A 72089-nucleotide genomic window follows, 5' to 3' on the forward strand; every position below is an offset into this window, starting at 1 on the left:
TTGGTATAGAGCTGCCTGAGCTGCTTCTAAATTTTTCAGACTAATCCTTTGTCAGTTGCTTCATTTGCAAATATTTTCTCCCATTCTGAGGGCTGTCTTTTGGTCTTGTTTATGGTTTCTTTGGCTGTGCAAAAGCTTTGAAGTTTCATTAGGTCTCATTCGTTTATTTTTGTTTTTATTTCCATTTCCCTAGGAGGTGGGTCAAAAAGGATCTTGCTGTGATTTAGGTCATAGAGTGTTCTGCCTGTTTTCCTCTAAGAGTTTTATACTGGCTGGCCTTACATTTAGGTCATTAATCCGTTTTGAGTTTATTCTTGTGTATAGTGTTAGGGAGTATTCTAATTTCATTATTTTACATGTAGCTGTCCAGTTTCCCCAGCACCACTTATTGGAGAGGTTGTCTTTTCTCCATTGTATATTCTTGCCTCCTTTATCAAAAATTAGGTGACCATATGTGCATGGGTTTATCTCTGGACATTCTATCCTGTTCCATTAATCTATATTTCTCTTTTTGTGCCAGTACCATACTGTCTTGATTACTGTAGCTTTGTAGTATAGTCTGAAGTCAGGGAGCCTGATTCCTCTAGCTCCATTTTTCGTTCTCAGGATTACTTTGGCTGTTCGGGTCTTTTGTGTTTCCACACCAATTGTGAAATTTTTTGTTCTATTTCTGCGAAAAATGCCATTGCTGGTTGTCAGGGATTGCACTGAATATGTAGATTGCTTTGGGTAGTAGAGTCATTTTCACAATGTTGATTCTTCTGATCCAGGAACATGGTATATCTCTCCATCTATTTGTATCATCTTTACTTTCTTTCATCAGTGTCTTTTAATTTTCTGCATACACGTCTTTTGTCTGCTTAGGTAGGTTTATTCCTAGATATTTTATTCTTTTTTGTGGCAATGGTAAATGGGAGTGTTTTCTTGATTTCACTTTCAGATATTTCATCATTAGTGTATAGGAATTCAAGAGATTTCTGTGCATTAATTTTGTATCCTGCTACTTTACCAAATTCATTGATTAGCTCTAGTAGGTTTCTGGTAGCATCTTGAGGATTCTGTTTGTAGTATCATGTCACCTGCAACCAGTGATAGCTTTAATACTTCTTTTGCAATTTGGATTCCTTTTATTTCTTTTTTTTCTCTGATTGCTGTGGCTAAAACTTCCAAGTCTATGTTGAATAACAGTGGTGAGAGTGGACAACCTTGTCTTGTTCCTTATCATAGTGGAAATGATTTCAGTGTTCACCATTGATAACGATATTGGCTGTGGGTTTGTCATATATGGCCTTAATTATGTTGCAATAAGTTCCCTGTATGCCTACTTTCTTGAGGCTTTTTATCGTAAATGGGTGTTGAATATTGTGAAAAGCTTTTTTTTTTTTTTACATCTTTATTGGAGTATAATTGCTTTACAATGGTGTGTTAGTTTCTGCTTTATAACAAAGTGAATCAGTTATACATATACATATGTTCCCATATCTCTTCCATCTTGCATCTCCCTCCCTCCAGCCTCCCTCTCCCAGCCCTCTATGTGGTCACAAAGCACCGAGCTGGTCTCCCTGTGCTATGCAGCTTCTTCCCACTGCTATCTATTTTACGTTTGGTAGTGGATATATGTCCATGCCTCTCTCTCACTTTGTCACAGCTTCCCCTTCCCCTTCCCCATATACTCAAGTCCATTCTCTAGTAGGTCCATGTCTTTATTCCTGTCTTACCCCTAGGTTCTTCATGACATTTTTTTTCTTAAATTTCATATATATGTGTTAGCATACTGTATTTGTCTTTCTCTTTCTGACTTACTTCACTCTGTGTAACAGACTCTAGGTTCATCCACCTCATTACAAATAGCTCAATTTCGTTTCTTTTTATGGCTGAGTAATATTCCATTGTATATACGTGCCACATCTTCTTTATCCATTCCTCTGATGATGGACACTTAGGTTGGTTTCATCTCCTGGCTATTGTAAATAGAGCTGCAATGAACATTTTGGTACATGACTCTTTTTGAATTTTGGTTTTCTCAGGGTATATGCCCAGTAGTGGGATTGCTGGGTCATATGGTAGTTCTATTTGTAGTTTTTTAAGCAACCTCCATACTGTTCTCCATAGTGGCTGTACAAATTCACATTCCCACCAGCAGTGCAAGAGTGTTCCTTTTCTCCACACCCTCTCCAGCATTTATTGTTTCTAGATTTTATGATGATGGTCCTTCTGACTGGTGTGAGATGATATCTCATTATAGTTTTGATTTGCATTTCTCTAATGATTAATGATGTTCAGCATTCTTTCATGTGTTTGTTGGCAGTCTGTATATCTTCTTTGGAGAAATGTCTATTTAGGTCGGCTGCCCATTTTTGGATTGGGTTGTTTGTCTTTTTGTTATTGAGCTGCATGTAAATTTTGGAGATTAATCCTTTGTCAGTTGCTTCATTTGCAAATATTTTCTCCCATTCTGAGGGCTGTCTTTTGGACTTATTTATGGTTTCTTTTGCTGTGCAAAAGCTTTGAAGTTTCATTAGGTCCCATTTGTTTATTTTTGTTTTTATTTCCATTTCTCTAGGAGGAGGGTCAAAAAGGATCTTGCTGTGATTTATGTCATAGAGTGTTCTGCCTATGTTTTCCTTTAAGAGTTTGATAGTTTCTGGCCCTTACATTTAGATCTTTAATCCATTTTGAGCTTATTTTTGTGTATGGTGTTAGGGAGTGACCTAATCTCATATTTTTACATGTACCTGCCCAGTTTTCCCAGCACCACTTATTGAAGAGGCTGTCCTTTTTCCACTGTACATTCCTGCCTCCTTTATCAAAGATAAGGTGACCATATGTGCATGGGTTTATCTCTAGGCTTTCTATCCTGTTCCATTGATCTATATTTCCCTTTTTGTGCCAGTACCACACTGTCTTGATTACTGTAGCTTTGTAGTAAAGTCTGAAGTCAGGGAGCCTGATTCCTCCAGCTCTGTTTTTCGTTCTCAGGATTGCTTTAGCTATTCGGGGTCTTTTGTGTTTCCATAGAAATTGTGAAATTTTTTGTTCTAGTTCTGTGAAAAATGCCGGTGGTAGTTTGATAGGGATTGCATTGAATCTGTAGATTGTTTTGGGTGGTAGAGTCATTTTCACAATGTTGATTCTTCCAATACAGGAGCATGGTATATCTCTCCATCTATTTGTGTCATCTTTAATTTCTTTCTTCAGTGTCTTATAATTTTCTGCATACAGGTCTTTTGTCACCTTAGGTAGGTTTATTTCTAGGTATTTTATTCTTTGTGTTGCAATGGTAAATTGGAGTGTTTTCTTGATTTCACTTTCAGATTTTTCATCATTAGTGTATAGGGATGCCAGAGACTTCTCTGCATTAATTTTGTATCCTGCTACTTTACCAAATTCATTGATTAGCTCTAGTAGTTTTCTGGTAGCATCTTTAGGATTCTCTATGTATAGTATCATGTCATCTGCAAACAGTCACAGCTTTACTTATTTTCCGATTTGGATTCCTTTTATTTCCTTTTCTTCTCTGATTGCTGTGGCTAAAACTTCCAAAACTATGTTGAATAAGAGTGGTGAGAGTGGGCAACCTTGTCTTGTTCCTGATCTTAGTGGAAATGGTTTCAGTTTTTCACCATTGAGGACAATATTGGCTGTGGGTTTGTCATATATGGCCTTTATTATGTTGAGGAAAGTTCCCTCTATGCCTACTTTCTGCAGGGTTTTTATCATAAATGGGTGTTGAATTTTGTCGAAAGCTTTCTCTGCATCTATTGAGATGATCATATGGTTTTTCTCCATCAGTTTATTAATATGGTGTATCATGTTGATTGATTTGCGTATATTGAAGAATCCTTGCGTTCCTGGAATAAACCCCACTTGATCATGGTGTATGATCCTTTTAATGTGCTGTTGGATTCTGTTTGCTAGTATTTTGTTGAGGATTTTTGCATCTATGTTCATCAGTGATATTGGCCTGTAGTTTTCTTTCTTTGTGACATCCTTGTCTTGTTTTGGTATCAGGGTGATGGTGGCCTCGTAGAATGAGTTTGGGAGTGTTCCTCCCTCTGCTATATTTTGTAAGAGTTTGAGAAGGATAGGTGTTAGCTCTTCTGTAAATGTGTGATAGAATTTGCCTGTGAAGCCGTCTGGTCCTGAGCTTTTGTTTGTTGGAAGGTTTTAAATCACAGTTTCAATTTCAGTGCTTGTGATTGGTCTGTTCATATTTTCTATTTCTTCCTGATTCAGTCTTGACAGGTTGTGCATTTCTAAGAATGTGTCCATTTCTTCCAGGTTGTCCATTTTATTGGCATAGAGTTGCTTGTAGTAATCTTTCATAATCTTTTTTATTTCTGCAGTGTCATTTGTTACTTCTCCTTTTTCATTTCTGATTCTATTGATTTGAGTCTTCTCCCTTTTTTTCTTGATGAGTCCGGCTAATGGTTTATCAATTTTGTTTGTCTTCTCAAAGAACTAGCTTTTAGATTTTTGATCTTTGCTATCGTTTCCTTCATTTCTTTTTCATTCATTTCTGGTCTGATTTTATCTTTCCTTTGCTCATTTCGGTGTTTTTTTGTTCTTCTTTCTCTAACTGCTTTAGGTGCAAGGTTAGGTTGTTTATTCGAGATGTTTCCTGTTTCTTGAGATAGGATTGTATTGCTATAAACTTCCCTCTTAGAACTGCTTTTGCTGCATCTCATAGGTTTTGGGCCGTCATGTCTCCATTGTCATTTGTTTCTAGGTATTTTTTAATTTCCTCTGTGATTTCTTCAGTGATCACTTCGTTATTAAGTAGTGTATTGTTTAGCCTCCATGTATTTGTATTTTTTACAGATATTTTCCTGTAATTGATATCTAGTCTCATAGTGTTGTGGTTGGAAAAGATACTTGATACAATTTCAATTTTTTTAAATTTACCAAGGGTTGATTTGTGACCCAAGATATGATCTATGCTGGAGAATGTTCCATGAGCACTTTAGAAAAATGTGTATTCTGTTGTTTTTGGTTGGAATGTCCTATAAATATCACTTAAGTCCATCTTGTTTAATGCATCATTTAAAGCTTGTGTTTCCTTATTTATTTTCATTTTGGATGATCTGTCCATTGGTGAAAGTGGGGTGTTAAAGTCCACTACTATTATTGTGTTACTGTCGATATCCCCTTTTATGGCTGTTAGTATTTGCCTTATGTATTTAGGTGCTCCTATGTTGGGTGCATAAATATTTACAATTATTATATCTTCTTCTTGGATCGATCCCTTGATCATTATCCCTTGTTCTTCTTTGTCTCTTGTAATAGTCTTTATTTTAAAGTCTATTTTGTCTGATATGAGAATTGCTACTCCAGCTTTCTTTTGGTTTCCATTTTCATGGAATATCTTTTTCCGTCCCCTCACTTTCAGTCTGTATGTGTCTCTATGTCTGAAGTGGGTCTCTTGTAGACAGCATATATATGGGTCTTGTTTTTTGTGTCCATTCAGCCAGTCTGTGTCTTTTGGTGGGAGCATTTAATCCATTTACATGTAAGGTTATTATTGATATGTATGTTACTATTCCGATTTTCTTAATTGTTTTGAGTTTGTTATTGTAGGTCTTTTCCTTCTCTTGTGTTTCTTGCCTAGAGAAGTTCCTTTAGCATGTGTTGTAAAGCTGGTTTGGTGGTGCTGAACTCTCTCAGATTTTGCTTGTCTGTAAAGGTTTTAACTTCTCCATCAAATCTGAATGAGATCCTTGCTGGGTGGAGTAATCTTGGTTGAGGTTTTTCTCCTTCATCACTTTAAATATGTCCTGCCACTCCCTTCTGGCTTGCAGAGTTTCTGCTGAAAGATCAGCTATTAACCTTATGGGAATTCCCTTGTGTGTTATTTGTTGTTTTTCCCTTGCTGCTTTTAATATGTTTTCTTTGTATTTAATTTTTAACAGTTTGATTAATATTTGTCTTGGTGTGTTTCTCCTTGGATTTATCTTGTATGGGACTCTCTGTGCTTCCTGGACTTGATTAACTATTTCCTTTCCCATATTAGGGAAGTTTTCAACTATAATCTCTTCAAATATTTTCTCAGTCCCTTTTTTTTTTTCTCTTCTTCTTCTGGAACCCCTATAATTCGAATGTTGGTGCGTTTAATGTTGTCCCAGAGGTCTCTGAGACTTTCCTCAGTTCTTTTCATTCTTTTTTCTTTATTCTGCTTTGCAGTAGTTTTTTCCACTATTTTATCTTCCAGGTCACTTATCCGTTCTTCTGCCTCAATTTTTCTGCTATTGATCCCATCTAGAGTATTTTTAATTTTGTTTATTGTTTTGTTATCATTGCTTGTTTCATCTTTAGTTCTTCTAGGTCCTTGTTAAATGTTTCTTGAATTTTCTCTATTCTATTTCCAAGATTTTGGATCATCTTTACTATCATTATTCTGAATTGTTTTTCATGTACACTGCCTATTTCCTCTTCATTTATTAGGTCTGGTGGGTTTTTATCTTGCTCCTTCATCTGCTGTGTGTTTTTCTGTCTTCTCATTTTCCTTATCTTACTGTGTTTGGGGTCTCCTTTTTGCAGGCTGCAGGTTCATAGTCCTGTTGTTTTTAGTGTCTGTCCCCAGTGGCTAAAGTTAGTTCGGTGGGTTTTGTACGCTTCCTGGTGGAGGGGACTAGTGCCTGTGTTCTGGTAGATGAGGCTGGATCTTGTCTTTCTGGAGGGCTGGTCCACGTCTGGTGGTGTGTTTTGGGGTGTCTGGACTTATTATGATTTTTGGCAGCCTCTCTGCTAATGGGTAGGGTTGTGTTCCTATCTTGCTAGTTGTTTGGCATAGGGTGTCCAGCACTGTAGCTTGCTGTCATTGAGTGAAGGTGGGTGCTGGTGTTGAGGTGGAGGTCTCTGGGCGATTTTCACCATTTGATATTATGTGGAGCTGGAAGGTCTCTTGTGGACCAGTGTCCTCAAGTTGGCTCTCCCACCTCAGAGTCACAGCACTGACCCCTGGCTGCAGCACCAAGAGCCTTTCATCCACACGGCTCAGAATAAAAGGGACAAAAAGTAGAAAGAAAGAAAGAAAGAAAGAAAGGAGAGAGGGACAGAGCGAGGGAGTGAGGGAGGGAGGAAGAAAGAAAAGAAAGACAGAAAGAACAGAGGGATGGAAGGAGGGAGCGAGGGAGGGAGGGAGGAAGAAAGAAAAGAAAGAAAGAAAGAAAGGATAAAATAAAATAAAGTAAGATAAAATAAAATAATTAAAACAAATTATTAAGAAAAAATTTTTTTATAAAGCAAAAAAAGAAAAAAACAAACAAACAAAAAAACAGACGGATAGAACCCTAGGACAAATGGTGAAAGCAAAGCTATGCAGACAAAATCTCACACAGAAGCATACACATACAGACTCATAAAAAGCGGAAAAGGGGAAAAAATAATAAATCTTGCTCTCAATGTTCACCTCCTCAATTTGGGATGATTCCTTGTCTATTCATGTATTCCACAGATGGAGGGTACATCAAGTTGTTAGTGGAGCTTTAATCCGCTGCTTCTGAGGCTGCTAGGAGAGATTTCCCTTTCTCTTCTTTGTTCGCACAGCTCCCGGGACTCAGCTTTGGATTTGGTCCTGCCTCTGCGTGTAGGTCGCCGGAGGGCATCTGTTCTTCGCTCAGACAGGATGGGGTTAAAGGAGCAGCTGATTCGAGGGCTCTGGCTTACTCAGGCCCGGAGGAGGGAGGGGTACGGAGTGCAGGGTGAGCCTGCGGTGGCAGAGGCCGATGTGACGTTTCACCAGCCTGAGGCGTGCCGTGCGTTCTCCCGGAGAAGCTGTTCCTGGATCCCGGGACCCTGGCAGTGGAGGGCTGCACAGGCTCCCCGGAAGGGAAGTGTGGAGAGTGACCTGTGCTCGCACACAGGCTTCTTGGTGGCGGCTGCAGCAGCCTTAGTGTCTCATGGCCGTCTCTGGGGTCCGCACTGTTAGCCGCGGCTCACGCCCATCTCTGGAGCTCCTTTAAGCAACGCTCTTAATCCCCTCTCCTCGCGCACCAGGAAACAAAGAGGGAAGAAAATGTCTCTTGCCTCTTTGGCAGTTCCAGGCTTTTTCCCGGATTCCCTCCCGGGTAACCGTGGCGCACTAGCCACCTTCAGGCTGTGTTCACGCCGCCAGTCCTCTCCCTGTGCTCTGACCTAAGTCCGAACCTCAACTCCCAGCCCCACTCGCCCTGGCGGATGAGCAGACAGCCTCTCGGGCTGGTGAGTGCCAGTTGGCACTGATCCTCTGTGCGGGAGTCTCTCCGCTTTGCCCTCCGCACCCCTGTTGCTGTGCTCTCCTCCGTGGCTCCGAAGCTTCCCCACTCCACCATCTGCAGTCTCTGCCCACGAAGGGGCTTCCTAGTGGGTGGAAACCTTTCCTCCTTCACAGCTCCCTCCCATTGGTGCACATCCCGTCCCTATTATTTTGTCTCTGTTTATTCTTGTTTCTTTTGCCCTACCCAGGTACTTGGGGAGTTTCTTGCCTTTTGGGAGGTCTGAGGTCTTCTGCCAGAGTTCAGTAGGTGTTCTGTAGGAGTTGTTCCACTTGTAGATGTATTTCTGCGGTATCTTTGCGGAGGAAGGTGATCTCCGACACCATACACAAAAATAAACTCAAAATACACCTAACACCATACACAAAAATAACTCCCTAACACCATACACAAAAATAAACTCAAAATACATTAAAGACATAAATGTAAGATCAGACACTATAAAACTCTTAGACGAAAACATAGGAAGAACACTCCTTGACGTAAATCACAGCAAGATCTTTTTTGACCCACCTTTTAGAGTAATGGAAATAAAACCAAAAATAAACAAATGGGACCTAATGAAACTTAAAAGCTTTTGCACAGCAAAGGAAACAAGAAGAAAAGAGAACCCTCAGAATGGGAGAAAATATTTGCAAAAGAATCAACGGACAAAGGATTTATCTCCAAACTATATAAAGCACATGCAGCTCAATGTTAAAAATACAAACAACCCAATCCAAAAATGGGCAGAAGACCTAAATAGACATTTCTCTAAAGAAGACATACAGATGGCCAAGAGGCACATGAAAAGCTGCTCAACATCACTAATTATTAGAGAAATGCAAATCAAAACCACAATGAGGTATCACCTCACACCAGTTAGAGTGGGCATCATCAGAAAGTCTACAAACAAGAAACGCTGGAGAGGGTGTGGAGAAAAGGGAACCCTCTTGCACTTTTGGTGGGAATGTAAATTGATACAGCCACTATGGAGAACAGTATGGAGGTTCCTTAAAAAGCTAAAAATAGAATTACCATATGACCCTGAAATCTCACTACTGGGCATATACCCAGAGAAAACCATAATTCAAAAGTCATGTACCATAATGTTCATTGCAGCACTATTTACAATACCCAGGTCATGGAAGCAACCTAAATGCTCATTGACAGACGAATGGATAAAGAAGTTGTGGTATATATATACAATGGAATATTACTCAGCTATAAAAAGGAACGAAACTGGGTCATTTGTAGAGACATGGATGGACCTAGAGACTGTCATAGAGTGAAGTTAGAAAGAGAAAAACAAATATTGTATATTAACGCATATATGTGGAATCTAGAAAAATGGTACAGATGAACTGGTTTGCAAGGCAGAAATAGACACAGATGTAGAGGACAAATGTATGGACACCAAGGGTGGGAAATGGGGGTGGTGGTGGGATGAACTGGGAGATTGGGATTGATATCTGTACACTAATATGTATAAAATAGATAACTAATAAGAACCTCCTATATAAGTAAGTAAAATAAATCAATAAATCAATAAATAAATAAAGTAAAAATTATGACCTACTACGTTAAGTTACTTTACCAATGGACATGTAACAAGTCCTGAAAAAAAAATTATTCAATTAATTTTTTAAAAAATTATTTACTTATTTATTTATTTTTGGCTGTGTTGGGTCTTTGTTGCTACATGCGAGCTTTCTCTAGTTGCTGCAAGCGGGGGCTACTCTTTGTTACAGTGTGCGGGCTTCTCATTGCAGTGCCTTCTTTTTTTGTGGAGCACAGGCTCTAGGCGCATGGGCTTCAGTAGTTGTGACATGCAGGCTTCAGTAGTTGTGGCTCTCATGCTATAGAGCACCGGCTCAGTAGTTGTTGCGCACTACTCACCGGCTCAGTCTTAGTTGCTCCACGGCATGTGGGATCTTCCCGGACCAGGGCTCGAGCATGTGTCCTCTGCATTGGCAGGCGGATTCTTAACCACTGTGCCACAAGGAAGAAGCCCATTGCTCAATTAACTTTAAAGAATTATTTCATTTTTCCATTGAGTTTAAGTATGTATGTAATACGAAGAGATCACTTTATACATTTACGTAAAAATCTTTTCATTTTCATGTGTTATTTCCAAGGGTTAAACTCTGAAGCATAAAATTCCAGTACCATCTTTCTGCATCTACTGTAATGCCACCTTAGAAAGTCCTATAATCTACTCACCCATCCATCTATAAGAAAGCTCTTTTTCAAAACTCAAGAAAGTGCCACATCTTTGGTGAATTCTTCCCCTAACCGCTATAAATCACAATGCCCCACACATTTATTGTAGTACAAACATAATTTTGTTCTCTAAATTTTCTCGCAGGTGTTAAATCTTTTGTAAGTATGCTATAGCTTCAATTTTTAATAAATTAAGTGCTTTTTAACTTTGTAGTTGCCTAAATATAACACCAAGAGCATGATATGCACTCAATAATTTTTTTATATATTTCATCAAACATTAATTATAGTTTGCTGGAATTTCACCAGTATTTCAAAACTAAAACTCCAACCTATAATGAGAATCATCATGCATATACATTTTTGTTTGGCAAGATACTTCTTTGCCTTTTCGTGGGTATAATTTATACAGAGTGAAATGCACAGATCTTAAGTTTGATGAGTTTTGACAAATGCATATGCTCGTATAATCCATACCCTTGCCCCTAAAAAGATATATATTTCCATCACTCCAGCTAATTCCCTTGTGCACTCTCTCCAGAGGCAACTACTATTCTTATTTTTATCACCATAGATTACTTTTGACTGTTCCAGAATGTCAAACACACAGAATTATTCCATATGTACTGTTTTGTGTCTGCCTTCTCTCACTCAGCATAATGTGTTTTAAGTTTCATTGCTGCTATTGTAACAGTAACTTTTTCTGTTTTACTGCTGAGGAGTATCTCATCATATAAATGTACCAAAATTTGCTTCTCCATTTTTTTACTGATGTTCATTTGGGCTTTCCAGTTTGGGGTTGTTAAGAATAAAGCTGCTATGGATATTTTTGGTACGTCATTTGGGGACATATGTTTTGCTTTTCTAAGATATCCTAGATATACCTACAGAGGAATTTCTGGGACATAGTATGGATCAAAGTTTAACTCTATAAGAAGCCACCAAACAAAATGGTGTTTCTAAAATGCTTACCATTTTGCATTTGAGTTGTTCAACATCTTTGCTAACATTCAGTGTTGTCAGTCCTTTTAATTTAGCAATTCTTACAAGTGTGCACCAGTATCTCACTGTGGTTTGAGTTTGCCTTTTTCCTGATGACTAATCCTATTTTCATATACTAACTGGCCATTTTCACATTTTCATGTGTTTTCATTTCATATGTGTATGAGAATTTAGATATCCTCTTGTATAAAATGCATTCAAGTCTTTTGCCATTTTTTGGTTGGCTTGGGTTTCTTTTCTTACTGACTTATGTGAATGTTTGCACTTCTTAAAGACAAGTCTTTCCCTAGACAGATGTTTTGCAAATGTATTGTCACACTTTGTGAGCTGGCTTGTCACTCTGCTAATATGTCTTTTGATGAACAGAACTTCTTAATTTTAACATATTTAAATTTATCATTCTGTTCTTTGATAATTTGTGCTTTTTGTCTCTTGTTCAAGAAATTTTTGTTTATGGTTCTGAAGACAGTCTCCTATGTTTTACTCTAAAATATTCTGGTTTGTGTTTATTCCTCACCTAGATCTGCAGTCCTTCTGGGATTGATTTTTTTATATAAAGGGTTATTCAGGAGTCAAGATCAATTGTTTTCCATATGGATATCCAATTGCTCCAACATTATTTGTTGAAAGGTTATCATTTTCCCTCCAAATTTCACTGATACCTTGCCATAAATTAGGTGACAGTACACATGGGGATCTATTTCCTGGCTCACCTTTCTTACCTGTTGGTAGTTTTGTCTCTTCTTTTAGTATTTTAAACACTATAGTTTTATCATAGGTCTTGCTATCTGGTGGTGGAAGTCTTTCTTGCCCTGTGCTCTTCTTTTTCAAATTACTTTGAATATTCTTACCTTTTACATTTCTTTATGAATTTTTAGAATTATTACTGTCAGTTTCAAAAACAAAAACAAATTTGTTAGGGCCCTCATTAGAATTGCATTGAATTTAGAGATTCATTTGGATAAGATTGACATCTTTACATGATTGAGTCTTTCAGTCCATGAACAGGATCAGCTAACTATAGCTATGATAATGCTGTGGTACAACAATCCCAATCCCAAAATTCAGTGGTTTCAAAAGAACCAAACAAAACAACCATTTATTCTCAGTGATGCTGTGGTTCATGGGGGAAGCTGTGGTGACTGGAGTGAGTCATCACCAAGTGGGTCTGCTCCACCTGCCTCTCGTTCTGCTGGGACAGGTAGGTAGAGTAGGACACGGTCTTCTCCTGGCAATGGCAGAACTGTAAGAATGCAAGGCCTATTGCACAAGTATATTTAAAGCTACTGCTTGAAATTCATCTGTTAATATCATATTCACCAAAATAAGTCATTTGGCTGAGCCCCGAGCCTAGGGTGGAAACGTATGCTCCTCCGTTGGTGGAGGTACTGCAAAGTACATACTAAAGTGCTTTGGCATCAGATTGGGTGAGTAATTGGGTCTCATCTAGGAAATGCATCACTCCAGTCAAGCTGAGAATCCTGTTTCTCTGACTAGGATTTGGTGTTGTCAAAGCTGCAAAATCCTTGGTGCACCAAATGTTCTGAACTTCTTTTCAGACCCCACTATACCTCTGAATCTATGTTTCATAAATAGAAAGACTTCATGTTTCCTCAGCTGTGCTCCAATTCATTGTAAGAGTCTTAAAAAAGGTAGAGTGAATGTACTAAATTTCAAACATTTCCAACCCAGTTTGCTTCTGTCTGCTTGCCCTCTTTTCCTAACTAGAGTCAAACTAGAGTTTTTAAATTGTTAGAATGGGACAAGGGATCTGGCATCTTCAGGCCTTCTCCATTTCCTGTCTATCTCCTCTCTGATTTCAGTGTGCATTTAGGTCAGTCATGTAAAGGTCATTGCAGCATTATTTGCAATAGTGAAATCATGGAATGGATGGAAACTGATTTTTCACACTATGAAATATTATTTAGCAATAGAAATCAACAAATATTATCTATACATATCAACATGTATAAATGTCAAAAATGTAATGTTGAATAAAATAAAAATGAACTGCAAGAGGATACACTCAATATGATGCCACTTATATATGTTGAAGAAGTGTAAAACAATAGTCTGTCTTGTGAATGGATGTTAAAATAGAAAGGCAGGTTTGCAAACAATACCCACCAACTCCAGGGGACTAGAACACTGGCTGTTTCTTTAATGTTTTTAGTTTTAAAACAACATGAATAAGAAACAAACAAGACAAATTGTTAACATCTCTTAGATCGTAGGGGCCAGTAGATATAATGGTATTTTTCATAAATTTGTATTTTCTCTAAGTTTGAAATATTTAAGGGATTAAATTTTTGAAAACTAAACATTTAAGGCATGATTCTGTAATTGTGCTTCACCTCCTTTCTTCAAATGCTTACTACTACTCGTCAATGTAAATCCCTAGGTAGTCATTGGTCCTTGGGTTATGTACCTTTAACTTGGAGCTCCCTTTATAACCAGATGATGGTTTTGTGCTGAATATTCTTTATGGAAAGCAGAGTAGTGTGACATTAAAAACTCTCAAATATTCTATTGCTGTGCATCTCTCAGGAATGGACATCTAAGAACACTAGAGCTATTTTGGAGTCCAACTCTGAGTAGGATGTGAAATATTTTTTCTGACTGACATACATTTGGTTTGTCCATGAATATTTTACGGTTGGATGCACAGTACTGATCTTTTTCATAATTTGCCAGTACTTTACTCAAGCATATCATGCATAGTTAAACAGATTTGGGGCTTGAGTTTTCAGTGAATGTTGGCAAGTCTTGTCGTAGTAGTTGGAAGCTTGACTCAATATGATCTACAGTGAGAAGGTGCTGTTCCATGGAGGGTTCCTGTTTTGTGCCCCTCTCACACTGCAGTCTCCCCTCTACCAGATTTTAAAGTCTCTTTCTGATAACAAGGCAGTTATTGGCAGAGACTTGATAACTTTTATAGAGGCTTTCAAAAATGTTGTGGAATAAATGGATAGATAAATTAATAAATGATTTAAAATACCTTCTGGATTATTAGTGCTGAATGTTGTTTGTGCCAAATATTATTTATTATAAAAAGGTTATTTAAACAATATAAAATGAATATTTAAAAGAGATTTTATCCATTATGTTATCACCATAGCACCACAAGTATATGTAGAGCCATACACATTATGTACACACACATTATATAGAGCCATAATTGTAGTGAACGTTTTATATTTTGTAAAATTTATTTAGCATTCTGCTTCATAGATTCTTAAAATATATTTTAATATCAATTTTTTATTTTACTGATTGACCAGATTGGCTAAAGTCTGACTTGGCTAATCATTCTCAACTCTTAATTTTCTTTTTGAATCACATGCATTTTTATTTTTAAATATAATAGTATTTCATCAATATGAAATTCTCAGGTATTTTACATAAGTAAAATTTTCTAAATACCTGAGGCATATGCACTCTAGTACCCACATTTTTTTTGTATTTTATCTATGTTAAAATAGTTCTAAAATGTTCTATGCCTTTGATGCATACTCAGAATGAGGATACTGAACATACTTCTTGATAATTTTACATGATCTTTTAAGGAACCATAATTGTAATGTATAGATTAGCAATTCTGTTCTGCATTTTAATTTTTCCCTCACTCTGCCTTTGTCAGGTTGCTTTAGATGAGATTTTTGTTGCTACTATCGAAGCCTACCTGTTTCTCTTTCTGTTTTCTTCTAATTTACTTTGGACTGAAGGAACAGATAGAAAATCTTATTATGACTGTACATTAGTAAGTGTACATATGGCACTGTTTGAGGAAAGCTTAAGACGCAAATATCACAAGATATTTGTCACTAATTTTTGGATCACCTTTTGGGCTCTCATGTTCAGAGATTGCTTTAAAAAAGCCCTGAAGAAGTGAGCTGTATGCACTGATAGAAGTTTTGAAATAGCTTATTTTATTTTTATTTTTTTGCGGTACGCGGGCCTCTCACTACTGTGGCCTCTCCCGTTGCGGAGCGCAGGCTCAGCGGCCATGGCCCACAGGCCCAGCTGCTCCGCGGCATGTGGGATCCTCCTGGACCGGGGCACGAACCCGTGTCCCCTGCATCAGCAGGCGGACTCCCAACCACTGTGCCACCAGGGAAGCCCGCTTATTTTTTTTTAATTGCATAGATTCCTGATTCAGGTTGCCCTTTAATAATTATTATACATGTACAGCTAGACGGTAACATTCCTACTGTCAGCACAATGTCTTTATAGGAAAATTAACAAGATGCTATTTGACAAGACTCTGGGTGCTGTGGTATTAAAAACCTAATTAATATTCTCACATGGTTATTTCCAAGGAAATGCATGGCACACTGTGATTGTAAAATGCTCTTCAAATTGACGGCAGCCTACATCTGATGCATTTTCCCCTGTTCTTTCCCTGACAATTCTAGAAGTGAGATATCACCAACATAAATATTTCTACCACATCAAGCTACCAACTTGATTATACCTTGGTTTTAACAAAATAGAAGGCATTCTTTAAATTAATTTAACACAATAAAAGTCTGAGTTTTAAAACATGGTTGGAAAGGATATAAATAAGATTTTTTTCTGGTAAAAATGCCAGAAACATAAATATGTTTCATTTTTTTTCTGTATTTAGTCAATTATTTTATTTGCTATTGTCTTTCATTTGCTATTAAGCAGAATGGGTAGATTGTGATTCTCTGATTCAGAAAATCAGACTGATTCCCTCATTAACTATGACACATTATATTTCTTTGAATTGAAAATATTTTTGAATAATAATTTAGAATGTTCTAAAAATTTTGAAAGTTAAAAAAAAAAAGTGGGAAGAAAATATGTGAGTAGGAAGCCATGAATACATTACCATCTCAATAGCATAAGGAAGTCATTATTCTAGATGTAGCTGCAGAACGTCTTCCACCAAAAAGGGCTTTTCTTAGACTGGAGCTGGAGGGGGAGAGCAAGGAAGGAAGTCCGTTTGCCTTCCCAGATGATCCAAGTGAACACACAACTTTAAAACTGGCTTCCTTATATTTAAACACCTGTCCTATGACTGAAAACTGGAGAGTCAAGAAAAATAGAGAAAAGAATAGCTTCGCACCAATTAGCTCTGGTTCTAAATCCAGAGTAAGACTAAATTTAAGGAACTGTGGTTATTTTTAGCACCCTGGATTCCACTAGGAAAGGAAGTCTGTGGAAAGCCTCTGTCTTGCTAGTTTTCATATCCCTGGGGCTGAGCCCTGACTGGTCTTACCCTCCCCAGCCACCTCAAAGCTACAGATCTTTCCTTTCATCGTCTCAGTTACTCTTTTTTTTTTTTTTTTGCGGTACGCGGGTCTCTCACTGTTGTGGCCTCTCCCGTTGCGGAGCACAGGCTCCGGACGCGCAGGCTCAGCGGCCATGGCTCACGGGCCCAGCCTCTCTGTGGCATGTGGGATCCTCCCGGACCAGGACACGAACTCGTGTCCCCTGCATCGGCAGGCGGGCTCTCAACCACTGCGCCACCAGGGAAGCTCCTCTCTGTTACTCTTAACTTGTTCAGAGCCCATCATCTTTGGCTAAGGTGGTCAAAGTGGATGGGCATGAAATAATACACCAATTTCCTAAACTGTATTAAATTCTGTATGTGTGTAGGGGGGTGGTGGTGTTGTGTATCTGTAAATGTGTCCATTATTCTAAGAAACTTTATATCATTCATCAGATTTTCAAAGAAAACCATAACTATGCAATGATTGACTGATACCTCTTAGGAGACAGCCAATATCAGATGAATATATTAGAGATCAATGAACTGGCATTTACTGAGAGCCTTGAGGAAGAAATCTCTTAACTGTGAGATACCTAATAAGATATAAAGGTGCAGATATTCCTCCAATTTGAAGATATTTACCACTTATTCATTGCTTTGATTCAACTAACGTAGAATACAGAAAGTCCAGTAAAATTGGTAGAGTGCAATGCTAAAGAAGGAACAGTGATGGACCTCCCTTGTGGTCCAATGGTTAAGACCCTGCACTTCCACTGCAGGAGGCACAGGTTCCATCCCTGGTCGGGGAAGTTCTGCATGCCGTATGGTGTGGACAAAAAGAAAACAAAAACAAAAACAAAACAGTGAAATAAGGTACAGTGAAATCGTGTTTCTGTCAGGAGGCAGTTCCTTTTGAATGTCAATATAATTCACTTAATGGGCTCAAAGCAGCTTATACCATTTGAACCCCTCTATTTCTGCAAATGCTCCCTAAAGAAAAACTCAGATATAAAAGAAAAAAAAAAAACTATTTACAAGAACGTTTTCATTTAGAGGTTACTCATCATAGAATAAATATAAGAAATTTAAATATACAGTAAAAGGGTAATGTTTAATTATATTAAGGTCTGTGAAGTATGAGATATTAAAATAATAATTATGAAAGCATCATAGTGACATGAAGATTATAAGTAAAATCTGAGAATTTTTTAAGTTAAGCTTCATTGTCTTCTGTTCAGCTATCCATTGCCATTAGAATCAACTGATTCACAACCTATTGTCCTTGGAGTCTCCTTCATTTCTTACTATGCCACAGTGGCAGTCATTTGAACTCCCAAAACCTGGATTCCAAAGCGTACTTTATGTCAGCTAATCCTAGGTGACCACTTCATTACTTATCTCATTTTCTTAATATTAGCTGGATTAAAAAATATCAGACCAGATATCCTTCACATTTGAAGCACAAATAAAAGCAAATATCTTATATATACAGCCTTAGCAAACAATGTAAATTTGCTTATGGCCATGAATAAGAATGATAAACGTGTAAACCAGTAAATTTTACCAGTAGCACCAATACTGGAAATCTAAAAAACAAAAATCATTGTCAATAAAGGATGCATGGGGAATTTTTAAAATTGTCTTTGTGCTTTTTGCTTCTTGAGAAATGATGAAAGATAAAGAAGGCTGTTTGTAAATGAACTGCAGGTACCATGATGAGAAAGCCCTGCTCATCTGACAACTAGAATATATTTACTAAACCTGTCTCACAAGCAAGATAAATTAAGTGTGCAAATGATAATCAGAATCCTGCTTTTAATGAATGTGTCTTAAGGATAAGTAAACCAGAAAAACACAGAACATTAAAAATAAAACAACCTTTAATAGTGTTCATTCTAATAGCCTTGAGGAGATGGACCAAGGTGGTACAGACCTAATGCTGGAAGGAGGCTGAGGTAAGGGGTAAGATGGGAAACTGATAAGTAGGAACTTTCTGCTAAATTAGATGTCACCCTGAGACCTCACTTAACCTTTTGACTTTCTACTGAACAGTCCAGGTACACAAAAATAAACAAGTCATAGGAGAGGTAAAACTTAAGTTTTATCTGTCACCGACGACCGCCTCCTCTTCACAGAGAATTCCTGGTACAGAGAATTATGTCTGGGGATCAACTCTTGTTGTCATGCAACCTCCTCTGCCAATTCTGTCTAATAGACATGCCTTTTTATTTTTTGAGGAGTGACATTTTAAGAGTGTTTTAACAAACGGGAATGATAAAAATGAGGTAAGCTTTTTGCCCTCCCTTAATTCCTCTAATTATTGAAAGATGTGAGTTTTGTGTCTGAAATAACTTTCCCTTTGCTATATCATACCCCCAAATTAAATTGTAATTTTTCTTCCTGTAAGTCCAAGTTAGACATACATAAGAACAGCTGCTACTCAGAAAGCAGACATCACAATCTGGGCTGAGGTGAACAGTTAAACCCTATTCAAGGTTTTCTTGTGTGAGTTTGTGGCTTTATTGAGCTGCTGAACACCCTGCTTCTAGACATTTTGTTAAGTGTGAAAAATAACCTCCATTTAAAAAACCACTTAGACATACTTTTTATTACTTGCATTCAAATAAGTACCATCTGATTAATGAACTCTATTCTAAAAAGGTGTAAAAAAAAAAAAAAAGGAAAAGTTTTCCCATTATTTCCAGGTCTTATATTGGAAAGATTTTGCCATTCAAAGAATTCCAAGCTGTATGATCCCCACTGGAAGAGATCCAACAAGGAGGAAATGGCATTTTTTGAAGCCAAATATTTTAGATATCATCAATAAATATGTATTAAAAAAGCATTAAGATTGTGACAATACCTAGTTATAAAAAACACAAGGTCACCACCTTCAGCTTTTATAACTTAATGAAAGCCTGAGGGAGCACAGAGCAAATTGGTATTTTATGGGCAAGATTGCAGACAGTCAAAGAGCCTGTAAATGTGGATGGGAACTGGGAAAATCTGGATGCAATCTAGTTAGCATAGAAGATGCTGCTTAGAATTCTCCAGGGGGTGGGGAGGTGGAGAAAAATATGTTTATAAGATAAAAGCATTTTCTTGGAGGAGGTTCACTGTGAAATGCCAATTCCACAATGATACTTTTGGAAACCACAAGCTGGAGAATGTATTGCTTGGAATTCATTTTTTTTAAAAAATCAAAAAAATTATTTTATTAATGTAGTTTAGATTCTTTATATATCAATTCATGCCAAATTCTGAGATCATGAGACTACTGTGAGAGTCTTTGAAATAATTTATTATTCTATATTTTCAAAGTAAAAATAATTAAAACTCTCCATTAGAATATGTAGTCTAGAGGTAATAGCACAGTGTTTAAACTATCATCTTTATAATCTACTAAATCTTATTTTAGTAAAGACCTTGACTTTTTGCTCCAAAAAATGAGAAAAATATTGAGCCGAAGTATTAGGAAAGGAAAACTATCTGATATATAAATATGTCAGTGATACCTGTATAGTTATGTCAGCAAGATGAAATTCTGCCTGGAGTTAGTGGAGTAGCAGAAATAGTCACATCTTAAAGTTTCTTCTATTCCTAATGCTGATTAACTTACCATTCTTTTTATTTTATTTATTTATTTATTTTTTAATATCTTTATTGGAGTATAATTGCTTTACAATGGTGTTAGTTTCTGCTTTATAATAAAGTGAATCAGCTATACATATACATATATCCCCATATCTCCTCCCTCTTGCGTCTCCCACCATTGTTATAATTGCATTGGACAGTAAGGTTACCGATTTTCTGATTGTTGCAGTATCAAAAATCTTAAGAAAAAAGTTTTAAAAAAAGATTGCAAAAAAAGGTTGAAAGAGTATCAGTCCTGCAGTTTAGATGGGACATTTCAAGCATGATATAACTGTGCCATTGTGCTGGCACAAAGCATGGGAAACCTTTCTGTGACCATAATGTGAAAAGGTCAATAGTAAAATGATAACACAATTTACTATATCTTTTAAAGATTCTTATTTCCATGTAAATTTAAGCTGAGTGATGAATACAAAGCTTCTGTTAGGATTAAAATTACTCTGAGCAGTGAAATTTACAAATGAAATACTCTGGATATTGTTAGACATTATTTAGCATTATTTTAATCATAGACTCCAGTAAAATGTATCATCATGAAGAAATAGCATCAGTGAAAATTTTCTGTGGATTAAAATTGAAATCTATAACAAACTGAATTGATGAATGAAAGTTGTAAGAAAATGTAAACTTGAAGACAATTTAAATATGAAGCAACAGATATCTCTTTTCTTCTTTTTTTGTGGAAAAAATTCTTTCAATGCTTTTATATGCTAAATCAGTAATAAATTAGCCTTTTTTCTCTAACGTTAACTTCAATTACAAAATAAAATACATTAATCATAGAGAAATATATAATAGGAATCAGTCAAAAAGATAAATAGTAATCCCATCATTCAGAGAGAACTATTGATACTGATATTTACTCTATTTCCTATTTTATTTATATTGTTTTAAAGCAAAATATTTTAAACATTAAGAAACTGTTGAAATTTTTCTTACATATGTTTTGTACATGTGCTTTGAAAGATCTTTTTCTCCAGAATCAACAGGTTAGACAAAGCATGGTGTGCGTTCAAGAGAGCATAAGTCAGGAGTTAGTTTCAATTGCTTAGTGAACTCATTCCTATAATTAGATTGTTTTAAGGGTAGAGGGGAATAGAAATGGGCAAACAGGAAAGGGGCAAAAGAGCTGCTTTCATTTCCCCACTGTCAAACATCACTCCATTTCTTTGGGGTTAGGGACGAAGCTCTATCTTCTGTAACTTCTTCATGCTGACATAGGGTGTTGTATTCTCAGAGCGAAGGATGTCACCATGGGTCTGTAGCATCTCTTTGCTGACAATTTTAGTTGCCTGCTTACATATATGGGCAGAGCAAGCTACAATTATTTTGATGTCCACAAAGATATAGATTATTATGAGCAATAATGTTAATCCCATTCTCTTGAGGCCAGTTCTTGGAATTGTACTAGCCATAGATTTAGCACTGCTCAAGACGGAGCAGCTTATGTCATGGCTACAGTCTGGTCATCAAGTAGTTTGCCTTTTTCCCTCTGGTGGCAGTTATAGTATCTGTAAAACAAGTCAGGAATGTGCATCAGACACTGAGTCTGTGACTCTATTGTCCTAATCATTAGCTGCTCAGTTTTGTACTTGGGGTGGGGGGAGCACTGCAGGGTTCTGCTTAGTTCTATCTTAGTAGTGTTATTTTATTATTTTTACAGTAAATCTTAAATTCATTAGAAATGAATTTATATGTAAAAGGTAGGGATCTAATATTTTCTTCCAAATAGTTAAATAAGTTTCCATAATGTCATTTACCTTGCCACATTATGGATTAGTATATATAAATACGCTTTGGTTTATTTCAGTGTTTTCTATCATTTCCATTGTTCAGAGATTAGTATCACACTGTTTTAACTATTATGACTTTATAATATACTTAGTATTTGGTATTAGGTGGTAGGAGAAAACTCTTTACATTCTCTTTAACCAGAACAAAAATTTCAGGTTTCTTAACACATTTTGTTAGAAAATGCCTCTTGTGAACATTTGGAATCACAAAATTGAGGGATTTGACAGAAGACAAATTAGAAGCTGTATCATAGCAGCATTGCTGTTAAGAACAATGAGCATTTGGCAATGTCTTCATCAAGTCCATGATTGAAAACCCATGAAAGATCCACATTCATGGAACTGGATAAAATACCTTAGCAGTTAAATGCATGCTTTTTAAAGTGACAGAACATCTTCAATATCTGGTAGCATATTGTGACTTTTAGCATAAAGTAACTAAAACATAAAGAAAGTTCTTCAGGAAAATATTTTGGGATGTACAAGGAAGGACGCTGAAGAAGAATAGTCCATTGAGAAGTTCCAGTAGTAAGATGTGGAAGCCATGTTCAAGGAAGATCTGAATGTATATTATCACTCTGGTCCCTGCTCTCAGTGTCTCAATTCTGATGGAATGCCCAGACCACAGGGAGGGTAGCTGCCATGCTAGCCCATGCATCTATGATGGAGCACAGCCCCCAATCTGTATACATGCATAATGTTGTATATAAGTTCTTCTTCAGTCAGTAAGTCAAAATTGTTGTTTAGCTTGCACAGAATTCTTAAAAATAAAATACTCGGAGGTTAGTAAAACATAGGTATTATTATTATATTATTGTTTGGGCTGAACCATTCCATTCTACCACCCAAGTTTCCTATAACCATGGTGTTATATACCAAGATGATTCATCAGAATTATAATAATTTATAGTATTTGACTACAGGAAAAAAACTCAACATTAATTCTGATTGTACTAAATGTTTTCTCTTCATATTTTAGAATAATTTCTACTAACTCAGCAACTGAAAAATAAAATAGCTTAGTGCTTTCATAAGGGTAAAATTTCTGGTGAAAAAAAAGAAAGGAAAGAATTTGAAGAAAATTGAGTGTTTTATAACCTATATTTTAATGTTGGACAGCATATAAGAATCCTAGAAGATATTAATCAACAGAGGCTAGGAAAGGAAAAATAAAATAGATAATAGAAAGTTCTGAGAAGACAGAAGAAATTGTTGAATATATACTTAAATATATGTTTAGTGTTTATCTTAAGTTATTTTCATGTAAATATTCTATAAATTTCAAATAAGGTTTGAAATTTATAGAATAGTTCTTTCATTTTAAAGCTGGTTACATTCACTTACTCTATTTTCACTCGACCTCTGTGTATCATCAGAAGATGGCCTAAAACATTCTGCCCTAAGAAATGTCTCCATGGTGTGTAAGACATCATGGTACTTGCCCCAGCCAAGCCCACATTAATGAGTAAGACTTGGAAACTCATAGTTCTCCCGGGCATAGTAATTAAAATAGAAATGAACTGTTGCTCCAGGGTGGCAAATCAAATCCTCACTTTCAGAATTTAGCAGGAGGAAGTAAGATCTGGGCAGACGGCATAGTAGCTAAAGCTAGAAGAATGCAGAATCCATGAAGTAGACTATGACAACTCATGAGTTACCTCAAGTTATGAAAATTCATGAGTTAGCCTAGTTTATGAGGGTTGATAAGTTAGCTCAAGTTATAAGAGTTTGTTACATCGAGAGGAAGAAGAAACTATGTTGTAGAGAAGGTGAGGAAGCCAGCAACTCAATGTGGGAGAAGTAAACACAGAAAATCATAGGTAACAGTAGACTGACATATCGTTTTAAATTCAGAATAATTCCAGTTCCACTGTGTTGACCCTAATTCACCCCTGTTTTTGATTCTCATGAGATCATCTCTTCCTCCAACTAAATTCTGTAAGTGGGGATTTGATTGGTCATGCTGGAGGAGCTGCCCACTCAACAAATATTGTGATAAAAGAAACTTTGCAACAAACCAAGAACATCTCTTTTTCTTAAAAACAAAACGTTCTTAAATAAAATAATGGGAGAGAATGCCTACAAACTCAAATAGCAGTTCTGGATATTTTTAAAAGAAACTTTGCCCTAGAAACCAGGTTTTTACTTGCTCTCACACAAAGAAAGTAAACACACAACCAAAATGTCAAGTCATTATGGAAAGAGCCAGTGGAAATGTTGAGAGTCCCATTTTAGCCATCCTCAGTTAAATATGATAGCCTGAAATGAGATGAGAGAGGTTGTGAATAGAAAAGAAAATTCTGAGTCTATATTGAATAAGTATGTTTGTGATTACTTTGCATATTGATGAAAAGAAGCATTCTTTAACCTAAGAGTTGTGACTCATTTTTTTCCAAGTTTTAAATTTGTTTCCAGATTTATCTCTACCAGAGCTTTCCCAGGGTAAGCTCCTTATCTTGTTCATTATTATATCATTAATATTGTTAACCATTTCTTATATAGTAGTGATTATCCAGAAAATGGTCTGGATGAATGAACTGAATTCTAAAAGTCCTTCAAGGTATTTTGAGGGTCCATGCCTTCCATGGGGCTTCCCTGATTATGCTGAATCATCTCTCCCTTCTTCAAACTCTTATCAGTCTGAACCACACGTGTAATCATAAACATATTTTGTTTTCATATTTTGTTTAATTATGTTATTATGTTTAAATTTTCTACCAACTCAATTGTTAGATCCTTAAGGAAAGGGATCATGTCATAATTTTCTTGCTTGTTTGTTAATCGATTGAAACTCTAATTGAGAACATTCAGTAAATTCTGTCTTCTCTCCATCCTTTCCTAATTTCCTCAGGCAGAGCAGAACAAAATGATTGCCTACTAGTCGCCAAATCACTTAGATCAAAGTTATTTCTGTCTTCTTGGCTTACTTTTATCTCCTTGAGGATGGATATATTAGAGAGCACTTGACTGTTTGTAAGGGGCGAAACCAAACTACGAAGAGTCTAGGGAAATAAAAAGAATATACTGTAAGAATGATTAAATATATCACAAGGCCCAAGGAAAGAAATGCACATGGACTTTCCTTAATTCCAGGAATAACTGGAATTAAGGCTGCTAAATGCCTCCAAAAAGAAGTCTCTCCAAACGTCAGTTTTTCTTTAGATTGCCTTTTTTTCACTATGCTCTAATCTACATGGTACATATTTGGCTCTGAACATCTCTGGAGCTTTAAATCTTATGATGCCAGTAACACAAAGTTTGATTTAGGGTGCCTTACCTAGTTTCCAATCCAGTATTCCCAAGGAAGGGGTACACTGGCCCCAGTCTTATTGTTTCAGTCTCCTATGGACCGAGAGCGGGGGCATACTGTGACATGACTGCTCCCTCTGGAATTTTATTCCAGAAGCAAGGAGCATTGCTGAGCTTAAGAGAGAAAGAAATTAAGATATATTTTTTTCCCTAACCGGCTTTTCCATGGAATCCAGTACATTGTCTCACTGGCTCTCATCAAAGGCAATAGTCTAAAAGTGATCTTTGTTCTTTCTTATTCATTTTAGTTTCCTTGTCTGACTCCTTCCAATTTTTAATGTTTTAAATTTCTCACTTCCTTAACAATGTAAAAAGTTGTATATACCACTGATTAACTTACTCTATTCATATTTTTATTAATGATTTCCAAATGTGTAGTAGATTTTACAGATTTTGTTACAATAAAATCGATCAGTGTGTTGAAACTACTCACAATATTTATACCAACGTGTAAACTTGAAAAAGTGACACACTACTTTTAAAAAAACTAAATATAATCATCTGCTCCAAAATTTCCACAAAACTATCAGCAGTTAACATACTTAGTGTACTTCCATCTTTTGACAAGGACTTTTTTCTTATTGATTTTCTATAAAATGAAAACTTCTGTACTAGTTCAAATGGATTCCAACCTGAAATAACCCCCAAGACAAAAACTAAGATTTCTCATTTTGTCTGTTTCCTTTTATATCTATATATATGTTTAGAATAATTGAACTGATATTTGTGTCCAGTCTGAATTTTAGAAGGAATAAAAGACAAGCCAAAATAAAGCAACACAGAGGGGAAAAAATAGAGGCTTTTATGAAAAAGGAAATGCATCATGAAAATAATCAGCAGCTGAACAGCTGAAGGAAGTGAGAGACATGCTGAGCTGGCAAAATCAACCCCTGGCACAATCCGTGGATTTTTATTTGTCCTTGCCTTTTTCACTTATTAATTGGTTCTGACTCACCTCCCAGCTGAGACTACAAGGAAGCAAGGAAAAACTTTCTATTTCTTTCTTTTTTTTTTAACATCTTTATTGGAGTATAATTGCTTTACAATGGTGTGTTAGTTTCTGCTTTATAACAAAGTGAATCAGCTATATGTATACATATATCCCTATACCTCCTCCCTCTTGCGTCTCCCTCCCACCCCCCATCCCACCCTTCTAGGTGGTCGAAAAGCACGGAGCTGATCTCCCTGTGCTATGCAGCTCAAAATTTCATTGTTTGGGTGGAGGAGGAAATACATTTCGACTTATTGATAAACTTTAATTAATTCTGAAACACAGTAAGCACAGTGATACAAACATGAAGGAAAATATCCAACACTTCCTCCCATGCACAGGTAATGACTTTGCTTCCTATCTCACTGAGAAAATAGAACAATCAGAGGAGGATACACACAAGTTCCTGCCATTCTAACACTCACCTACATCCAGTGTCCCCATGTACTCTACCTCCCCTGTCTAGGGTATATTGGATTGGATAAAATCTCTGTATTATAAACAAACCAAACACTTCACTTAAATACTAGATGCTGTTCTTTCCAGCCCACTCAAGGACAGTACTCGAGCAACTTTCTCCTCTCTCCTGCATCATCAGCTTTTCTTTGCTATACAACCATTCCCCTCAGCATTCAAATAGATTTTTAAACACCCCTTCCTCTTACCCGCATCCTGCTTCAGCTCCTGTTCCCTTTCTCTGCTTTTATTAAATAATAATAGTAGTTGAAAATTACATAGCATTAACTATGTGTCAGACACAGATGTAAGAGCTTTACATATTTTATTTTTTTAATACATTTGGTTCCCTGATAATCTTATAAGAAAAACTTATTTTACAGATGACAAAACCAAGGCAGAGATAGAACAAAAAATTTATGCAACATCACACAACTAACAGGTGGTAGAGGCAGGGTTTAAAACCAGGAATCTTGGCTCTCAGTGTGTTCTCTTTTCTGTATTTCACTATTTTTAACCAAAGCTACTAGAAAAAGTTGTCTGTACTGGCTATCTCTGATAGCTCTCTTTCTGGGCTCTCTTGAACGACTCCAATCAAGCTTTGTCCCCAACAATCCACTGAAATTGTTTTTATCACCAATGACCTAAATGTTGAAAAATTCAGTGGTCAGTTCTATGTCCTCATCTTTTGTGACCTCTCAACACTGACACCTGGTCACTCCCACCTTCTCACTTGGCTCTAGGACTCCCAGCTCACCTGGTCTTATTCCTATCACTGGCTGCTCTTCCCCAGCTCCCCCACCCCCATTTGTGAATTGAATCTCCTCTCCCAGGATTCTGAAGGTCCAGTGCCCAAGGGCTTTGTCTTTGAATCTTTTCTCTATCTCAGTGCATCATCAGTGACCACATTCAGTGTCATGGCTTTAAATACTATCTATTTATAAGCTGATAATACCAAAATTTCTATCTGTAGCTCAGGCCTTTTTCACCAGGGATATTTAGTAGTAAAGGTGCTACATTCTGTGTTTCATGTTTTCAAAGAGTTTAACAGAATAATAATTTTTGGAAATAATTTCATAATTGAATGTCAGAGTTATCTTTGTTTCTTTATCAAAATACATACCAGTGTATTACAGAGTTAGACTCTGAAACTTAATGGGTAATCAATCAAACCTACTTTGACCTTATATACACAAAGTTATCAAGAAATAATCTTACCCTTAATTAAATCAGAAAACTGAGCTTTTTGTATTTTTATTTTTTTATGTTTTTTGCGGTGCGCGGGCCTCTCACTGTTGTGGCCTCTCCTGTTGCGGAGCACAGGCTCCGGACGTGCAGGCTCAGTGGCCATGGCTCACGGGCCCAGCCGTTCCGCGGCATGTGGGATCTTCCTGGACCGGGGCACGAACACGTGTCCCCTGCATCGGTAGGCGGACTCAACCACTGCGCCACCAGGGAAGCCCTGAGCTTTTTTTTAAAAAAAGAGCTACTTTCTGTAATAAATATGTATATATTTAATTATTCATGTGTGTCATGGAAGATTTAAGTAATTATTAGTTATACACCATAAAATCAATGTTATTAAAACCCAGAAAGCCAAAAAAATCAAGCAACTATAACTAAAAAATATAACCAAGATTGCAAAATGCAGTATAAATTTATGCAAATAAAAATCATACCTCCACATTTGTATGGAATATCAAGAGATAAGAAAATAAAGATACCATTAAAAATATTAATAACTATCCTATAAATAATTCCCAAGACCTTTTTGGGGAAAAATATAAAAATTTTTAGTGCACTAATTTTAAATTATATGTAGGAAGAACATAATTTCTGAGTGTCAAAACCATATTTAAAAACTAGAAAATGATATAAAATATTATAAATACATAATATTTTAAAGTATTTTAGGATAGCCACAGAATAAACTAATAGAAAGAAAACAGAATATAGAACCTAGAAACAGACTAGGGCATAAATGTTATAGGATGTCGTTACCAATCAATGGAGAAAAGATATGTTGTTTAGTAAATGATGTTAGGAGACTTAGCTCACTATATGAAAAAAACAAATCAAAAACTCACACCAAAAATGAATAAGTAAATAAATTTCAAGTGGATTAAAGTTCAAAATTTTAAAGTTAAATTTATAAAATAAAAGGAAGAATAAATATATGAATTTTTGTGACCTTGTAATATAGTTGATTTCTTAACACCAATAAAGTGCAAACATTAAATGAAAAATATTGATGTATATAATTATTATGTGTTCAGTGAAAGACAAAAAAGTTGACTGATGGGAGACATCGAAGATATTTGCAATGACATTGTTGATAAGGGATTATGATATCTAGAAAACTGAAGGAATCTCTGCAATTTAGCAAAGAAACAATGGGAAATTCAATAAAAATGGGCCACTGTTAATAAGCTGTTCACAAAAGAGAACTATTAAATGTCAAATAAATATATGAACAGATGCTTGACATTAGGGAAATGCAAATATATACAATAGTGAGGTACCAGTTGGAATCTATAATTTAAAGAAAAATAGAACATCAGGCTCAGCTTGTAGAAGTAAAAACTGTTGTAACTTTTTAGCACAGCAAACTTTCAGTGTTTAGTGAAATTCAATATTTATATACTCTACAACAGAACAATCCCATGTTTGAATGTGTACCCTAAAGGACTATTCACACAGGTCTACAAGTAAATATCATCAAGGATATTTATTGCAATTTTTTTTTACAACCTAAACAATGTTGGTGGGAATTAGGCCTAAATATCCATCACTAAGGGAATGAATATGTAAATTGTGATATATACATACCATATCTATTGTATATACATATGTAATATATAATATATGTATATACACACCTACATATATATATGGTGGAAGATCGCAGCTCTCAGAAACAACAGACTAGACTTAAATATAACAACGCATATAGATCTTTTATCTTTTTTTTTTTTTGGCCATGCCACATGGCTTGTGGGATCTTATTTCCCCAACGAGGGATTGAACCCGCACCCTCTGCAGTGAAAGCACAGAGTCCTAACCACTGGACCACCAGGGAATTCCCCTAACAATGCATATAGGTCTTTAAAATGTAAAGGTGAGTGATAAGTTGGGGAAAATTAGACAATAAAACAGAGGTCTTATATAGGCAGCTAATGGCAGGCTGCCTATTTCAAGGAGTATGATAAACTCAATTCTGGATCCTTGAAGTCTCAAGACAAAATACCAACCCCCTGATTTTTAAATTTCTTTTGCCCATATTTTCAAATGTCTTCACAGGTCCTCATAATAGATTCTGAGACACCATGCATCTATTTTCACTTCAATGACTGCTGTTATCAGTAAATTTGAAACATATCTTATATTCCAATAAGAAATTTTCTACTTTCAGAAGTTAAAAAAAGCAAAAGAAACTGTTGTAAGTTGTTGTTTTCATTTTTGTTCAATAGTCAAAATAGCACATTCATTAAATTTTATTAAAAAGGATCATTACATAAGGAATTATTGACACAAATTCAAGAGAAAAATAACTTACTCTAAATGCTTTTGTAACTTTTCTTTTAGTAGTTTCTTGCTTGAAATTTATACCAGGTAACAATGAAAAAGATCTTAGGTTGAATATAAGATTAAAAGTTTTCTAGACATAATACACAAAAAATGGAGATAAGGACCAATACAAATAAAGACTTGGAGCTATAAAGATAAGGTGAGCATAGCACATCGTAACAATTGGTGAGCAGAAAGCATAGTCCTTTATCAGAATAAATTTACCTAAATCTCTGCTTTCTGTTCCATAAGGTAGGACAACATATAAAAACTGTAGAAAAAAGAAAAAAAAAAAGACATCAAACCGAAACAAAACACCTTCCCTATGAAAACATCTTCTCACAAATGAGGCTTATTGAGTCTGGAGAAATGTTATGTCAGTTGGATTATTATTATTTTTTCTTTTTCAGTTAAAGAGACACTAGTATCATAAGAGAAAATATAAGCTGCAGGTTTTTCAAACGTAAGACAAGGTGCCACACTGACATATGAATCTGTGTCAGTATCCATCTTGTAAATAAAATGTCAGCTGAGACATCCATTTCAAATAACTATAAAAACTCAAGGTAAATGTTACCATATAAGTGGCTCTATCCAATGTTCCATTAATATGAAGGCCATTGGTTCACAATGCATGAACATTTGAATAGAGATTGGAATTAAGTGCATCTTTTCTTAGCACACTCTTTTTTCATAAATTGTGCAAGTAAAAATGGAATACAGGGCATTTGAAGTAATTAAGAAAAAATATTTAGGTACACACGAATATTTCAGTGTTTATTTATATACAAACAGTTGGTATTGTCTTGGCAATGACTTTTTTTGGATTTGACAACCAAAGCAATGGCAATGAAAGCAAAAGTAAATGTGTGACTACATCAAACTTAAAAGATTCTGCACAACAAAAGAAATCATCAAGAAAATGAAAATGACAACCTATGGAATGGGAGAAAATATTTGAAAACTACATATCCGATATGGGGTTAATATCCAAAACATACAAGAAACTCACATAGCTCAATAACAAAGAACCAAATAACACTCTAAAAATAGGTAAAGGCCTTAAATATACATTTTGTCAAAGAAGACATACAAATGGCTGGACAACAGGTACATGAAAAGCTGCCCAACATCACTTATCCTTAGAAAAATGCAAACCAAAACCACAGTGAGACCACTTCACACCTGTTAGGATATCTGTTATCAAAAATGCAGATAACAGATGCTGGCAAGGATTTGAAGAAAAGGGAACAATTTGTACACTGTTGGTGGGAATGTATAATGGTGTAGCCACCATGGAAAACAATATAGAAGTTCCTCAAGAAAATAAAAATAGAACTACTGTATGCTCCAGCCTCTCCACTTATGGGTATATATCCAAAGGAAACAAAATCATTATCTCAAAGTGATATCTGTATTCCAGGTTCATAGCAGAATTATTTACAGAAGCCAAGGTATGAAAACAACCTAAGTGTCTGTCAATAGATGAATGGATAAAGAAAATGTGATACATATACACACACACACAACAGAATATTATTCAGCCTTAAAAAAGAAGGAAATTCTGTTATTTGTGACAAAATAGATGAATCTGAAGGGCATTATTCTAAGTGAACTAAATCAGACAGAGGAAGACAAATACCACATGGTATCACTTATATGTGGAATGAAAAACAGAACAAAACAAAACAAAAACAGTCAAATTCATAAAAACAGAGAACAGAGAACGTGGTTGTCAGGGGCTGGGGACTGCTGTAAATAAGCAGAGGTTGCTAAAAGGATACAAACTTTCAGTTATAACATGAGTAAGTTCTAAGAACCTAATGTAAAACGTGAAGACTATAGTTATATAAAACTGTATTGTATGATTGAAATTTGCTAAGAGAATAGAACTTAAATGTTCTCATTCCCCCTCCAAAAGGTAAATATGTGGGGAAAAAAACAAAATAATTGATATCCTAATTATATACCATGTTCATGTATTTCTTAAAGCAGATCCCCTAAGGTTCAAGTTATTGGTAATGTTTAAGTCGATATATTAATTTGAGGAGGTCTTAACTGAAAGGAAATTATCTGGAGTAAAAGACCTGGCTTCTGATCCCAACTGTCATGTCATTTCTGTGTACCTTTAGGTAAAGTTAAATTCTCTGAGACTTGATGTCTTCATCTCTACAGTATAGGTTATAATATCTACCTCACAGACTTGTAGGAATTGAATGAGACATGAAACCCAGTTTTTTCTCACATATGTTAGTCAATAAATATTAGATCCTTTTCTTTATTCAACAATTGTCTAAAATATATAAAACCTAAGTAATTTCTATACATTAATAAATTCATATTTTCAGACCATATTCTTCTAAATCTGAAATCCAGATATGTATCTTACTGCCTATTTGCTTTGTCCGTTGGGACATCTCAAAGGCCTCACGTTCAAGATCTTGTTCATACCCCTCCTTTACCTGAAATCTTGTTTTCCTTCATTTTTCCCTATCTCAGTTTATGGAACCACTCTTTTCATCCAATCCATAAGTAAGAAATCTAGAAACTACTTATGACACTTCCTGTATCTCAACATATATATTCTACCAATTTCAAAGTGATGGACATTCCCTGCAGAATATCTTTCAAATCCTTCCATTTCTATCTCCCAACCCCATTCCTTATTCAGGCCAACCTACCATCCTCACTCTTCTGCTACATTGGCATTCCGGCACTTACTCCCGTCTTTGCCTGTTCCCCACACAATGTCCAAAGTAAACTTCTCAAAAATCTGATTATGTTATAACCTAAATTAATGGCTTCTCATTGTTAGGGGCTGGGGAGCTCCAGCCTCACAGTGCTAAGAATAAAGGCAAGGGCTTCCCTGGTGGCACAGTGGTTGAGAGTCCGCCTGCCGATGCAGGGGACGCGGGTTCATGCCCCGGTCTGGGAAGATCCCATGTGCTGCAGAGTGGCTGGGCCCGTGAGCCATGGCCGCTGAGCCTGCACTTCCAGAGCCTGTGCTCTGCAACGGGAGAGGCCACAACAGTGAGAGGCCCGTGTACCACAATAAATAAATAAATAAATAAAGGCAAGACTCCTTGTTATGATCAAGGAGTTTGGACTCTACTGACATCTTACTCTGCTTCCTCTTATGACAATATTTCAACTAAACAAGCCATCACGGCCCCTTAACATGACATAGTTTCCCTTAGACAGAGATCCTTAGCATAGGCTGGTTTTCCCACCTGGAAATTACATCCCTTCTTTATCCATTTAAATTCTCATCACTCCTTATATCTCATTCTAGTGTCACTTCTTTAGAAAAGCCCCCTCTAAATTCTCTGACCAGGTGAAATCCTCCTGTTATGGGGCCTTATGGCAATATATTTGTCTCTTTCATAGGATTTTTCAAAATAGTTACTGTACATTTATTGATGTGAATATTTGAATATTGGTTGACTCCACTAACAGACTGTTAAGTGCTGTATAGTTAGGAAAACCTTGACTGCTTTGGATCACCAATGAATTCTTGCCACCAGGCTAACATAAAGTTGATCAATAAAATTTGCTGAATAAATTAATAACTTTCCAAACAATCTAAATCAGTGAAGTTGTGGCATATATTGCTCAATGCTGAAATTTACTATGGATGAACAATATTAATGCAAGCCTACAGTTTATAACAAAATGTATTTGAATATATAATGGTAGCAGAGATGATGATATAAAGACTCCAAATGGTAACTTAAATTTTAAGGAGAGAATAAAAGTGAAAATTATAATCCACCCTCTTGATATATTTGTATCAGAATGTAAGTGATACACCCATAATCACTTCTAACCAAGGTATTTTTAAAAATATCTTATATTAATACTTTTATCCTGGATGGCATAATAAGGAATTAAAATAGATTTTTTTTAAGTTATGCATATGTTTGGTGAGAAAATTGTTACACAAACCTGAATTAGCAATTTAAAGGAAAAAAAGGAAGAAAATAAATAGCAATAACAGGATACTTTATAATTTGACATAAAACCATATTTAACTAATGTAACCTGTTAAATAAGATTAATTATGAAAAAATATTTGTACACTTGTAAAAAGTTAATAAACGGAAACCTCATTTAATTAGAGTTGGAAGACCAGAAGGGGGAGCTCCCACACCCTGTGACCGTAGCAGAGCCCAACAGGGAGAAGAAAGACGCCTCTTCTTTCCTGGCAAAGACTCAGCCAAGTAAAAAGCCATGGACTCTTTGTTTATTAAGCCCTTCTTCCCAAATTTATTTTCCTCTCTACAAAAGTGTTCTCCTTCCCTTTCTGTGTGGGGACTTGCTTGTGGGTCGCCATGGTTCCACACCCTGAATTACATTTCCTGGCTGATCCTGAATAAACCCATCTTCGCTGTAGAAATATCTGGCAGTTTATTTGTTTCAGGTCAACACAGTGAAGAGAAATATGTATCTTAATTATCATCGTATACATTGATATGCACCAGATATTCTACAAAAAAATTTCCTTTCTCTGTAATTTTAAAGAGAAGATTTAAGAAACAAACATAAGCTCGATACTATCTGAGATAAATAATGTGGATGTATAACTTAGATAAAATGGAATAATTTCTAGAAAGATATAAACTATCAAAGTTCCCTTAAGAAGAAACAGATAACCATTCCATCAAAGAACACTTCAGGCCCTGATTTTTTTTTTTTTTTAGTTTTATTAAGACATTATTAACATATAACTGTGTAAATTTTAGGTGTATAATATGATATTTGATACACATATTTATTGTAAAACTATTACCACAATAAAGTTAGTCAACACATCCATCACCTCAAAATCGCAATTGTATGTGTGCGTGTGTGTGTGTGTGTGGTAAGAACATTTAAAGTCGTCTCTCTTAGCAACTTTCAAGTATATAATACAGTAGTGTTAACCATAGTCACAATACTCTCTATACGTTAGATCCCCAGAACTTATTCATCTGATAAGTGAAAGTTTGTATCTTGTGAGCAACAGCTCCCCATTTCCCTCACACCCTAGCCCCTGCAAATCCTGATATCTTCAATGGTGATTTTTGCCAAAAATTTATGGAGGAATAATACCAATCTTACAAAATCTCTCTCTCAGAAAATAAAAATTTTTATGCAGTCTACATCACTCACATATCAAACCCAGACAAAGACATTACAAGAAATGAAAACAAGAGACCAATACTTTTCATGGACATAGAAGAAAAATTCCTCAACAAAATGCTAGTAAATTGAATTCAGCAATGTATTAAAAGATAAATACAAGATAACATGGGATTTATCCCTAAAATGTAAGGCTGGTTCATCATTCAAAAGCAATCAATTTAGTTAAAGGAATCATATGATCATTTTATTTGATGCAGGAAAAGCAGTTGACAGAATTCAACATCCATTAATGATTTAAAAAAACCCCAAAACTCCCAAAAAACTGCAAATGAGCATATCTACAACCCCCAGCCCACAAAACAAAGAAACAATGCCTATAGCTAACAACATACTTCCAGCCATACTGTCTTGACAACACCCTCTCTACTGTATATAAAATATTGCCAGTATGACCACTCTACACTTTCAAAATTCGCTCTGGAATCTGAGCTTTCTGTCCAAACATTTCATGTTATTTTTCCAGGTCCAAATTACTGACTTACTATGGTTCACTTTACCAAAGTTGCATAGGTTTTGAGTGACATGTTCCATCCTTATGTTTTCCATTAGCCCTGTTATTTTTAGTGTGTGATTTTGTAGGACTTGAGGTTTTTCACCAATGCAGACACCACACTACACTACATACACATTTAGTTACGTAGATCTGCACTGTCCAATAGGGTAGCTACTAGCCATATGTCGCTCTTGAGATTTTGAAATGTGGCTAGTCTAAATTGAGTTGCCCTGTAAGGGTAAAAAAATACACCAGATTTAAAAGACACAAGATAAAAAAAGAATATAAAATGTCTCAACAATTTTTGTATTGATTACATGTTCTTAATATACTGGGTTAAATAAAACTATTATTAAATTTAATTTCACCTGTTTTTCTTTTTGTTCTTAATATGACTACTAGAAAATATAAAATTGTAAACATAGAGATATTTATTGGAAAGCATTTATATAAACTACCACTCTGTTCAAAGCAGCAATCAATAATTCTTTTTCTGCATTTCTGAAATTTAAAAGTTCTGAAAAACATTTAAAAAAATAATTTGGTACTAACTCATTTGTTGGCAAAATATGACTTGAAGTGAAGTTATTTATAGAGCTACTGGTTAGAGTCTTGTGTCCTAGGACTCTATGGGTATGTTGTATACCACAGGCATACAGTCTTTTACACAAGCTGGAGCCAGATATTCTTTCAAAACTGAGAATCTTATTAGGGCTATATACATGTATACAGTCTATTATATAAAACCCACAGTCTAGAGAGGCACCCTCCAATCATTATCTGAATTGCTAAAGCACAGTGTATGAATATTCACGCTAAGTGGTATAATTAAAGACTATTAATAGTATCTCAGTTTATTTATATAGTAATAAAAAGTAAATTAAATGGTAAATTACATAATGGGGGTAAATAGTCTCTAAATGATTTTGTTTTTTTAAAATAAAACCAAACTTCAAGCACATAAAATTTCAAGCTCAGCTAAATTGCTGGATCTATATATACTAAAAATGACTATTAAATTTGTTAGTTTGAGAATCTTGGAGAAAGTGCATGCTACTTTTATTATCATTTTGTGGCAACTGGACCTCTGAGGAGATGTCAAAGAAGGGATTCTTCAGAGATGAACTATGATTCAGCCCTTTGTTTTCTTAACAGATTTGTTTAGATATTCACGACTGTACAAATCACTCATTTAAAATGTACAATTCAATGTGAATTTTTATGTATTCACAGATATGTGCAATCATCACCACAGTCCATTTTAGAACATTTTCATCATGTCAGAAAGAAACTTTGAACACTTTAGTTATCATCCCTAAATTCCCATCTCACCTAAGCAACCATTAATCTAATTTCTGTCTCTGTAGATTTCTCTATTCTTGATTTTCATATGAATGGAATAATATAGTATGTGGTCTTTTGTGATTGACTTCTTTCGTAGCATATTTTCAAGGACCATAGCTTTGTACAGCCCTCTTTCAATGTCATCTGGGCTATTAACATGGATATCTTTCCGAGCAGCTTTTCTTTAATGATTCAACTGATCTGACCTCTTGAGTTTTGCTCAAGGCCAGCAATTAACTGATAACATGGTTTCACCATATCCAGAGAAATATTTTTCACAAAGTCAGCATCATCTTCTCAATTATCCTCCTGCTTCACTGTAACTATTTCAGCAATATTCCCATCCCATAATTTTCCCTTGAAGGAATGCACAGCAGGCACATCATTGTTAATGATCAGCATTTCTCTAATGCTGAGCTTTCTCTAGCTTAATTGCACTTTCACTGATGCATATTTGGTGAACTAATAAGGTTTAATTTAGTCTTTTTAATTGTATCAGGAAATCCTTTAAAGTCTTCAACTGTGTGCTTGTTTTGAAGTTTCTGCGATATCCTCACTTTCTGGCCTCTAACTATTGGCAGATGCCTCCTTTTCTATTTCTCTGTTACCTACAGGGGCATCTTTTGCTATTTCACACTTTTCATGGTGTCATTTATTACAAAACCATAAATTAAAACATCAGTGAATTGCAGCATCACCTATGGCTAAGAGGAAGCTGAGGCACAAATCATGTCTCAGGTCAAGTCAGATTCTGCTACCAAAATAGCTTTGGCTCCCAGATTACCAAAATTTCAGTTTTCAAAGTTTTTTGGATAATTATAAAAGATAGTTTTAGATAGATCTTAGTAAATTAGATAGATCTTGGTAAAAGATAGTGGACCTGAATATTATGTGTACTAAGTAGCTTTTCTAAAAATGTAAATAATTCTGGATCCCAAAATGCATCTGGCCCCAAGAGATTCAAATAATCAACTGATTTGATGTCATGGACTATAAATCAGGTTAAGTTGTTTGAAAGGTTGTGTTATTGAACCAAACATGGGTCTGCTTGCCCATGAACAGTAAAGCCAATCTACTGGCACTTGGTTGTGGTGAAGGAAAGTACAGCGTTTAATGCAGGGCCCCAAGCAAGGAGTCCATGTAGCTAGTGCTTAAAATGCTCAAACTCTCTGAAGGATTTCAGGGAAAAGTTTTTTTTTTTTTTTTTTAAGAAAATGTTGGGGGTAGGAGTGTATTAATTAATTAATTAATTTTTGCCGTGTTGGGTCTTCATTTCTGTGTGAGGGCTTTCTCTAGTTGTGGCCAGCAGGGGCCACTCTTCATCGCGGTGCGTGGGCCTCTCACTGTTGCGGCCTCTCTTGTTGCGGAGCACAGGCTCCAGACGCGTGGGCTCAGTAGTTGTGGCTCACGGGCCTAGTTGCTCCGCGGCATGTGGGATACTCCCAGACCAAGGCTCGAACCCATGTCCCCTGCATTAGCAGGCAGATTCTCAACCACTGCTCCACCAGGGAAGCCCCAGGGAAAAGTTTTTAAATACAGGGTGAGGGAAGGGAGTTGTGAGGTATGTGACCAGCTCGTGGACATTCTTCTGATTGGTTGGTGGTGAGGTAATTGGGAGTCAACATCCTCAAACTTCTGGTTCCAACCAGTCTGGGGTCTACCCACTTGTGGGCAGCATATAGTTAACTTTTTCCACCTGGTGGGGGTTTCAGTATTTGCAAAACAGATCAAAGAACATGGCTCAGAATATTATCGATAGCCCTTGAGAAGGAACTAAAGCTGCTTGACTTTGTTTAATGGCTACATTATTATTATTTTGTCTTGTTTGACTGTTTTCCTTTCTTTGTGCATTTTCTCACTTCTCTAATTAAATTTGCTCTTTGGAACTTGGTGAAGGCCTAGGAGACTACAGTTTCTCTACAGACAAGAGGCAGGTAGAGGACATCATGTGTGTGTGGGTTCTCCTCCAGGAAGTCCCCATAAGGTCCTGCTCGGCTACAGTTGTACCCATCTTTCATATCCTTACTGTTGTATCCTTACTGGCTGTTCTATCAATTACTGAAAGAGAGGTGTTAAAATCTTCACCTATATTTTCATATTTATCTGTTATCAGGTGTTTGTACGTTTAGGATTCTAATATCTTCTTGACTAATTGATTTTTTATTTGAGTCATAATTTACATATAACATTGTATAGGTTTAAGGTGTACAGGGGAATTCTCTGGTGGTCTGTGGTTAGGACTCTGGGCTTTCACTGCGGAGGGCCTGGGTTCAATCCCTGGTCAGGGAACTAAGATCCCACAAGCCACTAGGCATGGCCAAGAAAAAATAATAAGGCAAGTTTAAGGTGTACAACATTTTGGTTTGATATATTTATATATTGCAATAGGACTACCATAGGTTTAGCTAACACCTCTATCACCTCACATAATTAACATTTCTTTTTTGTGATGAGAACACTTAAGATTCAGTTTCTTATAAAGCTTGAAGTATATAGTATAGTATTGTTGATTATAATCACTATTCTGTGCCATTTTTGTCAGTATGAAAGGGCCCTCTTTATTACTAGTAAGGATCTTGTTTGAAGTCTACTGGGTCTGATATTAACATAGGTTATACAAGCTTTATTATGTTTCATATCTTCCTGGTATATTTTGTGGATGGTATATCTTCAAAACTGTCTGTGTCTTAATGAATACAGTATCCCTTGTAAACAGCATAGAGTTGTATCTTTCTTTTCTTTAAATCCAACCTGATGGTTTCTACCTTTTGACTGGATTTTTTTGGTCCAGTTACCTTCTTGATACCTGTTTTCCTGCTGTGCCTTTTGTTTTTCTTTATTTGTTTCACCTTTCCTATCTTCTTCTGGAAAGATTGAACATTTTGATATTATATCCTATCTCCTGCATTATACTTTAATTCATTACTTTTAGGTAAATATCTCTAGGAATTCCAATATGCACCTTTAAAATAATTCATTCTACTTCAAATTAATATTATACTATTTCATGCATTATGTAATACACTTACCAAAATATGATTCTACTTAAACTTCTTTCCATCCTTTGTGCTGCTGTATAATTTATTTTTCTTCTAGTTATGTTATAAACCTCATGAACATTGCTATAATTTTTCCTTAAGTAATCAATTGCCTTTTAAGGAATCTAAGAAAAGAAAGATGACCTTTTATTTTATCCATTTATTTCACATTTCAAGGGCTCTTTTTGCTGTCTTATAAATCTGAGTTTCCATCTGGTATCATTTTCCTTCAACCTAAGTAAGTTTATTGGCAATAAAATCTCCCAGTTTTGTTTATCTGAAAATATTTTTACCTCACCTTCCAAGATATTTTCTAAGATATTTTCATGACATACAGAATTTTTAGGCTGGCAGGTATTTTCTTTTTCATCAGGCATTTTAAAGGAGTCATGTCATTGTTTTCTGACCTCAACTTTTTCTCATGTGAAGTCAGTTGCCATTGTTATGTTGTTGTTTCTCATATGCAATGTATTATTTTCTCTAGCTGTTTTTAATATTTGTTTCTTTACATCTGGATTTCAGCAATTGAACTGATGGTCCTACTATGGTTTTCTTTATATTTATCCTATCTGTAGTTGATTGGCCATCCTGAATTTGTAGGTTGCTTTCTGTAAACAAATTTGGAAATTTTTTTAGCCAATATATTTTTTCAAATTTTTCCTCTCAGTGCTTCAATATGGTGAAATTATTTGACGTCTTCAAGACTACAGATCCTTTTTCTGTTTCCAATATGCTATAAAAATGATCCAATGAAATTTCTATTTTAGTTGTGTATTTTCTAAGTTCTATTATTTCCATTTAGTTCCTTTTTATAGTTTCCAAAGAGCTTGAAATTACCCATCTCATCACCCATTTTACCCATTTTGTCTTTCAGAATCTAAATATTTATCTCAATTATTTTTTGTGATTATAAGGTTTTTTTGGGGTAACTATCAGATCTTTGGCTGCAGGAAGGTAATTGATTGATGGCCCAGCCCAGTGTACTGTGAAACTCATCACCTTGTTCACATTGAGGGCACAGGTCCTATGAATACTCTTCATAAGATTAGCTAAAGAGGAGAGAAAAGACAACTTGATTTATAAACAGGTTGGATTTTACATGGTTCCAAAGCTAAAATAGGGGCTGAATCTAGACACATTCAAGAGCATCTGTGAAAGGCAGTGGAGAGGAAAAATCTTTCTAATGAGTAGAGCTGCAAGTGTACACCTAGTTATCTACTTCGGTTGAAGGAGAAGTGGGTCAATACGAGAATATACACAGGTTTCTGGTTACGGGCTTTAAAGAAAAAGGACTAGAAAATTGGAGACAAGAAGGTAGGGAATAGAGTCATTTGAGTAGACATGTGGTGGGGGTCATGAAAAGTGAAGATTTTTGTATCACGTGTGAATGTTCACCAAAAAGCATCCACTGCTGAAGAAGCACAAAATAATGATATAGATCAGTTGATATAAACAAGTCTTTATCATTGACCCAAACTGTCATGATGGGCATGTGAATGTAGTGCCCTGGTAGCAGTCACAGAGGCTATCATGAGCCCAACATTGTGGACTCTTACTAAGGGCTTCTAACTACTTCTGCCTATGAATGTCCAATATGTCAGCAACAAAGACCAATATTGCACCCAACTTATGACACAATTCCTCAAGGATACCGACTGGCCACATGGTGGCAGTTCAAATGTATCAAACCCCTTCTGTCCTGGGAGGACAGGCAGTTTATCCTCAAAGAAATAGTTACCTATTCCAAGTATGTGTTGTCCCATGACCATAGGGTCCACCAATTATAACACATACAGCACCATCTAGCCTCATAGAATGCTAGAAAAGTCTACTAATGGTATAGCTAAAGCACCAGCTGAATAACAACATGGAAACATAGGATGTCATCCTGCAAAAAACATTAGATAAGATACTTCATTATGACTCTGTATCCTTAGTAGAATAGTACATGATTTCAGATGTATTATAACAAGGAGATGAAAAGAATAGCCCTTCTTACCATCACTCCCCATGCTTCCCTGGGGAATTTTTGCTTCTCATCCTGAATATTATAGGCTCTGCAGGCTTAGAGGTTTTGTTTCCAAAGGAAGTGTACTCTTGCCAAGGAACATAGTAAGGATCCTGTTGAAATACAAGCTTGGCTGCCAGTAGGACACTTTGAATTTCTTATACCCAGGGATCAGCAGTTAAGAAGAGAAGTCACGGAGCAGTCAAGATGGACAATGAGAAGGATGTGGAATTCACATCTCTGCAAAACTAGGGCACCTACCAGGCACCGGTGGGGGACCACGGATGCCTAAGGGGACAGGAGGAACTCCCAGTGACCAAGTCCTAAGCAGAGGCTCCACCCCACGCTTGAACGTCGCCCTGTCTAGGCCCCACACCCAAGGCCTTTTCCAGCTGCGTGGGTCCTGAACCTGGGCTCCGCCCCACGCTCAAACATCACCCCCCACACCTGCCTAGTTCCTGCCCCACCCTGAACCCACCCCTGCCTAAGTTCCACCTCTGCCTAAACTCCGCCCCTATAGCCAAGGCATTTTTTTTTCCTCTTTTAGATTGGGGTTCTGTTTTACCTTCTTGATTCACTGTTGTTGATTCATTTATATTTTTATTTTTCTAATAAATCTTTTATTTTCTAATTTTATTTTCTTCTTTATACTTTGTTATTGTTCTCTCCTTTTTTCTTGTTCCCCCCGTTTTTTGTTTTTTCTTTTCCTTTTTCTGTTGTGATTTTATTTTACCTTGATGCAGTTGTTTCAATTATATTTTTATTTTTCATAATATATTTTTTATCTTTCTAATTTTATTTTGTTTTGTATTCTTTTTTATTGTACTCCTCCTTTTTTTTCTTTCTTTCTTCATTTTCTTTTTCTTTTGCCAAACTACATGGCTTGTGGGATCTTTGTTCCCAGGCTGGAGGTTGGGCCCGAGCTCCTGTGGTGGGAGCTGTGAGTCCAAACTGCCGGACTAACAGAGAATCTCAGACCCCAGGGAACATTAATCAGAGTGAGGCCTCCCAGAGGTCCTCATCTTGGCATGAAGACCTGGCTTTATCGAACTGCCTGCAAACTCCAGTGCTGGACACCCCAGGCCAAACAACCAGTAAGACAGGAATGCAGCCCCACCCTTCAAAAAAGAAAAAAAATGAAACTACAAAAAATATGTTACAGACAAAGGAGCAAAGTAAAAACCTACAAGACCAAATAAATGAAGATGAAATAGGCAACCTACCTGAAAAAAAGTTCAGAGTAATGATAGTAAAGATGATCCAAAATCTCAGAGACAGAATGGAGAAAATACAAGAAACATTTAACATGGATCTAGAAGAACTAAACAGCAAACAAACAGTGATGAACAACACGATAACTGAAATTAAAAATGCTCTAGAAGGAATCAATAGCAAAATAACTGAGGCAGAAGAATGGAAAAGTGAGCTGGAAGATAAAATGGTGGAAATAACTGCCAGGGAACACAATAAAGAAAAAAGAATGAAAAGAATTGGGAACAGTCTCATAGGTCCTGGGACAACATTAAATGTACCAACATTCGAATTACAGTGGTCCAAGAAGAAGAAGAGTAAAAGAAAGGGTCTGAGAAAATATTTGAAGAGATTATAGTTGAAAACTTCCCTAACATGGGAAAGGAAATAGTCAATCGAGTCCAGGAAGTGCAGAGAGTCCCATAGAGGATAAACCCAAAGAGTAACAAGCCGAGACACATATTAATCAAACTATCAAAAATTAAATACAAGAAAAAATATTAAAAGCAGAAGCAAGGGAAGAGCAACAAATAACGCACAAGGGAATCCCCATGGTTAACAGCTGATCTTTCAGCAGAAACTCTGCAAGCCAGAAGGCAGTGGCAGGACATATTTAAAGTAATGAAAGGGAAGAAACTACAACCAAGATTACTCTACCCAACAAAGATCTCATTCAGATTCGACGGAGAAATTAAAACCTTTACAGACAAGCAAAAGCTAAGAGAATTCGCACCACAAAACCATCTTTACAACAAATGCTAAAGGAACTTCTCTAACTGGGAAACACAAGAGAATAAAAAGACCCACAAAAACTAACCCAACTCAATTAGAAAATGGTAATAGGAACATACATATCGATAGTCACCTTGAATGTACATGGATTAAACGCTCCAACAAAAAGACACAGACTAGCTGAATGGATACAAAAACATGACCCTTATATATGCTGTCTACAAGAAACACACTTCAGACCTAGGGACACATACAGACTGAAAGTGAGGGGATGGAAAAAGATATTCCATGCAAACAGAAATCACAAGAAAGCTGGAGTAGCAATACTCGTATCAGATAAACTAGACTTTAAAATAAAGACTGTTACAAGAGATAAGGAAGGACACTACATAATGATCAAGGGATCAATCCAAGAAGAAAACATAACAATTATAAATATTTATGCACCCAACATAGGAGCACCTTAATACATAAGGCAAATGCTAACAGTCATAAAAGGAGAAATCTAAAGTAACACAATTATAGTGGGGGACTTTAACATCCCACTTACACCAATGGACAGATCATCCACACAGAAAATAAATTAGGAAACACAAGCTTTAAATGACACAATAGACCAGATAGACTTAATTGATGTTTTTAGGACATTCCACCTGAAAGTGGAAGAACACACTTTCTTCTCAAGTGCACACAGAATGTTATCCAGGATAGATCACATTTTGTGTCACAAATCAAACCTTGGTAAATTTAAGAAAATTGAAATCATATCAAGCATGTTTTATGACCACACACTATGAGATTAGAAACCAATTACAGGAAAAAAGCAGTAAAAAATACACATACATGGAGGCTAAATGGTGTGCTGCTAGATAACCAAGAGATCACTGAAGAAAGCAAACAGGAAATAAAAAAATACCTAGAAACAAATGGCAATGAAAACACGATGATGCAAAACCTATGGGATGCAGCAAAAGCAGTTCTAAGAGGGGAGTTTATAGCAACTCAAGTTCACCTCAAGAAACAAGAAAAATCTCAAATAAACAATCTAACCTCACACCTAAATCAACTAGAAAAAAAAGAACGAAAGAATCCCAAAATTAGAAGAAGGAAAGATCAGAGCAGAGGGCTTCCCTGGTGCGCAGTGGTTGAGAGTCCGCCTGCCGATGCAGGGAATACGGGTTCATGCCCCGGTCCGGGAAAATCCCACATGCCACGGAGCGGCTGGGCCCATGAGCCATGGCCGCTGAGCCTGCACATCCGGAGCCTGTGCTCTGTGACGGGAGAGGCCACAGCAGTGAGAGGCCCGCGTAGTGCAAAAAAAAAAAAAAAAAAATCAGAGCAGAAATAAATGAAATAGAAACAAAACAATAGAAAAGATCAATAAAACTAAAAGCTGGTTCTTTGAGAAGATAAACAATATGGATAAACCTTTAGCCAGACTCATCAAGAAAAAAAGGGACAGGACTCAAATCAGTAAAATTAGAAACGAAGAAGGAGAGATTACAACTGACACTGCAGAAATACAAAAGATCATAAGAGACTACTACAAGCAACTATATGCCAATAAAATGGACAACCTGGAAGAAATGGACAAATTCTAGGAAAAGTACAACCTTCCAAGACTGAACCAGGAAGAAATAGAAAATAGGAACAGACCAAACATAAGTAATGAAATTCAAAGTGTGATTAAAAATCTTCCAACAAACAAAAGTCCAGGACTAGTTGGCTTCACAGGCAAATTCTATCAAACATTTAGAGAAGAGTTAACACCTATCCTTCTCAAACTCTTCCAAAAAATTGCAGAGGGAGAAAAACTCCCAAATTCATTCTATGAAGCCACCATCACCCCGATACCAAAACTAGAATACGATATCACAAAAAAAGAAAATTATAGACCAATGTCACCGATGAACATAGATGCAAAAATCCTCAACAAAATACTAGCAAACAGAATCCAACAACACATTAAAAGGATCACACACCATGATCAAGTGGGATTTATCCCACAGATGCAAGGATTCTTCAATATATGCAAAATAATCAATGTGATAAACCATATTAACAAATTAAAGACTAAAAACCATATGATCATCTCAATAGATGCAGAAAAAGCTTTTGACAAAATTCAACACCGATTTATGATAAAAACTCTCCAGAAAGTGGGCATAGAGGGAACCTACCTCAACAAAATCAAAACCATATACAACAAACCCACAGCAAACATCATTCTCAATGGTGAAAAACTGAAAGCATTTCCTCTAAGATCAGGAACAAGACAAGGATGTCCACTCTCACCGCTGTTATTTAACGTAGTTTTGGAAGTCCTAACCACAGCAGTCAGAGAAGAAAAAGAAATAAAAGGAATACAAATTTGAAAAGAAGAAGTAAAACTGTCACTGTTTGCCAATGACGTGATACTATACAAAGAAAATCCTAAAGATGCCACTAGAAAACTACTAGAACTAATCAATGAATTTGGTAAGGTTGCAGGTTACAAAATCAATGCACAGAAATCTCTTGTATTCCTGTACACTAACAACAAAAAATTGGAAAGAGAAATTAAGCAATCTACAGGTTCAATGCAATCCCTATCAAATTACCGATGGCATTTTTCACAGAACTAGAACAAGAAATTTTACAATCTGTATGGAAACACAAAGGACCCTGAATAGCCAAAGCAATCTTGAGAAAGAAAAACAGATCTAGAGGAATCAAGCTCCTTGACTTCAGACTATACTATAAAGCTCCAGTAATCAAGACAGTATGGTACAAAAACAGAAATATAGAACAATGGAACAAGATAGAAACCCCAGAGATAAACCCACGCACATATGGTCACCTTATCTTTGACAAAGGAGGCAAGAATATACAATGGAGAAAAGACAGCCTCTTCAATAAGTGGTGCTGGGAAAACTGGACAGCTACATGTAAAAGAATGAAATTAGAACACTCCCTAACACCATACACAAAAATAAACTCAAAATGGATTAAAGACCTAAATGTAAGGCGGACACTGTAAAAATCTTAGAGGCAAACATAGGGAGAACATTCTATGACATAAATCACATAAATCCTACTGTGATTTTCTCCCTCAGAATGGGAGAAAATATTTGCAAACGAAGCAACTGACAAAGGATTAATCTCAATAATATGCAAGCAGCTCATGCAGCTCAATATCACAAAGAAAACCAACACAATCCAAAAATGGGTGGAAGACCAAAATAGACATTTCTCCAAAGAAGACATACAGATGGCCAACAAATGCATGAAAAGGTGCTCAACGTTACTAATCATTAGAGAAATGCAAATCAAAACCACAGTGAGGTGTCACCTCACACCGGTCAGAATGGCCATCATCAAAAAATGTACAAACAATAAATGCTGGAGAGGGTGTGGAGAAAAGGGAACCCTCTTGCACTATTGGTGGGAACGTAAATTGATACAGCCACTATGGAGAACAGTATGGAGGTTCCTTTAAAAACTAAAAATAGAACTACCGTATGACCTAGCAATCCCACTACTGGGCATCTACCCTGAGAAAACTATAATTCAGAAAGAGACATGTACTACAATGTTCATTGCAGCACTATTTACAATAACCAGGACATGGAAGCAACCTAAATGTCCATTAACAGATGATTGGATAAAGAAGATGTGGCACATATATACAATGGAATATTGCTCACCCATAAAAATGAACAAAATTGAGTTATTTGTAGTGAGGTGGATGGACCTAGAGTCTGTCATACAGAATGAAGTAAGTCAGAAAGAGAAAAACAAATACCGTATGCTAACGCATGTGTATGGAATTTTAAAAAGTGGTACCGATGAACCTAGTAACAGGGCAGGAATAAAGATGCAGACGTAGAGAATGGACTTGAGGGCCCGGTGGAGGAGGGTAAGCTGGGATGAAGAGAGAGAGTAGCATTGACATATATACACTACCAAATGTAAAATGGATGGCCAGTGGGAAGCTGCTGCATAGCACAGGGAGATCAGCTCAGTGCTTTGTGATGACCTAGAGGGATGGGATACGGAGGGTGGTAGGGAGGCTCAAGAGGGAGGGGATATGGGGACATATGTATACATATAGCTGATTCACTTTAATATACAGCAGAAACTAACACAACATTGTAAAGCATTTATACTCCAATAAAGGTGTGAAAAAAAAAAAAGAAGTCACCATAATGTCAGAGGTAAATGAACCGATTGGTAGGAGGAAGTGAGGCTGCTTTTATACAAGGACCGAAAAAAAATAAGTGTGCAACACAGGTGATTCATTTGCATGCATTTTGCCACTCCTCTGATTTTAAAGTGTGTCTTTTCTGGGGTGTCAGTGGAAACAAAGTATTTACTGAGTCTCTCTAATTTGGCAGGACTTGAACTCAAAACTCTGTCACCCAATGTTGTGTTAGTTTCTACTGTACAACAAAGTGAATATGGGTGACAAAGAGAGGTTAACTAAAATCTCTCCTAATCACTGTCTGCCTTATAGCTGTAGCTTCCTACTGGGATCCTTGGAGGTTTTTTTGCACAAGCAAAACATTTTGGAGTTAGCAAAGAATTTGAGGAAATTTTATATGTATTTAGATTTCAGGACTCCTTGGGTTTTCTCTCTCTTTCTCTCTCTCTCTCTCTCTAGGATTGTGTCCTTCAATTTTCAGTCATTCTGGCATCTCTCAATCCCACTCAATCCCTCTGAACCTTATACTCTGCACAATCTGTTCAATAAAAGTTTAGCTTTCTGTTTAAACTTTATCAGCTGGTGCTGGTGAGATTACCTGGGTAAAAATCTCTCCCACTGTGTCTCCCTTGTTTCCAAGATCAGATTCTCTCCTGTTTCTGCCTGATTTTGGTGGTTCTCCAACGTTTTCAGTATTTCTTTATGTTATTTTCAGGGTTAAATAGTATTATTCATTATTTTTGGAGGGTTATGTTAATGACAGGAATTCCACAATTACTGGAAGCCAGAATCCTCAATTAGCTTTTTAACAACAACAAAAAATCCTAGGGCATTGCTTTGGTTTGTCTTTTATTTAATCAATGTCTCATAGAATAGAGTTTCTTGACACATAGTAGGGGCTCAATAAATATTTATTAAATTAGTAACTATGATTGGATCTTCAAGGATCATGAAATAATTCTTTTAAAAACCTCAAACGTGAATGAGAGAGCAAAGCAAAGACCAGTAAGAGACAGAGGGAATAATACAGGATGCCAAGAGATAAAGTGAGATATTGTATCTATGAAACAAAAATGCTATAAATAAGGAATGAGCAGATAACAATAAGATGATAAACAAAAACTCTTGGAAATTTAAGAGACAGATAAAAAAAATTTCATCATTATTGTTGGAAAATAACTAAAGGACATATCCTAAAAAGAGAATAAAAGGATGATTTTAAAAATAGGAAACAAAAGCAGTACATTTATATGATCAGTTCAGGAGATCCAGCAGCTTCCTAAGTGGCAGGATAAAGGATAATGTCAGGGAAAATGAGGACAGAGAACATAGAGAAGAAAAATAAAAGTATAAGAATATTGCTTGGTACTAAAGGACACAAGACTCTATATTTAGTGAGCTAAATTATGTCTAGAACAATAAATGGGGGGAAGTAGACATGAGCCAAGGAAAATCATAGGATAATTTAGAATACAAGGATTATAAAAGAACTCTTAGACCTTCCAGAGAGGAAAAAAATGTATACATCAGCTTATTAGTCCAAATAGCAATGAATGTCTCACCAACCAAAATGAAAGCAAGAATACAATAATAGAGGAATTATTTTAAAAGTCTAAGTCAAATTATTTTCAATTTAGAATTCTATACCTGTCAATCAATCAAGTATAAAGATAGAGTAATGCAAATTCCAGACAGGTGATGACTCAAAAATGTTTATTTTTTAATCTTCCCTTTATTAAGAATTTATTGGACAGTGTGGACTGTAAAATGAGGATATAAAATTTGGGATTTGGCAAGTAAACAGTCTACCATAGGGGCAAAGAGAGTATTCAGATGATGGCAGTGGAGCAGCCCTAAAAAATAACCCGTCTGACTGGAATAAAGAAAAGAAGGCCCTAGGAATGATGATTCCAAGAAGAGAAATGGAGTTGGGAAGGTGGAGCTCATGAATAAAACTTTAGATAGGCAGGTGGGAGGGCTTTTTGAGGCTTGGACAACTAATAAAGGGTACACTAAAAATGTCAAATGAAAAATGAAACAATCATTAGCTCTAGGGAAAAAAATCAAAAGGTACACATAAAGGATGCATAGAATTTATTCCTGACTCAAGAGTAGGAAAAATATATTGGGGAAGAGAGGAGAGCCAAGTAATCACTTATTAAGATGAAAACTCAGAAGATAATGCCTAAAATGCTTTTGCCAAGGTCCATCAATGCACACATAAAAGGGAAAGTAGCCATAGAAGTTGAGAATGGGTGATGCTGGTAAGCAGTATTTTAGATGAAGTAAAAAAGTGCAAGATGTTGCTATTTTCACATTATACGTTCTTTAGCAATATTTTATTTTTGTAGTGTACTACTCTGATAAAAGTTTTTTATTTTAAAATAAACATTACAAAATTTCAAGAGCGGTGGAGAAAAAGCATAAATACTAAGGATTTGAATATGGAAAGGAAAACATATGGAAAGTCAGTGAAGATTCAAGCCTGGTAGGAGTTGTGAATTTTTACTCTGAAATAGTGGAACTTCAAATCCGAGGAGATACAGGGACTTTCCTTGCAAAGATTACTTTATCCTATAGCTTGTGGGTGGCCAGTGACCATTTATGATCAGAGAAGTTGCTTAGTAAATCTAGCTGGGCATCTCTGTGAAATAAGAATGAACTGTAGGCAATTAGGTATAAGGTCGTAATATAAGGACTAGATTTGAGTTTGGAAAAAAAGAAATAGGTCTCAGAAAGTCTGAAGAAATAACCACCAGGCAGGAGTTGGATGATTGATTGATTGATTGATTATTGAATCTAAAGAAAGCATGAAGATAAAGAAGATGTGAGATACACACACACAAACACACACACACACACACATACACAGTGGAATACTACTTGGCCATAAAAAAGAATGAAATAATGCCATTTGCAGCAAAATGAATGGACCTAGAGATTATCATACTAAGTAAGTCAGACAAAGACATAATACCATATGATATCACTTATTTGTGGGACCTAAAATATGATACAAATGAACTTATTTACAAAACAGAAACAGATTCACAGACATAGAAAACAAACTTATGGTTACAAAAGGAGAAGGCGGGTAGGGGACAGATAAATTAGGAGTTTGGATTAACAGATACAAATTACTGTACATTATATAAAATAGATAAACAAGAAGGTCCTACTGTATAGCACAGGGAGCTATATTCAATATCCTGTAATAAACCATAATGGAAAGGAATATGAAAAAGAATCTATCTATCATCTATCTATTTACTATATATATATATATATATATATATACATACATATATACTGAATCACTTTGCTGTACACCAGAAACTAACACAACATTGTGAGTCAACTACACTTCGATTAAAAGAAAAGGAAAAAAGCATCAGTCAAAGAAGACTCAGAAATCTAAGTGTGAAGCAAAAATACACATATACATGCATATGTCATAATATATATACATAAAAAACAGCCAATTTTGGGTATAGCAGGTTCATTTTGCATTTTCAGCGTACTGGGAAAAGTGACAGAGAATCATTCAAAGAAGCATTTGTTTGAACAGCTGAATGTGTACTTAAATAAAGTGATGAAGTGACTTTTAATATAACAACTTCATTGAAATTTATATTTTAAAAAAGCATTAGAAACATGAAGAGTCTTATATAAATATAAAAGGTATCCCCTTGAGAGAAAAGAGCATCCTAAAAAGGCATTTCATTGTTAAGAGAAATAATTTACCTTTAAACCAATAAAAAATGAGCTAAATTTAGTCGCTAAGTGGATTTGTAAACATGAGCTATTCCTAAATGGAGCAGCTAATGCTCCATAACTATCAGAGGCCCATCAAGCACTATAGTCGCAGATAACCTGGAGGTATCAGAGCACAGAAAAGATCCATTTCTTTGCCCTTTTTTTCAAAGTGAAATAAGAGAGTATCTGATTGTTTACCAGGAGATCTGGCGTGCAGTGAAATCTGTTATGCTTTTTTTTTTTTTTTTAAGACAGATTAATCTATTTAAATTCCTTGAGGATGCTCTAAACAAAATGGCAAAGCACGGAGTTAGGCAACAGTGGTTGTTTGTCTTCGTAAAGTGAAGACACTTCTGAAAAGTGAATAATACGTGACAGCAAATAAAAGTATAAAAAAGATGTAAAGCAAATGGAAAATGGATTTTTCAGTAATTGCCTGAGAGAATACTGAAGAAGGAGAGAGCATGTAATATTGAAGTCAGACTTGCTGAAGGGCCAGGACAAAATTGTGCTGCATCCCCGGGTTACTTGAAGATATACAATTTTCAGAAGGAAAACAAAAACAATAGCTGTGTAAGGGAACTCACTACTATTAGGGATCTATATGCAAACAAACAAATAAAAAAGAAATTTTTAAAAGAAAAGGAAAAGGCTGTAAGCAAAATATAAAGCGGTATCTTCTGTTGACTGCTAAGTCATTACACAATTTTCATTAAGCGACAGGCATCTCTAAGTCCTACATCATTTTTAAGGGCACTATCATTGCTAAGATAGTATTTTTTTTTTCTGTTCAAAAAGACATTTCTAGTCATGTTACCATCTGTGAGCACATTCAGCTCCAACAAAGGAGTCTTATGTTAAAGAATTAAATTGGTATCTCATACTAACCATATATCTGGAATTCAATAAAATATTGATTTGACATTTTTCAAACTGCAAATGAAGGAAAGAAAAGAAGGAAGAGGACTTCCCTGGTGGCGCAGTGGTTGAGAATCTGCCTGCCAATGCAGGGGACACAGGTTCGAGCCCTGGTCTGGGAGGATCCCACATGCCGCGGAGCAACTAAGCCCGTGCGCCACAACTACTGAGCCTGCGCGTCTGGAGCCTGTGCTCCACAACGAGAGGCCGTGATAGTGAGAGGCCCGTGCACCGCGATGAAGAGTAGCTCCCGCTCGCCACAACTAGAGAAAGCCCTTGCACAGCAACGAAGACCCAACACAGCCAAAATTAATTAATTAATTAATTTAAAAAAAAAAAAAAAAAGAAGGAAGAGTAGTAAAGTAGTAAACATAAATTCCTAGAAAGGAAGAAGCACACATATTTCTTTATGTTGACTTTATTGTCCAAAACAGGGTTATTTGTCTAACTGATAACAGTACTTAAGGCAATAAATAATGTCGTGGAAAAACAATTTTAATTACAAAGCACTATTCAAAAAGGTGTTAGTAATCTACCAACCTTAGGTAACTTGATTTGGAAAACTAGCTTATGATTTTCTGTGCTCAATAAGTCAATAAATATTCAATCAATTTTAAGTGCTATGATATAGAAAGAGAGCTAGTAGACCATTTTGAAGAGGTCTTCTTCACACAACACAGAAGAGCGACTAACACCTAGGAGGTGTACCAAAAGGAATTGAGTCTGTCACTCAAAGGGACTCAGTTCTTTTCTGTGGAGCTACACTTAAAGCAACTGTCAGTTATAGTGCTGGTGTTCAGAATACAGAGCTCTGAATATGAAGTGAGCCACGCAGTATGCAGGACAAGAAAGAAGAAAGACTCCATTTAGCAGATCATTCAATATCAGAATCATCAAAGTTCAGAATCAGGAGAGCCAAAAGAAACCATTCAGGCTAAAGTTTACTGACTCCCAATGCTTTTGAATACTTTGGCAATATAAGACCAATTCTTGTAAGTACAAAAAGAAGCCACAGAAGGATTTAAAGCAAGGCAGTGTTATAGGGTGATTTACAAAGAAATTCACTTGCTGCTTTGGGGAATATGGATTGGAAGGGAGAGAGTGTGAAAGTGGAGGGATGTTGTTAAAGTAATCCAGATGAAATAGATAATGGTCCTCCCACTCCACTCGCTGTTCTTTCTCATTCTCCTTTCCTGGTATCTCCACTTTGCTCTGTCCCTTAATTTTTGAGGATTCCAAGGCTCAGCCCTTCTCTTTTCTACCTACATTCATTCTTTTGATCATCAAGCCCCAAGGCTTTCACTATCAGATATTTCCCAATAATTCCCAAATGCATACCTTCAACTCAGACCTTTCACCCCAACTTCAGGCTCATATATCCAAGTGCCTACTTGATAGTCTTGTTTGGAAGTCTAACAAATGCCTCAAACTCCCAGACTCTTTCTCATATGTGTTCCACTTGCATCTCAGTAGATGGTAACTCCAGATGTCCAGTTGGTCAGGTGAATCTATGGAGCCACTTTTGATTCCTCTCTTTTTCTCAACCCACACAGAATCTCTTAGAAAATCCTATTGACTGTACTTTCAAAAATATCCAAAATCCGAGGATTTCTCACAATGTTAACTGTTAACGCTCTCATCTGAGGGAGTATAATCTTTGCTTGGATATAGTATGATAATTTGAGACCAAGGCTCAGCTCTTCTCTTTGAGACCAAATGCCCCAAACTCCAACCCCTGGTGAACATAGGTTGGGTCAATTTTAATATTGGTTAGTATTAGTTTGCCATCTAATAAGTTACACCAAAACTTAGATTTAAACCACAAATGTTTATTATCTTGCAGTTTCTGTGGATCAGGGCTCTGGAGGTAGCTTAGCTGGGACATTCTGGCTGAAAGTCTCTCCTGGAGTTATTGCTGACTTTTCAGCAATGGTTGCAGTTTCATCTGAAGAGCCAGCTGGGGAAGAATACATTTCCAAGATCACATATGTCTTGGTTGGGAGGCTTCAGTTCCTTGCTGGCTATTGGATAAAGTATTCAGTTGCTCACACATGTGTCTCTTCATAGGCTTCTATAAGTGTATTTGTGATATGGCATGTGGCTTCCCAAGAGAAAGCGATCAAAGAGAGAGGGAACATGCAAGAGTTTCCCCAGACAGAAGCTTCAGTCTTTTTATAACCTAATCTTGGAAGTGACATATCATCATTTCCATTTTATTCTATAAACTAGAAACAAGTCACTAAATCCAACTCACATTGTAGAGGAGGAGAGTTAAGCTTCATTTCTTGATGAGAGGAGTCCCAAATTGGCCAGGTGGTAGTCTCAACCTAAATGGAATCATTGTTGTGCCCACTGGTGGAAGTATTCCCTCTTTTGTAAGGATGATTTCTAGATTAGCTGAGCTTAAAGTAGGAGGGATAGAAAACAAAAGTGTTACTAGTGGGTCACTAGGTATAACAGTGAGAGGACTCAGTCCTATTTCCAGCTGTTTCTGAACCTGTGAATGCTGACTACATAGATAGGTCTTAGTAGACACTGAATGCTTGACCAAGGGGCCATAAGAGCTCCCCATCATAAACCTGATGTGAATTTGTCCCACCAAGCCACTGGTTATGCACAGCAGCACTCTTTCACCAAAATTAAGTGACATATATAAGACCTGCTCAAGCAGGTCTTGAAGGAACAAGTAAGTTGCATGAGGAACTGGCTCAAATACTTCTGGCCCCCATTTAGGCTACATGTATTACCTTATCTCTCTCAACATTCTCCTATCACCTTATGAGGAATTCTTGATATGCAATGACTGAGGAAGGAATGACTCAGGCATGGTTTACAGATGGTTCTATACTATTGGCCAAAACTTTCCAAAAGTGGACAATGGCAGCACTACAGTCCTACTCTGAGTCGTCCTGGAAGTATAAGAGTGAAGGGATATCTTCACTGATAAGAACTTCAGGTAGAGGATCTGGTTGTTAATTTTCCTGGTAAGGAGGCATGGACAGAGATATGAATCTACAGTGAATTATGGGCTGTGCTTAATAAGCTGGCTGGAAAGTCAGGGACTTGGAAGGAACACAGTTGGAAAATTAACAACAAAGATAAACGTCTCAGAATGGCACACAGATTTTGTGCCCCTTGTGAATGTTCACCTAAGGGTGACCTCAGCAGAGGAGCATTTTAATCAGGTGAATATGTTGTCTCCTTCTGTGAACATTGATCAGCTATGTTCCCTAGTTACTCCTGTCACTGACCAGTAGACTCATGAATAAAATGGGAATCATGGCATGGATGGAGGTTATGCATGGGCTCAGCAATCTGGACTTCCACTCAACAAGAGTGGTCTGGCTACAGCCACTGCTGAATACCTAATCTGTTAACAGCAGAGACTAACACTAAGTTCCTTTCATGGCACTACTACCCAGCTTCCAGCTGAATACCTGATGGCAGATTGATTAAAATGGATTACTTCCATCATGGAAGGGAAAACCCTTTTCTCTTACTAGAATAGACTTACTCTGGATTTGGTTCATGTTTCCTGAGCACATTGCACATTTGTCAAAGCTACTGTCCACGGGCTTACAGAATGCCTTGTCACGGTATTCCACGCAACATCCTTTCTGATCAAAGAACTAATTTCACAGTAAATAAAGTGCACTGTTAGGCTCATACTCATGGGATTCATTGGTCTTACCTTGTCCCATCATAGTGAAGTAGCTCTTCTGATAGAATGGTGGATGGTCTTTTGAAGACTCAGTTACAATGCCAGGCAGAAGGCAATTCCTTACAGAGCTGGAGCAATATCTTCTAGGATGTGATCAGTGTATGGTCTAAATCAACATCGAAGATAGTTCTCCCCCAGCCAGCATTCATGGGTTCAGGGATCAAGGGGTAGAAATGTGAGTGACTCCTCTCACTATTACTGCTAGTGATCTTTTAGCAACATTATTGCTTTCTGTGTCCACAGTTGACCCTTGAACAATGTAAGGGCTGGGGCATTGACTCTTTGCACAATTGAAAATTCAAGTATAATTTACAGTTGGAGCTCTGGTGTCCTCAGTTATTTTGTACCCATGGTTCCTCCATATCTGCAGACATCAGCAGATTCAATCAACCATAAATGGTGTAGTACTGTAGTATTTACTATTGAAGAAAATTCAAGTAAAAGTGGATCTATGCATTTCAAACTCATGTTGTCCAAGGGTCAACTGTAGTTACAATTATATAAAAGTGTACCTTGATATCCACAGGGGATTGGTTCCAGGACCCCCACGGATACCAAAATCCAAGGATGCTCAAATCCCTTATATAAAACAGCACTGTATTTGCATATAACCTACCCGCATCCTCAGTATGCTTTAAATCATCTCTAGATTACTCATAATACCTAATATGATGTAAATACTATGGAAATAGATGTAAATTCAAGTTTTGCTTTCTGGAACTTTTTGATTTTTTTTTCAAATTTTTTTTTTCTTTTCTTTTTTTTTATTTTTTTATTTATTTATTTTTTTTATTTTTCAAATATTTTTGATCTATGGTTGGTTGAATCTGTGAATGCAGAACCTGCATATATGGAGGGCTGATTGTATATACCTACATAAAAACATATGTACATATGTATATGTATATATAAAAATTCCTAAATACTAACTACATCTTATACAGAATTCAATGGCCCAATAGACTTTATAGAGTCCTGATTCTGAGGAAGGGAAGGGAGTGTGTGATTTCGAGCAGATATGAGTATACTGTATCTGGAATATTTTATGTGTACCTCAGCCAGTGTATTCATAGAGATTCATCAGCTTGATTTGAGCCTTACATTTTCCTGGGGTTAATTTCCTAGCCAAAACTGTGGAGATGGGTCATTACTATATCCAGAGTCTACTTCATTCTTTTTTTATTAAGTAGGATATCATCAGAGTAATGATATACTATGACTGATCAGAGTCCTGAGTCTTCCTTCAGGACTTAACACAGAAATGTTATGACAGAAAAGATAACCGTACAGAGATTGGACATAATGAATATTCTACCACAGAAAACTTGCTTAAGTTACATCTGTGTATGAGAAATAAGTTCAAAGAAATCAGGTTTCAACAAAAGATTAAAAAATGATGTTGACAAACAGGTGCTCAGTGAGTGAAATTCTGGAGTATCCTTTAGTCCACTCAATGGAAAGCCCTTATAATCCATGCATATGGTCCAGAGATTCCAGTATGATCAATTACTCCATATGCAAACACTGCTTTTTGAGCCATATTACCCAGCTCTACCTTCCTGGTTCTTGGCATTTTTTTTTTTTTTTTTACTTCATCATCAATGCTATGTTGCTGATTATCCATACGTTATATAAAATATAATTTCCAGACTCACAGATCACTACTAGGTTGTAACTGTGAAATGATGATATGTCTTTGTACAGTCTTCTATCTACTGAGCCTAGGACAGGACACAGCTGTCCTGGTCTTGACTGCCCACAGCATGTATACCGTCAGTGCTGCATATCGACAGGTTCTGCACTCATGGATTCAACCAAACAGATCAAAAGTATTCAGAAAAAAAATCCCAGAAAGTTCCAAAAAGCAAAACTTGAATTCGTCTCTCGGACAGGCAACTATTTACGTAGCATTTACATTGTATAAGGTATTATAAATAATCTAGAGACGATTTAAAGTATATGGGAGGATGTGTGCAGGTTATAAGCAAATACAATGCCATTTAAAACTTTTTTTAATAAAAAAAAAAGTTTATTGAAAAAATATAATTGCTGTATAATATTATATGTTACAGGTGTACAATATAGTGATTCAAAATTTTTAAATGTTATACTCCATTTATAGTAATTCTAAAATATTGGCTATATTCCCCATGTTGTATAATATATCCTTTTGGCTTATTTTATACCTAATAATTTGTACCTCTTACTTCCCTCTCTCTATATTGCTCTTCCCCCCTCCCCTCTCCCCACTGGTAACCACTAGTTTGTCTTCTATATCTTTGATTCTATTACTATGCCATTTTATATAAGGGACTTGAGCATTCTCAGATTTTGGTATCCTCAGAGGTCTTGGAGCCAATCCCCCATGGATACCAAGGGATGACTGTACATTCAGATTTTATTTTCCATTATAGATACATAAATATGACCGAAATGTTTATAGAGGTTATTTGGGGGATATATATTCCTTACAAAAAAAATTTATTCTGTAATAACCTATATGGGAAAAGAACCTGAAAAAGAATGGATATTTATATATATGTATAAATGATTCACTTTGCTGTACACCTGAACCTAACACAACATTGTAAATCAACTATACTCCAATAAAAATGAAAAAGAAAAGATATTTGTGGCATATTTTTGTTTTCATTCAACAAGTATGTAATGAGTGCCTTCCTAGTACCAGGCACTGTGTTAGAGCCAGGAGTAGAGGAGTAAGGGGGCAGTTAAATGATGGATAAGATAGCTGGCCTCAGCCTTCATGAACCAGTTTAGCTGGGAAGAATAGAAGCGAGTATGCAAACCAGTGATAAATGGTGATCACAAAATCTTGGCTTCTTGCCACAAGGAGCACAGATGTAGCCACAACTTCCTGTCTCCTTTGAAAATAATGATCTCATATAAAAATAGCTCATGTTTTCAAGATAAAGATAGAATAACATACTTGAGACACTATGAAAGGAAGGTCAGACTGGCATAATGGATTAGACCTCAGGAGAGACCTGTGTTCCAGAAAAATTTTCTCTTTTAATCTCAGTCAGGCCTTTTTTTTTTTTTTTATGATAAAACATGATCTTAAGTTTTTGAAGTTTCCTTTCTGATGAAATTGTGTGGCTATGGAAACATGAAATGAATTGGTAATGCATTGGATTCAGACATTATATTGTTTTCTATAGCTGAAATTTATAAATTACCACAAATTTAGTGACCTTAAACAGCACAAATATATTATCTTACATTTCTGTAAGTCAGTAGTCTAACACAGGACTCATCAGGCTAAAACCAAGCTGTTAGCTAAGCTGCCTTCCCTTCTATAGGCTCTAGGAGAGAATCTGTTCCCTTGCCTTTTCCAGCCTTTAGAGGACTCTCATTTTTGCACATAGCCCCCTACATATATTTAAAATAAAATGCCTTTCCATGAAAAAAAAACCTCCCCAACCAATGAGATGTCAAATCCTTCTCATGCTGACAGCTCCCTCTGACCACAGCTAGAAAAGGTCCTTCACTTTAAGGACTCAGTGATCCCACTGGATCCTAGATATTCCAGGATGAACTCCTTATCTCAAGGTCTTTAACCTTAATCATATTTGCAAAGTCTCTTTTTCCATGTAAGGTAAGCTCTTCACAGGTTTCATGGATTAGGGTGTGGACATCTTTGGGACCCTTGTTTCTCCTCATAAATATTTTTAAAATAAATATTTAAATTTTGGTATCAATTAATCAGTGCATACAGGGACATTTTAAACCAACTTTCCCAGAATGTACAGTACCTGGGATAGGTTAATAATAGCCCCCCAAACATGTCCACATCCTAATGTCAACTTCAATTTGGGCATATATTCCATGTGTCCCTAACAATGGATTAGCACCACATGCCCAGACATCTATTTTTTTTTTTTTAATTGAGGTATGGTTGATTTACAATGTTGTGTTAGTTTCAGGTGTACAGCAAAGTGATTCAGTTATAAATATATATAAATATATATGTATATATTTATAGTCTTTACCCTTATAGGTTATTACAAAATATTGAGTATAGTTCCCTGTGCTATACAGTAGGTCCTTGTTGGTTATCTATTTTATATATAGTAGTGTGTATATGTTAATCTCAACCACCTAATTTACCCCTCCCCTCCTTTCCCCAGACATCTATTTCTAACAGAACTCTAATATGATAGCATCTAAACAGAAGCAAATAAAGACAATATTAATATTTTACTGATTTTTAAGTATTAGAAGTATTCATTGTTTTGGTTGGCTGTCAGTAACATTCCATTCCATAAAGTTGTCAAATCTACCACTTCCTACTAACTGTGAAACGATTAAATATCTTTTAGAATTCTAGGTTATTATCTAGTGATTCTAGTCCATAGATGTGTGTCCAAATAGGAGTACATTTAAATATTACATGCCATATGAACACACAAATAGATCAAATTTCAGGGATGTTAGTTGCTATAAGGATGACATATCAAAGCTTTGATTTGAAGGAAGTGATAAAAATATTAATCTAGTCCCTTATAAAACTGAAAGCAAGTTGGCTGGGATACAGTTAACTGAGGGGAAGTGATATGTCAGGCTCAGAAGTACTGAAATATTTATGCTCTAAGCAGTTGATAAATGGAAAAAAATACCAGTTTCATTCATTATAAATTATTTGATCAAATAGAACCTTATGAAGGGCAATAATACTTTATCTTTAAAAAGGAACATTTTTCGTTTTTGGAGATCAAAGACTTTTAATTGAAATTTACCTAAAATCGTCTAGTTTGAGTTTATTAACTTTCATTCAACTTTTGACAGGAGTGGTGGCATACATAAATTAACTACTTTCTCTTTATCTTCTAAATCTTGAGGTATATGGTACTTTTAAAAATAAAGTATTTAAACCTAAATCTAGCTTTAATTTAGATTTAGCTGAAATTTAGCTTATCTGGTAATAGAATTCAAATAAATCAAATACACAAATATTTATTAAAGTTCTACTACAGGACAAAGAAACTTGCTTGACGCTAATTTGAAAGAATGTATTATGGTTCACATTTAGAATCCAAAATCAAGTATGTGCATATGCTACAAATTTTATTAATAATAAAATGCTCTATCAAACTCTATAATCACCTCTATGCCACAAGATGAATGGAGAAAACATGGTGATAGTAGACCATAAAAAACAATTTCTGTACTTGATGCATAGCTGTCTAATTCTGAGGAGGAATGGATGCTATATGCGAGGTGAATTCTAATAAGCAAAGCCTGGATGAATGTTCTGAATCTTCTTTGTTTCTGAATCCTAATGGTTCACAGAAGGTGGCAGTCTTTAGGTTCTTCTTTTTGTATAGAATGTGAAGAAAGCAGAAGAGCCAATTCCTTTCATCTTCTTTCACCCACCTAGACCCATTTCTAAGCACAGTTCCACATCTTGTACATTTTGGTCAGAAACAAAATGTTGATGTGAAATAAAATCTAGCTTTCCGCAAGCAATGTGGCCACTACATGATCCTCTATGAGCTTTCTCGTTTCAGGGTAAGTCTACTTTGTCCTGGAGAAGGTAAAAGTCATGGGCAAGGCCACTACCACCAAGGAGGCTCAACAGGCTGTGACCACTGTAACTTTTAGTCTGTTAAGTTCCCTATATTGGAAATAAACTCCTGCTCCCAGCTTCTCAATTCAGTGCTTATAAGGTTGTCAACTAAGATGAGAAATTTGGATGAGAAAATTGAAGCTATGATTATTCCTGATATTCAGACAGCTCTAATCTGTTGTCCCAGGAAATTAAAATAAATGAACCTATTAAATCATGAGGCATTATTGTTTGTTGTTGGCTTTAATTTTTCCATGTGTCCATTAAATCAGTTGTCCTGAGACTGGAAAATTTTTATTATTATTATTATTATTTTTTGCAGTATGCGGGCCTCTCACTGTTGTGATCTCTCCCGTTGCGGAGCAGAGGCTCCGGACGCGCAGGCTCAGCGGCCATGGCTCACGGGCCCAGGCGCTCCGCGGCATGTGGGATCTTCCCATACCGGGGCACGAACCCGTGTGCCCTGAATCGGCAGGCGGACTCTCAACCACTGTGCCACCAGGGAAGCCCTGAGACTGGAAATTTAATTCTAAAAATAGTAGTTAGTTAATTAGAAAACTATCCTGAAGATAATTGTCAAAGTCTGTGTATAAGTAGAGATAAACCATATCCTTTCTTCTGAAGCTGACTTTCTAGCACACTCTGTCCTTGAAGATTTCTAAAATTCAAAATATACTTTAAGAATAATTTAAAATCTAGTTTAAGCTGTCTAATTAATTATATTTGTAGAATTATTTTAAAAGGAATATTTCCTAGTCTTATTTCAAGTAAAATATATATATATATATATATATATATATATATATATATATATAACTTTTGGAATATAGCTTTCTATTGATATTTTTAAAGTCAGTTTGGAACACTCTTTAAGCAGAAAATAAACATATTATTTAGACATGACAAAAATACTATATTAGGAAAAGTGCTTTGACATGTAAAAAATTGCAAAAGCTAGGAAGCCTTAGCCAGCAAAAGAGTCACAATAAGTGTTGGTTAAATGATATATTTATAATTAAGAAATGAACTTTAGAGAAATATTCACAATTTCACCCAACTTGATACAGTATTTTGATACTTAAGCTTTTAATATTTCAGTAAAAATTCAGTTAATTTGTAATGTAAAGGTCTACTCTTTTTTTTAATTGAATATATTCAATTGTCTTTTTTACTTGGAGAGCAACTTATGTTTGGTGAACTTTTGACCAAATGAGCCATGACTTAAATTTCTAACTCTGGGCTCATAACTATATATATCAGTATCTATATCTCTATCTATATCTATATTTCCCCTTGATCTCTTTTGGTTATTCTAACACAGTACTTTATCACGGGACATATGGATCGTGTTAGTCTACATACTAAAATATGTCAATGATTCTGCATTGCTTAATGTAGAGGTTTTCTACACTAGCTGTATTTAAACTGAAGAGAGGTGGGATGTGTATGGCTCAGTTCCACACTGGTGCTTGGCCTATTTATCTTTGGAACCATTTCTCATGTTTCTCCTGCTCTGCTGGCTTTCATATCCCACTCCACTGCCACTGAATTGGAAGCATTTCCTAGCCTCCAAAGTCAGCTACCTTCTGGCAGTGTTCAGCATATGGGAAGCACTGGCAAGAATCTCCTGGCATTGGGCAGAGTCTACTGCAAAGACATATTTTTTTAGTTCCAAGTCCCATAAAACAGGTCCACCAAGTTTCAAATTCTCCTTCTAGTGCTGGCTCCTTGGTACAAATAACATCACATTTTCCCTTTTTCTTCCAGCCCTTTATCCTAGAGGTGGTCATGGTTTCCAGATAGCTTCCTGGTACCTTACCATCCCTTCGCTGATTTTCAGATTTTCATCATTTGTGCACCAAATTCTTGCACCATGTTCACTGTTCACTCTGATAGAAATACTTGCAGTGTTTTTGCCATTCCTGGTCTGTCTTACAGTTACAAAACCCCTAAATGTGTTCTGTAACTAGAGCTGTTCCTTGCTTATGCATTGTAATGTGGGATTTCTGAGGACTCCTTTGGATGAAGAGAGGGTTCTGAATCACAGAAAATGTTTGAGACTCTCAGCCTAAGTGCCAAATCCAAATTCCCCAAGACCTTGATATCTTCTAATCTCTGTCCCCAACCTGATCTGCCATTCTTATTCCTAGTTTCTGTCCAAAGTGAACTCCAGGAACTCTAGCCCTGTGCTTTCCCATGATCATACCTTTGCTGATACCATGGTCTCTTACTGAATACACTTCCTTCTCAACAGTCCGTCTTGAGCTCCCACCCAAAGTTCATGGCATTGAACAAACACAGGAGATCCTCATTATTTGCAGATTTCGTATTTGGAAATTTGCCTACCTTCTAAAATTTATTTGTAATCCACAAATCAATATTCATGGCTCTCTCACAGTCATTGGCAAATGTAAGCAGAATGGCAAAAAAATTTCCCATTGAGTTTCCCAAGACCAGTGTTCCTAGCTGAGGTAGAAGAAAGGTGGTGCGCTGTCTTCTTTTTCACCTCTCCTACTATAAATAATTGTCCTTCTCATAGTATATTTAGTACCATGTTTTTCACATTCTTGTGTGTGAGTGTGTGTGTTTTGGGGGAGTGGGTGTGATTTCACTCTTTAAAATGGCCCCCAAGTGTAGTGCTGAAGTGCTGTCTGATGTTTCTAATTGCAAGAAGGCTGGGATGTGCCTTATGGAGAAAATATGTGTGTTGGCTAAGCTTTGTTCAGGTGTGAGTTATATGTTGTTGGCCATGAGTTAAATGCTAATGAATCAACAATGGAACAGTTCCATCTAGTTTTAAATTCTTAGGTATTAAATAACATGTCTTTAAACAGAAATACACATAAAACAAGGTTGTGTATTGATTGGTTGATAAAAATGTTGTGACCAGATGCTCAGGCTCAGTATTCCCTTAGAAGCAATGGTTTGGTATTTGCAAATTCAGTGTTCACAGTGACTTTATAGAACACAACTAAACATAAATAATGAGAATCTACAGTACTCCCCTTTCTAGGTAGTTTCCTCTAATAATGCTTCCTTCCAATTTTTCCTTTATCTGAAACTCCTTCCTCTCTTCTGACTAAGTCATGCTTAAATATCCAGGGTGAGTAATAGAAATGTCTCTTAACAGAGTTTCTGTGGAGAGCAAATTCAAAGAGGCAAACCAAACCATGAATAAGTAGGTGGTTAAAGTCAGTAAGCCAGAAAAGGAAGGATAAGTAGTGTGTCCAACCATGGAGCCCAGTGGACTATTGAAAACCTATATTCACAGCCTGCAATAAGGAAAGCTCAGAGAAAATACCAAGCAGGGGGATTTTGGGAAAAGTTTTCAAGTGGTATTGTGTATTAGCAGCCTTTATGTGCTCACGATAAAATGGTTTTGAGGAAGATTGGATGCATTCAAAACACTTACCATCACTTTGTACCCTCTATTATGTTTTTTTATGGCCATATTATATCCTAACTAGACTGTAAGCTCAGGATCTGAGTATGATTCATATATGTTAATGTCTAACGATCTCCCACACATATTCACTATAAATATTTCTTGAATAACTACATGCAAGAATAGATCCTATTTTATACTCCATTAATGTAAAAACTGCAACTTTTACTGGTTAACAATCTGATTATCAGGGAGAATTTTTTATTGCTTAAGATTCAGTTGCATGGTTCATGGCTATTTTTCTTTTAATTTTTGAAAAACTAGACAAACTCCTTGTGTAATCTAACATAAATCAAGTGTAATGCCACTAGTACAAGTATTAAATAACTTGCAGTTATTGTGTCAGTTATTGTGTTATTGGTGTTTACCTTCTTGCAAGAAGTTCAGTAAATATAAAGCTTATTAAATTAGTTATTTTTAGTAGATCATACTTTTAGAATTATGAGTTTAAAGTTTATGAAATGGAAGAACTAACATGTTTATAAGGAAATGATAATCTTTCTGTTCGCCAGTGCCATTACTTCATATTCGTATCTATCACATTTTCTCAAAAGTTTTTTGGCTTTAGAAAAAATACTAAATGTAGATTAAATTTTAACCCAAAAGTGATTGTCACTAAGAAGACAATTACCTTGGTTCTTTGTCTCATGTAATAAAATAGTAACTTGAAATTAATCTAAGTCTGTTCTTTTTAAACTTTTTTCTAAAATTATAAAGAAATATTCCTAAATGTTTGGACCAATAAATCATGTATTATCTCTCAGACATTTCCTGGGAAAAAGGATGCCAGATTGATTTGAAAATAATAATTCTCAGAGATATATGGAATTGACATAGTCAAATATTATTTCTCATTCATTGTTTACTTGGAATAATTAACTCCTTATAAAAAGTTGTTATATAACTCTGCCCATTTTAATTTCCAGTTTTATTGGCAGAAACTAAAAGTTGGAAATTAATCATCTTACAAATCAGTATCTTTATATATAGCCACCGTTTTCCTGATCTAAGTGATGTGGCTTTCCACAAGAGAAAATCTATAAGCCATGTTCAAAAAGCTTTATTCTAGCATCCTCCTGGTTTCAAAAATTATGATTGGATCTTTCTTTCAATTCTAACTTTAATGGGCCCTTTCCATGAAATTGCTGTGCTCAACAGCATAGAAAGAAAAAGCTTGATCAAGGAGATCTTTCGATGTTCACTCACTGAAAATCTAGACTGTATCCTATTGCCACTTAAATTTCCTGAGGAATGAAATGGATTGTAAGGTGACGATACGGAGAGAGGATAGAGTTAAAAATAATTATTTTCCATAATAGAATAGCAAAGCATGAGTTTATTTGGTTTATCCCTACCAGGACAAACTATATGTAGTTTTACTTTTAGCAGCCATACGTGTTTTAGCAGTTTTAACCATATTCTGCTCCATTGCACAATATTGTCAAATATTTCACTGAATCATAAGCCTTAGTTCTGGGAATGAATCTAAATGGTCTGAGCAAAGGCTTTTATTCATTGCAGAGGGAGATAGGTTTATTTATTAAATAACAGTAGTTCATCAAATCATTTGAAAGTAGAGATCCAAAACTCACCTTAAAACAGGTTTAGCTATCACACACACACACACACACACACACACACACACACACAGACACATGGGTTCATTGTTCTTAATATCTCTTTAATAATTCTAGCAAATAATAACTTTTTGTGGGACAAGGAGGTAACAATGACTTGCCTGCCTTTTTCTCCACTTCGTACCCAAGAGCTTAGAAATAAGGGGGACAGAGCTGACTTTTGAGGAGTGAACAACAAAACCTTAGACTCATAGTAAAGGAAGACTCAAACCATGGAAATAAACATCAGTCTAACCCTATATCAGTCAGGGTTGTGTTGAAAGACAGGGAACCAGAAAGAAACAGTAGAATCAGTGAGATAAAATGTGATCGTGTATATCAGGCACTGGCTGCCGTGGTACCGAGCCTGTGAGGACATTATAATCTACATTGCAAGATAGGACTTCCATGTGGAGGAACAGGACATTTCAACATGTTTCATTCTGGCCTTGTTAAGTAGGCCACAAGTCAATCCATTTACCTTTACTTTAATTCTATGCTTACTAGGACTAAACAAACTTCTGCTGAGTAAAGCAGATTCTCAGGCATCTTGGAGAAGAAAAAGGAGAAATATTGTGCTCTAGAAAATGGAAGCAAGTAGTCCAGTGACTGGAAAGCTGTAGTTTCCATTATAAATTAATAAAGACATCAGTAGGTGTTAATTCTATACCAGTGTCAGGCAAATGTAGTTATTATTAGTTTGTCTCCCCAATAACCAAATTATTTCTACCATATTGACAAAAGTTCCATTTCCTGCTTACAAGGTGAATACCATACCTTAAAACTTGGTAAATTTAGCAAAATAATGTCATCCTTTGAGGCCTGCCAACTTAGATAAATCATGGCACAACTGTATGACTCGTGGTCAAACATTAATGACAAAAGTATTATCTGATAGTAAGTCATACAAATTATCTCTTAATGTATGCAAAAATTGCATAGTTCTATTCCTTACTTTAGAATTTAAAAACTGCTCTTAGTTGTAACCATATGACATTTCCAATATTAGACATTTTTGGCCTACAAATATGGCAGTTTGGGCTTCCCTGGTGGCGCAGTGGTTGAGAATCTGCCTGCCAATGCAGGGGACACGGGTTCGAGCCCTGGTCTGGGGAGATCCCACATGCCGCGGAGCAACTGGGCCCGTGAGCCACAGTTACTGAGCCTGCACGTCTGGAGCCTGTGCTCTGCAACAAGAGAGGCCGCGATAGTGAGAGGCCCGCGCACCGCGTTGAAGAGTGGCCCCCGCTTGCCACAACTAGAGAAAGCCCTCGCACAGAAATGAAGACCCAACATAGCCATAAATAAACAAATAAATTAATTTAAAAAAATATGGCAGTTCCACATGATTTAACTTAAAACTCAGCCTCATTTTTTTCTCTGTTACGCTCACTCAACTTGTTTTACAATGACCATGTAATATCTTTTCCTTACTCCTTAAACTTAGCGTTTCTCCCTATTTCTCCTTCTCCCCAGTTTATACCCATCAGATCACTTTACACTTGTGGGTGCCTGAGCCCTGTTCATTTTCAGCTGCATCCTCTCCCAAATTCCCACTCTGACCTTCTCTTTGTGAAAGGAATAACTCATGAAGCCAGCGCCTCTCACCTGGTTGCCTGCTGGGTTTGCCAGGGGGAGGCCCTGGTAGAAGAGCATGAGAGCAGGAAGGAGGAAGCCAGGGCTAGCTATCCTTCTCCTTTGACCCTGTGTTTTGGGGTCTCTGGCAGCAGCTGCATTTCCTCCTCCTCCCATTGGGCAGGCTTCTCGGTTTCCAGCTTCTGTGGGGTGACCTCAGCCCTGGAATCATAACCCTCCTCTTCCGTGTGACTTTCCGATCTAGGGGTGATTGAGACCCTGCTTTCCATAATCTCTGTGTCATCCAAGAGTATCTCTATCTGAGTTCTCGGAAACTCCACCCCCTGCATATGAAACTCTCTGCATTGTGTTCCTTCTGCTGTGAACCTTTGAAGTGATTTCTCTTTTCTTCACTAAACCCTGACCGATCCAGTACCTAAAAAAGTACAGACTGCTAAATTAGAGTGCCATTTCATTCCCATCACCAAATCTACAAACAAGTTGAGTCTGAATTCATCTTCTTCTCCCCTCTTATTATAATAAAGTGTCCCTCCCCCTGGCAATGGCAAACCCCCCCACATGCCCTTTCTATCCTATCTACTCTCCTTTTCTCAATTGCTTATTTCTTTAGTTTTAACTTTTTAATTATGCATATAGTTCATAAACACAATCAGATTCCAGCAGAATCATCTTTCTAAAAGCCCTTTTCTTGACTTCAAATTCCTGTCCAGCTACTACCTTAACTTCTCTTTCTTTCTTAGCAAATTTGTCCACTTCTTCGCCTTGCAGTCTTTTTCAAACTAACTTCCATCCTCATCACTCTACCTGAAACCTGTTGTCAAGTTGGATCAACCTTTTATTATTTCAGTTGCCTGCATGATAACTTTTGACGAATAGCCAGCATCTCCTTCTGAATGTTCTGGTCTCTCCCAGACTTTAAGATTCTGGGCTTCTTGTTTATTTGTTTCATTGCTGTTTTCAATATCTCCGTCTCATTTCCTGGCTCTGTTTCCTCAACTGAACCTCAAAGTTCAGTATTTCCTAAGAGCTTAGAACAGGTTCCCTAAATGTCTCTGACCCCATTTGCTCACTGGGTGATTTAACCTTTTTTATGGCATTAAGAAGCATCTCTGTAGTGAAGGTTCCTAAAATTTTAACTTAGTTAAAATTTTGTAAACTTTTCTGAGATTCATATCCAATTCCTAACTGAAATCTCTACTTGGATGTCTCATGGACATCTTATAGTTAACCTGTAATAATTTAAATCTCCATTTTCCCAATGTTAGCTCTCTTATTTATCTCATGAAATTAGATCAATACAAATCTAATAGCCCTTGCCAGAATTCTGGGAGACATATTCCAATCCATTAGCAATGGAATAACCTTTATTATACGTATATTATGTGCTATGCACCATACTATGTTCATTACAAATATTAATTATTTAATTTACATAACCCACATATGAAGTATATATTATGATTTACTTCCTTTTTATGGATGAAGAAATTGCAGCAGAGAAAGCTTAGGTGATGTACTGAAGGACATACAGCTTGTGAGTGATGTAGCCAGGATTTCAGGGCAAGACCTTTCAGTTTCAGAGTTCATGTTTATAACCATTACAGTGTATCTCAAATTATAATAAAATGACATTCATTGTACTTATTATTATGTACTTATTATGGGCCAGGCATAGTTGTGCTTTAAATATATTAAATTATTTATGAGAGTGTATTGTTATGCTGATTTTATAGTTGAGGAAACGCGCAGAGGTTAAATAGTTTGCCGAGAGCCAGTAAAACAGAGAGACAGAATTTAAAACTGGCTACTCTGGCTCCAGAGACTGTGCTGTAAATCACCATGATATACTTTCCTTCAGTTGTCCCATGGCGTCTACAGAATGAAACACATTCTGACGTTTTTTCATGGTAGGGAACAAAACCGTGCTAGATTCTTAGCAAGGAAGCAGAATATGTAACTTGTTAGGGAACTGGGGTGACAACCAGAATCTTCCAGGTTGGGTGAGCTTAGGCTAAAGAATGCAGGGTGATGTTTAGGATGGTTGTTAAGGTGCTGGAGTCCGGCCAGTTGACAAACGTAGTCCTCACAGGAGGAAACCCTACAACTCATTCCTCTGGCAAGCTAGCTAAACATTATGATTAAGCAGGAAGCAAGCAGAATGTTTCTTTAATTATTATGAGAATATGTGGATATGGCAGGCAGACATATGCCAGATTTATAGCCTTATTTTATAAGAACCAGAGAGGTTAAAGGAGGCACAGATTGTTAAACTAATCTGCCTGTGAGCTAGGATTAAGACCTAGGGCTCCTGGTCGGTACTCAAGTGACCTTCTTATTACATCACATAGACCTTGCCCTGGTTCCTCATAGGGGTTTTCATAATAGGCCAAGAAATAAGGCAGTGGGCTTGACAGAAACAAAAACTACATGATAAAGCAATGCCAGTTGCAAAGAAACAAGGGAATTGATGAGGTGATCATCTTACCATAGAAAAATTTTAAAAGGTTAAATTTAGTACTCATAGATTTTGAGAGATAATCTTTCAAAATAAGTTTATATAATTTGGGAGGAAAGAGGAAGAAATCAGCGATAGAATTAACTTTTTATTTTTAAAAATTCTTGGGCTTCCCTTGTGGTGCAGTGGTTAAGAATCCACCTGCCAATGCAGGGGACACGGGTTCGAGCCCTGGTCCAGGAAGATCCCACATGCCGCAGAGCAACTAAGCCTGTGTGCCACAACTACTGAGCCTGC

The sequence above is a fragment of the Orcinus orca genome, chromosome 5 (assembly GCF_937001465.1).
Source record: "Orcinus orca chromosome 5, mOrcOrc1.1, whole genome shotgun sequence".
NCBI classification, from domain to species: Eukaryota; Metazoa; Chordata; class Mammalia; order Artiodactyla; family Delphinidae; genus Orcinus; species Orcinus orca.